Genomic DNA, 65,878 nt, shown 5'->3' on the forward strand with positions numbered 1-65,878 from the left:
ACCATCTTGTGACTTTGCTGAGTTACAGGCGCCATCTTCCGATTCCACCCTGGATGCCCAGGATTTCTCCTCACCGCCCCGACCTCCACCCTACCCTAAAATGGCCTCTCACCCTAAGCCACTTCTTTCCTCTCCCCGCCGTCTTCCCTTAAAGGACCAATCCCTACTCCCCCTTCCTTCCCCCATAAGTCACCACACCCACTCCAAGGACACCCCTTCTCTCTTGGCCCCACTCCATGAGGTGGCCAGTACAGAGGGCATGGTCCATGTCTATGTCACTTTCTCCCGGACCTTGCTCAAATTGGAAGAACACTGGGTTCTTTTTCCACCAATCCATCTGGTTTTATTAAGGAATTCCAATATATTATTTAAGCATACGATCTCACATGGCAGATCTTCATGTTATTTTAAACTCTGCCTTAACTCCTGATGAATGGGATCATATCTTAAAGGCTGCCCGAAAACAGGTCAATCAGGCCCATTTGACTAACCCTGCGCTCCCTACTGGAGTGGCGCGGTACTTTCTGAAGATCCCCACTGGGATTACCAACCAGCCCCAAACGGTGGGGGTGAGGGGTTAAAAAGCAGAGATCCAAGGCCTCCTTGATGGCATGCGGACTGCTTCCTGTGAGGTGGCTAACTGTGATAAACTTAAGGAAATCACCCAAGGTCCAGATGAAAACCCAGCCGTTTTTCTTAATCAGCTTCAGGAGGCTGTCACCCTCTACACTCACGTAGATCCCTCTGCTGAAGTAGGATTGGTGGTGTTGGCAACCCATTTTATTGGGCAATCGGCTCCTGACATTTGAAAAAATTCAAAAAGGGGCCAGAGGACAGCCCTCAGATCCCTACTGGAGATTTGGTGAACATGGCATTTAAAGTTTTTAATTCCCAAGACGAACAGCCTGTGCTTTGGTAGCAGCCCTGTGACCGACAGTGGAGGCTCAGCCCTCTGGATGACAAACACCACCTGGGAGTGGAGGACAGCAGTGAAAACTACCTCCAGGAGCCTGCTTCAAGTGCAGCAAGAAAGGACACTGGGCTAAGCACTGCCCTCAGTCACGCCCACCAACCAGGCCATGCCCAGCATGCAACCAGGAGGGCCACTGGAAAAGTGATTGCCCTTGGAAAAGTGGTGAGTCCCAGGTGCCTTAACAAAGGGGGACCACCTTTTCAGGCTCCGCCATGGGCCCTACTTGTCCTGGCTGAAGACTAATGGCTGCCAGACCCGTCAATCCCATCACCCTTGCCAAGTCCAGGATAACTCTCAAGGTAGCGGGTAAGTTGATCTCCTTTTTGGTTGACACGGAAGCCACCTACTCAGTCCTTCCATCCTTTTTGGGTCCCAGTTTTCCTTCTCCAGTCTCGGTACAGGGAATTGATGGTAAGCCCTCCTGCCCATGGCTTATGATACAGAACAAAACTGCCCTGCCCAAGGCTCAGGCTAAAGTGGTCATTAACCTAATACATCATTCCCTACACATTGGGCCTACAGCACTTAAACATTCCCTAAATCCCCTTTTTATTCTCCCTTCCTGCAACAGTTGATTAGTAAAGGCAGTGCCTCCTGTTCTACTTGGCCGCCATTTCTCCCCAAGGAGGCCTACACCCCTCTTTTCCTACTCACCAAATGAGAGGACATTTGCCAGAACAGGACTGGCAAATTAATTTCACTCATATGCCCTCTCACAAAAAACTAAAATATCTTCTTACCATAGTTGACACCCTGACAGGTTGGATAGAGGCTTTCCCCTGAAAGGACCAGACAGTCAGCACGGGTGGCCAATGTTCTATGCTCAGACGTCATCCCTTGGCTTGGACTCCCTAATTCCTTACAGTCTGATAATGGAACAGCTCTTATTTCTAAGGTTACTCAACAGGTGGCACAAGTCCTTAGCATTCCTTGGAAGCTCCACATCCCATATCGACCACAGTCATCAGGAAAGTTAGAAAAAATGAATGGGATTCTTAAAAACCATCTAAAAAAACTTTCCCTGGAGCTGCGGGTGCCATGGCCTGAACTCCTACCACTGGCTCTGGCCATGAGAGAGCCACCCCTCGAAGCCTCACCTTCATGAACCCCTTTGAATTGCTGTATGGTCGCCCTTTTTTTTTTTTTTTTCTTAAATCATTTTCTCCCTTCAGATCCCCCTCCCTTGGCTTCCTATCTCTATTTTGAAACAGGGTCTCATAAAAACAGGGGGTGGTGGCACATGCCTATAATCCCAGTACTTGGGAGGCTGAAACAGGAGGATCACAAGTTCAAAATCAGCCTCAGAGCTGGGTATGGTGGCACATGCTTGTAATCATGGTACTTGGGAAGGCTGAGATAGCCCACATAAAAATCTCCTACAAGAAGAGCCCTGCACACCCCCAAGATGTCTCTCTCCCTCTTGAGATGGCCGGCATTCTCCCATGAAGGTGTATTTCCTACATTTCCAAATAAACCTCTGTCCATGTGTCTGACTAACATGTGCTGAAATTCTTTCTCCTTAGCCAAAGACCTCGCCAATCCTGAGTTCCTGAGTCAAGGAATCAACCTCTTACTCCCTGACACGGTAAGCGAGGCCTTAGCCTGAGGCACAAAAGCTAAAGGGTTTCAAATAACTCATTAATAAAGTTAAATCATAATTCAATGCAATATTTTTTTAAAAAAATTAAGGTAAAACCCCCCACAATGAACAAATTCTTAAAACTTGCACAGGATCCGTGTTCCCAATGTTTCCTTTTGTCTTGGGCCCAGCCTGCTCCTGTAACGCTGCCAGAGGGATTTCTCTGCTCAACTCTGTCACTGCGACACCATCCTAGATTCAGTACAGGGAGATGAGTGACGGCTGAAAGACAGAAGAGCAGCCAGGGGAGGTGGCCCGCAACTAAGCCTAGCTGAGGACCCCACGTTCCAGGCCAGCTTGGGCAACACTGTGAGATGAGGGGGAGAGATAAAAAGAAGAAGAGAGGGAGAGAGGACAGGCAGGGCAACCGCACGGGCACACAGGAGGCACTCCGCATGTGTTAATTTCCTTCTTCTGAACTTCCTGCTCACTTTCCCGCCTGGAAGCTGGAAGATGCTCCTCTCAGCCTTGAACACAAGCTGGAATCGCCAGGGCAGCTCTTACCCCTGCCCTTCTCCCACTGCGCAGACCCCGCCCTGGAGCAATCAGATGGGCACTTGTGGCTAGGGGCCCCGGCCTCAGTACTTTGTAGAGTTCCCGGGGTGATGACAGTGTACAATTAAGAAGCATGCATCTGAGAGCCACCGCTCTAAAAGGCCATAATTACTCGGCCTCGGAGCCTTCGCAATCTGCCAGTGTCTGCCTGGACCCGGGCATATCAGGAATCGCCAGCATCTGTGCGAAGCTTCCACGGAGCTCAGGATAGGAGCTGGCAAAACCCCCACATCCTGAGCATCTGTGCAGCCTCCAGCAAAGCCACTGGGCATAAAGAGTCCAGAGCTAGCCAGGCACGGTGGCACATGCCTGTAATCCTAGTACTTAGGAGGCCAAGACAGGAGGATCACGGGTTCCAGGCTAGCCTTAGTAACTTAGCAAGACCCTCGGCAACTTAACGAGATCCTGTTTAAAAATAAAAATTAAAAGGGGTACAGCTCAGAGAGGTAGAATATCCCTGAGTTCAACCCCAGTACATTAAAAAAATAAATAAATAAAAGTCCAGTGCTGTCAAAATCTAGAAAGGCCTCTTGGGCCCCCAGGAGAACACTGCAGCCTTGGGAGGTCAGTGCTGCCCTTAGAGAAGTCAGGGAGGAAAGGGCAGTTCCCATGCCAACTGTATCTTTCCCTCCAAAGAGTGGACAGGTGAAAAGAGAACACAGTGGGGGCCCTTCCCACAGGTGGTCACTGCAGAAAGCCAGCTGTCACCGTGGTGGTGTATCACCTGACTGCGGTGACCCTGCCCAAGGGCTGTGCAGTGAGCGGGGAAGCAGGATGGAGGGAGGAAATGAGCGAAGGAGTGAAAGGATGGATGAGGGAAGGGAGGACGGGGGCAATAAGAGCCTGTGGAAGAGCAAACGGAAGCCAGAGGAAGCACCAACAGCTCAACATGCTGCTCTGCAGGTGACCCCGGAGCCAACAGTAAAGCAGGCCCCAGAGCTCATCAGAGACAGACTCTCAGGCCCCGCCCCAGACCTTCCAGATTTGTATATTCAACAAGATCTCCAAGTGATTTGTGTGTGCATTAAAATGTGGAGAATACTTGATAAACTATCAGTGCGCCCTAGCCTTAGCTAGATACATTATAATCACACCAAAAACTTTAATAAAGAGCCCAGTGATGAGTTAAAACAGAACTTCCAGGGCTGTGGCCTGGGTGTGCACAGCAAGGGGCCTGTCACAGCACCCTCCCTCCCTCCCAGGGGAGCCTAATGTCTGGCTGGGGGTTGGGAACCTATGACCACAGCCGTGAGCAGCCTAAGATATCATAAGAGCAGATGGGGGCGATCAACGTGGCTTCCCTGGGCAAAGGGCCTCATGTTGGCGATGAAATGTAGATTCTGAGCGGCGGAGAGGAGCCCTGTTGTGCTCTCCCCCGGCCCCTCTTTCCCAATCCACTGGGTGGGACTCCTTCTGAAGAGGCAGCCTTCCCTTGGGAGAGCTGTCTGAAGGGTGAAGAGGCCTGCAGTGTTTTCCTATACATTAGCACCAGCCTCTGCCCAAGGGCACCCAGGGCCAGCAGATTCCAGCCCAGTCGCCCGCTAAGGTCACTAAAGAACCTAGGATCAGAGGGACCTAAATGCATGGGCCTATCGTCAGGAGTCTGGGGTCAAAGGTACAGGTTCAAGGGTTGGCTTCAAGGACTCTAATAGAACATCTTAGCACCAAGCTGGACAACCAATGGCCTGCAGAAGTTTCTTTTAATCCAAATAAAACCTTTAAATCGTGTGATCTCAAAATAAAAATTTATAGGGATGTAGCTAAAACACTAGAGAACTTGCCTAGTGTGTGTGAGGCCCTGGGTTTAATCTCCAGTACTGCAAAAATGAAGATGAATGAATATATACATATACAAACAATAAGGTTTCCCAGATACTGAAAAATCCCTCCAAAGAGAAGAACCTGAGCAGAGCAGGCGGCTCTGCCTTTAAATCCCGCTCCCGGCCCTCCACACAATGCTCCAGCTGCCTCTGCCTCATTCCAAAGCCAGGGGCCTGGTGGGAGTCTGAGGTTCACAAAGAGGCCACCTTTCGTGAGAAGCAAGAGTTCAGTTTAATTGAACATGTTATTCCATCCTTCCCCCTCCCTCTCTAGAGGGCCAGCCAATCAGCGGCCAGTCCTGACGGGAAGGCCCAGCGTGTCCTAGAGAGAAAGCGAGGGGCAGGGTCCAGGCAAGGGGAAGCCGTGGGGGGCGTGTGGCCTTGGTTCTCTGGTAACTTCTTCCTCTGGCTGAGAGAGGCCATTGGCAGGCAGGAGATCCGTTACAGACGGGGTCACACTTGGTCAACAAGTGTCCTCTGACATGGCGGCAGGAGGTGGGGCTCAGGGGCGAGGTATCGGCAGGGCGAGGTTGGGGGACGTGAGGACCTGCAGGCACGGGGCACGGGGGGCCTCTCTGCTCCTCTGGTTTGAGCAAGGTCCAGTCACCCTTCGGTTGAATGCAGAGCCCGTAATCCCATGGGCAGCCTCTCCAGAGTGGGTAATAAGTGACCATGGGACCGCTTCCATGGTCTTCCCAAAGGTGCCAAGGAAGGCCTAGCTGGGGCCCAGGGCCCAGGCACCCCCTTCCTGTCTCCAGCACAGGTGCCTCTGGGCCAGTCATCAGAAGAGTCTGGAAGTCAAGGGCGGATGGGTGGGACCCTGACTGGGTCTCCGTGGGCTTCAGGTTCTAGCCAGGGAGTCTGCAAGGCTGCCGTCTTGGCAGATGGGGTCTTCTCCTCAGAGTCCAAGCCCCTGCAGTGTGCGGAGGGGGTCGCACCCGAGTTGGCCTGCAGGGGGGTGTGGGGAAGCTGCTGTCGGTGGGGTGGGTACCAGCTCCAGAGGCAACTCGGGGCGAGGCAAGGGTGACTGTAGAGGCCTGCTGTAGCCCTGGTCAGGTGGCAGGTCCCGCGTCCTCCTGATGCACGTCTTGGGGTGGGGTGGGGCGGGGTGGGGCGGGGCGGGGCGGGGCGGGGCACACTGAGCCTTCGCAGACGCATCTCTACATCACTGGGATCCACTTATTGTCCTCATTGTAGAGGAAGGACTGCTTCCCGGGGAATTCTGGCTTGTACGAGGCTGAGGGGAGAGAGAGAGAGAGAGATGAAGAGAGGAAGGGAGGCTGGTTGCTGGGGCCCTGGCATTCCACCTCAGTGCCAGAAAGGCTGAAGAGGGGAGGCCAAGAGGGAGGAAGGGACAGGGCTCATGGGACGTGGCTCCTGACGCTCCAGGCCGGACTGCAGCTGTGGCTTCTCAACTCGTTTTAACTTCCTTAACAAATATTGCAAAACTGTTTTCTATGAAATATGAAAAGCATATTGGGTGAAGCAACATTCTTAGAGAAGAAAAGCATGTTTGTTGGGGCTTTGTTCTGATTTAGCTCTGAAACTTCCAGAGAAGTGGAAGCCGGGACAATTGTGGACGTGGTCCTCCAAGAGAGTACCCAGCTGGGAAGGGGAGCCACAGCCCGGGCACCCAAACTCTTCTAGCAAGCCGACATGCTTCCTGAGGGGCGTTGGCATATCCTCCTGGGAAGCTGGGAGGGGCTCATGGCAGCCAGGCCCATCTGCGCCCGTAGGGAGACAAGAAGGCAGATGGAGCGGAGCTAGCACGTGCATTCACCGGGGAGCCCTTCAGGGAAGCCCGCGCTGCGCAGGTGGTCACAGCAGCAGGACCTGGCCTGGGCCTGTGCACCAGGTGCACCCCCACTTAGGCAAAGCTCCCAGGGAAAGGGGCCAAATAGGTCTCCCACCTGTCCCAAGGCCACCTGACCTCCTGAGGAGATGACCGTGCTTGCTGGAGCAAACTATGTTCTCCTGGACTGACCGGATTCCCTCTAGGTCAAACCTCTGCAGTCTCCGTGGTATGACTGTCATTACAGCTGCAAGACCAAGCTAGAGGATTCACTTTCTCCCTGTCCCATCTCCCTTACATTTCCCTTGCCTGGGTGCAATGGGAGGAGTTTCCCCCCTACCAGGCTGATGTCTCTGGACTGTGACCTCAGCCTCCCAGGGTGGGAGCACTGCCCACACTCGCTGAGAGGTGGCCCTGCGTGGCCTTCCTGCTCCTGCACCCCTGCCAGTCCCCAATTGCCAAGACATCCTGCTGCCTCGGCATCTATGTGTTGAGACCCCACTTCACATAGTTAATCGGCAGAACGCCCCGAGAAAGAGGTATCTTCTCTGGCCAAAATATCCCCCACTTTTACCCTTCATGACTATTAATATTTCCTTTAACTTTCTACACGAATTGCTCCAGTGATGTGAAATCAGGACTATAAATAGAAATTGAGTCCGTGGATATAAATTTTCTAATAATTTGTATAAACATCCTTGGCTTTGCTCAATAGTAAGGAAAAAACTGGCCAGAACTCAGATGCTGTGATAAGCATTCCAGCTGCAGCAATCACAAAGGGTCTCCGATCCTCACTCCTATCACTAGGTTAAGCTATTAACTCCGGTAACCGATAGCTCAGTTTAAGGAAACTTTGTTTACCCTTGAGATCCTGCCTAGAGACAGAGAAGATAAAATTTTGTGTGTGACTTCGAAGCAATTTAGTTGATGAACAACTTAGTTGCCAAAATACAATAGAGCCAAGGAGAAAGATTGTTGACCTTCACGCCCAGTGTGAGTGTTCCCCGAAACAGGGAGAATGCCGCATGGCTAGAAATGAAAATGACAAAATAAAGGACAGATATTCTAAATATATATGTATGAAGGAAAGGAAATACTGTAAGAGTAAGAAAGCACTTTTTCATGAAGAAGAGCTTATCATAAGAACGTCCCGACTGGGGAAGAAAGGAATTAGAAAGTTAGAAGCAGGTTGCAGAGGGTTTGTGATAAGGAAATGGATTATTAGAGATCAATAGGCCTTTAATAGGCTTTTTGTCTAAAAAAGAGTGTTCAGCAGTCAAGGAAATACATCTGACAACTAAATCCAAGAACTTCAGTGTTATTTGTGGTGTCTTATTTGCCAAGCTGTGTTGTGAGTTTTTGTAAGCTTTCAGACTTCAGAAGGCAAAGCGGATGAGATCTGAGAGACTCCCATCGCATCTCCCTGAACCACCACAGCTCCCCATGCTTCTCATATGGATATAGATGGAAACTTCAAAAAAGAAAGCAAAAGAAGATTCCATGAGAAGGCGTATTCTCCAAGCCCTGGGCCTTGGGCTTGCCTGTATTGCCTTTGGAATTTACCTTTGGACCTGCCCTGCTGCAATATCGGAAGAAAGATCCGGAGCTTATCTCCTAAATGCTGGACTAGTCATTTACTTTGTTTATATGTAATTTACTATTGTTTTGCTGTGATTGCCCCCCTTCCCTTTCTTTTTTTTTTTTTCTCCTATTATTAATCTCACTGGTGAAGGGTATAAATTTCTCTGGGTTCCTGTAATAAATTGTCATTGGCTCAAGAAGCCTTTGTCCACCTCAAATTCTTTCCCAAGCGCCGTACCTAAAAAACTTAGGGAATTCATAGAGGGAACAGAATTGCTGCAGATAAGTTTCTGCAGAACTCCACCTGCCTTTTGCCCCATCTTTCTGAGGCTCCCGGTCGCGAGTGGACTTGCCCCCACAGGACTGAGCCAGTCGGTAACACCCAATGCCACCAGTTCTGGCCACTGTTGGGGAGGAGCAATAGAGAAGGGAGCCATGGAGAGCTACAGACAGGTGGGAAGCAGAGACCACCCACCGGAGTGAGCCCCTCAGGGCACCAGCTCGCGAGTGGTCCCAGATATGAGAGAGCGGCTCCTGGAACAGTCCCTCCCTGGTTTCTTCCATTGTAAACAATGTGTGTGTTTGTGTGTGTGTTTGTGTGTGTGTGCACTCATGTGTGTTGGGAGTACACATGGGGCCTGTGCCCAGCAACCAATGCTCCATGGGGCTGTGGACAGCTCACCCCAGCTCTTCCCTGTCTCCAAAACATCTCGGCCAGACGAGGCCTGTGGCTTCAATATCTTTCAGAACAAGAACTTTTCTGATAATCTGAAAAAAGCTATGGCCCCTTTCTCTAGAAAATAGTTTGTGCACGCTGCAAATTTACAGACAATTCAGAGTGGCTGGCCATCTGGAGCCCGTCTTTGACCCTTTAGACCTTCCTGGTTTTCAGTTATGAATCCCTGGCCTGGATTATCTCAAGAGCCCTTTTGCCTTAAGAAACAAAATATTTTTATGCTCTGAAAACGTGAGCTGATAACTCTCCTGAATCTGCTCTCACTCCTATAACCTGTTTGGCAAACAGCCTATAAATCAGTGGTATTCGATGGCCTAGGAATGGCAAACAATTCCAGAAGACTGGGTTTTTACAGTCATTTAAAGCAGTCCTCTGACCTGGGCCGGGCAGGTCTTGCTGGGGCGTCAGTGCGGCCCACCGGCTGGTGTTGGACACAAACGACGCGCTGGAGATGAAATGCTTGGGGGGCCCCGCGTAGTCCACAATCTCATACTGGCCGGGGCCCGGGAGAGGGGGCTTCGGGGGCAGAGACAAAGGCTGGGCGGAGAAGTTCAGGATGGGGTTTTTCCTTTGGAAAAGACAAAATGGGAAGATGTCGCTAAAGCAGTTTGTTGGGGGAATGCCAACTCTGAGACCCAGCCAAGGCCCACGGGGCGGCGAGGCTTCCACAGGAGGCTCACACACAGCAGCCATTGCAGCCGGAGAGCTGGGCAGAGCCCAGCGCTGGCACTCAGAGCCCAGGCCTCTGGGCCTCAGGTTCCTGAATCGCACAAGAGCAGTCGGGGTGGTACTTACCTCATAGGCTTCTGCCAGAGTACAATGAGATGATGCCCCTCAGACACGGTGCTTAGGACGGGCCTGGCACCCCGGGGAGCTCGGGATGCATGCCGCAGCTATGCTGAGCTGATCAGGAAGGGCAGGCGGCAGAGTGGTCTGTGTGCCCACTCAGACAGTTGACGGGGCCTGGCTGGAGCGAAGGCTTCGCAGGGACCAATGGGAAGAGGCCGTGGTGACCATGGCGGGTTTGCCAGGGCTAAGCAAGATGAACAGGCAGCCCCACTCCAGGGATCTGCTGTCCCACAACCAGTGGACTGGGGCTGTTGAGCGTTAGTGACAGAATCCTGCCAAGGGAGGATGCGGGAGTGGAAAACACTGGGCTGCACATCTAGAAGGCCTGCGGGATGCACACTGCTTCCGTCTGTGTCCTGCCTCCTTTGGGAGCAGGGGTCTGTCTTATCTCTGGTAAAGAGAGATTTAATGAAAGCGAAATGGAACCTGCACTCAAGTTTAAGCCCTCTCATTAATCCACACAGGGACTCAGTTTCCCCATCAGTACACGGACGGAGTTGGGCAAGGTGACCTGTGAGGCCAGGTGTGCCCTCCGGGCACAGTTCTGTGGGGTGCCAGCATGTCCTGGGGCTGTGGGGGGCACGCCTCCTGTGTCAGCCTTGAGTGCTGGGATTTCAGGTGTGCACCCTTGCGCCTGGCTGCCCACAGAACCAGAGAGACCTAGAGATGTCCAGTCAGCCTCCTCGTTTTGCTAAAGAAGTTGGTGTCCAGAGAGAAGAAGTGACGTATCTAAAGTCAGAGAGCAAGTTAGCGGCAATTCAGAGAAAGCACCATGGCAGAGGGGATGAGCTTGGGAGTCACACAGACCCGAGCTGCACCTGTGAGCCTGGCCGTGAGACTCGAGACGAGTGTCCTTCGCTCTCAGAGCACCCACTCTTCATAGGGTGCTACGAGGCACCCACGCAAGGTATGCAAAGCACCTCCCATAGCGCCAGCATGTAGCAGGTGCTCAGTAGAGCAGTTGGCATCACAGCCCCTGCAGCCATGTGCTGCGTTGCCCTGGAGGAGCGACCAAAGGGAGATGTAGGGGCCTCGCACAAGGGCCATTCACGGGTGCCTCCCTCTCACCAGCTGCGTGTCCTCAGAGGCTCTCCTTGACTTCCCTAAGCCTCGTTTGCTTCACCTGAGAAATGGTGGGCTACCTGCCTCCCCGAAGAGTGAGGAAGAATAACCAGTGCTCTGTGTGGTTTTTTTTTTTTTCTTTTCTTTTCTTGGTACTGGGGATTGAACTCGGGGGTATTCTAACTCTCAGCTACATCCTTGGCCCTTTTTATTTTTATTTTTTTGTTTTGAAACAGGGTCTCACTAGATTGCTGAATCTCACTAAATTGCTGAGGCTGGTCTCGAACTTGTGATCCTCCAGTCTCAGGCTCCCAAATTCTAAGATCGCAGGAGTGTGCCACCACCCCTGGTTTGTGTTACTTTTTAACATAGAATCTGTTAGAATAGAATTTTAAACTCTGTGCATAGAGAATGCCGATAGAGGAAGAGACAGACTAATTCTTTCTGGGTATATCTAGAAATCCAGCCTGGAAGAGGTAACGTTTTCCCTGAGGCATAAGCAGGAAGCTCGTGGGTAGACAGAGTGTGGAGGGCACAGGCATGAAGGCGGTGACAGCCGTGGCCACGTGGCAGGGGCGCGGGCGGTGCAGAGACGCAGGCCGCCGCCTCGGCTGCCTTCGGCCCCCTCCACCCCTGGCTTCTGGCTGCTCACTTGTTTCCAGCTATCCCCCTTTGCAGACCCCGAGAGCATCGTGGCCTCTCCACCCAGCCTAATTTCCTGTGCACCCCCTGCTCCCTTCTACCTTCTAGAAACACCAACACAACACTTCAGCAGCTAAGAATACTTTCTCTGCAAACTCTGATTCATCCTCACCCTCAGCCTGGTACCTACACCCCCATATTGGGACCCTTTGCTCCGCCCCCTCGGCACCTGCCAATGCCCCTCCCACCTGCCTCACAGGAGTCTGGGGTTTGGAGGCAGGTGGACCCAGGTTCCCGGAAGCCCGCCCCGAGCAGGCCCGGCCTCACTGCAGACTCCAGCAGCAGCAGCAGCGGGCACAGCAGGAGAGGTGGGCGGGGGTCCGGAGGGGGCCTGCGAAAGTTCCTAGCTGGTGTGCTGGCCCTCCGTCTGACTGTTCCACTTTCCTCCATACGTGACTTACAGGTTTTCCTGCTTCCTACCTGCCTGGCTCTTCAAGGGAGGGGATTGTGCCTGGTCCAGCTTTGCCCCTTCCCCGGCCCTATTCTGAGGACATTTGCTGAACTGCAGAGAAGCTGAAGCAAGTCAGGGAGCCTGGGTGCTCGAACCCCATGTCCCTTACTCCCCCGGCCCAGGGGGTCGCTTGTGCCAAGGTGGGGCCCAAGAATGACAAAGGTCAGGCGGATCAAACCAAGGCAGGCCACAGAGCACCCCGGCCCGGGCTTTTATGAGCCTCTCTGCTTAGTTTAAAGCAGCAAGGTCCCGCCCATAGAGAGGAGGCATCCATCAAAGGCCGGAGTTGGCAGCAACTAGATTAAAGATGTTTGTAGCTTCTACTGTGAGCTGTTTGCAAATCGCCCAAGAATAATGAATGTCTTGGAAGACGCAGCAGGTCACTGGCAGAAGGCATCAGGACCCTCAGGACACTCCCAGGCACAGGTTCACTCTGCCTCGGGGGTTCCCAGGGCTGGGAGGGGTGAGGGGCAATTTTTCTCCACATTAAAGGACAGGTAGTTGCCTCTGGGGAGTCATACAGTCTCTGTTCAACAGGCGAGGGGGCACAGAGGACAGTGGCTTGGGGAGAAGCATCCCATAGCAAATTGGAAATCCCAGAGGGTCTTTCTGTGGGTGCAGCGTAGTCACCCAAGTTGGAGCGGGGCCAGTGGGCTCAGTTCCTCAGCTCTGGCTGTGACCGGAGAGCGTGCCCGTGCCAAACCAGCGGCTTAGAAACCCCAGGAAGTTGATGGAGGTGGAGAGCGTCTCTGGGCGCTCGGCCTCCACCTGGCTCGGGGAGCGTGAGCCGGAGGTCACACGAGGAGAAACCATCCTGAGCTCCCAGGGCCCGGCTGAGTCACTGCTGTGACGGGCACCCAGGGCTGACAGCTTACTTGGCTTCTGAAGACAGCCTGGAAGTGGTGAGACCCTGTCCCGCGGAGCCGGCGAGGGCCCAGCTCGGGGACACCAGCATTCTCCGGCTGGCTTCTCCAGCGGGGGAGCTCGGAGCCGGCAGCTGACACCATGGGGCTCAGAACCCGGGCTGAGCAGGGCACCAGCGCCACGCGGCTGCTGTGGGCGCTGTCTTTCACCCCATATCCACATCATGACGGCCCGACTCACCAGGATGAGTTTGCATTTCCCGGGAGCCAGGCATCCTGCCTGTCCCAGGTTCACAGGGGTGCCGCGTGGAGGAGGCAGAGGTTCCATGTGCCCTGCCTTTGGGGCCTGTGCTAGCCCACTGCTCAAGCTGCCTGCAGCCTTCCGGGGGGACACGGCAAGGCCCCTCCCACCCGAGTGCTTTGTTTAAGCCACCGCCTTCCTGTTCTTGGGCTCCCCGCTCCTGGGGGGTAACTTGGGACTAACAACTGGGGAGAATCCCCACCTGCCCTTTCTCCCCTCACGCTGAAGAAAGAGCCAGCATGCTGCTTTTGCAAGCTGCAACCCCACCCAAGGATGGAGGCCAAGCAATTCCCACCCTGCGTGAACAGGGCCCGTCACATGCCACACGTGTGCGTGCAGGGCCTGGCGCCTCCACGGGAAAAACTCAACCCTGAGCCTCAGGCCCTCGTCCACGTCTCCCCGGGCCTGGGGCTCCGTGGGTGACCAGGTGGATGTGGACAAACTTGAAACCCAAGGTGCACAGGGTAGTGGGGGAGAGAGCAACGTGGACTCCCTCGGGGGCCTGGCCACCCCAGAGCACGGCCCCATCGGGCTCCGGGCCTTCTCTGCCCTCCACAGACACAGGAAGATGGAGCTGGAGCCTGCCAGGCTGGAACGGGCTGCTCCTCCAGGGTCCAGATGTGCCCCCTCCGCCTAGGCTGCCTATGCTTCCCTCCCTGCCCCGGGCGAGCGACACAGCCAGCAAACCCGGAGGCCTGGAATGGACAGATGTCCCTCCTCGCTCAGGGAGAAGGGAGGCCAGAGAGACGCCGAGAGCAGCCCAAGGCCGCAGAGCCCGTTCAGAGCCCGTTCACACGAATATCCCGCTGTACAATCTGGGGAACCAAGGTCGGAGTCTGGCTTAACAGGCGCCTAAACCGCAGGCCTCCTCAGAGCCTTTAACACGTCCGAGGCACGCTGTGATGCTCTCTGGGAAGAGGGGAATTCTGCGGTGCTTCCCAGACTTCTTTCTCGAGGGCCTCTTGCTCACAGGGCAGTAGGGTGCCAGGGGCGCAGACTCCAGATGCACCGCCCTGCCCCAGCTGGCCCTCGGGACATGTTCCCCAGCCTCGCCCTGGGGCTGCTCCGGGGAGCCTGGCTGAGCTGTGGTGCCCGTCCGCCTGAGCACCCTGCACACTCGGTGCAGAGCCGGGGCCTGCAGAACCCGTGACCACAGACGTGACCACCGCAAGGTGAGATGACTTCGACTTGCTCCTCCAAACACGAGCAAAAGGCAAAGACCCTTCCCCAGGTAACACGGTTCGACACCGAGTTCTCCACGCTCCTGTCCTGTGTCGCCATGCACCGGGAAGAAGCCTCCAGATATGGGTGGTGGGCTTGACTGCCTACTCAAATAACGGCTGTCTCTGGTATGCTAACATGTCTACAGGATGCTGAGTGATATCAGCTCTAACAAGAGTGACAGCTAAGTGTCTGAGGAGATAGAAGCGCTTCCCCTGCCTTGAACATCATGCAACATGCATGTAACACACAACATGCAACATACACGTGTAACATAAAACATCCTGTGGGGCCCCATAAATGTAGACATTTGGGCATGGGGGGTACTGGGATTGAACCTAGGGGAATGCTATCTTTGGGTTCCACCCCAGCCCTATGTTTAAATTTATTTTTTATTTTGAAACAGACTCTCACTAAGTTTCTGTGGCTGGCCTGGAACCTGCAATCCACTTGTTTCAGCCTCTCAGATATTGGAATTACAGGCATGTGATACCATACCTGGAGAGAGAGGTATATAATATTCAACTAAAAAGAGTAGCAGCTATTTTCAAGCTCCTTCTCTCTTCTGTGTAAGCCTCACAGACGCCCTGGGAGAGAAGATGTCACTCACTGAACTCTGAGGCTCTCAGGTCTGCCACCAGCAGAGCCCGTCCTCTCAGCCACTCTGTTCAGCTGGCAGAGCGGGGGCAAGGTCGCGTGCGGAGGTGACCGGAGCCAGCCTGGACGCCGGATGTCTCAGACATTCGGGGATAACCTGTTTCTGGAGATCGATTCTCCACAGTCCCTAGCAACAGGGACTGGGGAAGAGTCGACCTGCGGAACCTGGGACCAAGAGGGCAGAAGGTGCCCAGCAGTCGCCTCTGTCCAGGGTCTGAGGCCGCAGATTCGTGACTTGCTCTGCCCCTTAATCCCTGCCCCCTTTCCCTAGGCTGACGGTTTGATGATGCCCAGTAGGGCCAGCCCCCACCCCCACTGTGGCTGGGGGCCCAGACACCTGTCCAGCCCCACCAGCACGCCCTCCCAATGGCCAGGCCTGCCTGGAGGGGCTGCCCAGGGGCGAGGGCTTAGATGGTGATAGGACTGACCTTAACTGCCATGAGTTCTATGACCATCTGAGGAATAAATATGCCTTGTATGTTTTTAAGCCTTTTAGATATTAAAAATGATAACACAGATGTCTGTCCCTACTTTTTTTTTGGGGGGGGGTATTGGGGATTTAACCCAGGGGCATTCTACCTCTGACTACACCCCAGCCATGTTTTATTTTTATTTTGAAACAGGGTCTTACTAGGTTGATGATAGTCTCACTACTTGCTGAGGCTGTCCTTGAACCTGAGATCCTCTGTCTCAGCCTCCCAAGTACTGGGATTACAAGCATGTGCTACCATGCCCAGCCTGTCTCCACATTTTTTTTTTTTTTTTGCAGTACTGGGGATGGAATCCAGGGGTATTCTACCTCCAAGCTATACCCCCAGCCCTATTTTTTATCTTTTTTATTTTGAAACAGGGTCTCACGGAGTTGCAAAGAGCCTCCCTAAGTAGCTGAGGCTGTCTGCGAACCCAGATCCTCCTGTCTCAGCCTCCCAAGTACTGGGATTACGAACATGCACTCCACTTTTTAAATCTGTGTTACTATTAAGTCACTGCACCTATCATACGCCTGGCATATTTTTAATTCTGAAAGCACTCTTTGAGGTGTGAATTACCCCACTCTACTTACAGACAAAGGCGTGGAGGCTCAGAGAGGTTAGTACATTCCCCAGGGCCAGAGCGTGGACACAGCAGAGGAGAGGTTTAAACGCAGCAGGTCTGGCCAGCTATAATCCAGGCTGCAACCTCCCTCAGTATGAAACTCTGAGAGCTTCACTGCGTCTGTGTGCCCTGTGCCCCGCTGTGAAAACAGAACAGGGTCAGCCACAGTGGACACCGCGTTGTGGACCGTGGGAGCGTCCACGCGGTGCTGAGCCCAGTGGCCCGAGGCACCTCCAGTGAGCTTAGGCAAACCGACGTGGGCAAATCTCTCAGCCTCTGCTGAAGCTAGCTTCTTCCTCTATGAAGTAAGAATACTTATCCTACCGCTGGGTGATCGTGGTCACTGGAGCTTTTAAGTTGCCAGCACGGAGCGGTTGCGCAATGATTACGCATGCGCCGATGTCTGCTGAGCGCCCCGTGTGCGGGCGAGGGGCCCGGACCCGAGTCCTGCCAGGCCTTTCCCTTCTGCCCACACAAAGGAGGCGAGGAGAAGCGGGACTCACGGGAGATGGGGCTTCTTGGGAACTCTGGCATGATCGTTGGGGTTGTAAGAGCCGGGCCCAGGGCCTGTTGACGTCAGTTTTAATCCACGGTTGGTTTTCGATTTAAAGCAAGACATTAGTATCTTTGGCGACTGCTTCACAAGGGACTCGTTGACATTGTAATGCCCTAAAGAGAAAGCAGTTTTAAAATAGAATAAGGAATTCTTCTCAAACAGATAAAAACCAGTGCCTTACCCCTAAGGAGAGACACTTGGTAACAACACTTCAGAGGCGTCCAAGGAAGAGCAGCCTGAAGACACAGAGGGACACTTGCTGCCCAGCTCGCCCGGCCCTCGTGGCCGCCGCAGGGTGGGCGCATCCCCTCTACGCTAAACACCAGGAATCCAGACACCGAGAACCAGCGAGCCTGCCCGAGGGCGAGCGTCCAGACAGCGACTTTGACGACCCCCCACCTTCCTGGAGCTCGGGCTCCTCTACAGAGTCAGAGCAATCAGTCTTGCAGTAATGGGGTTATTATGCTAGATATAATATTTGAACGGTTGCTGTAAATATCACACGAGCACTGAGTACTTACTGAACTACTACTGTGTGGAGAAACATCTGCCTGTCTCCAAAGCCCATGTTTCCCCATATGCCACCGAGCTCCCTCTCGGGGGGTCAGTGCGCACAGAGCTCGAGGGAGGAAGAGAAGGGCCTGGCCCGGGTGGAGGGAGCGGGCTGCCTCCTGCCCTCTCCGCAGCGCCATCTGGGAGCTCAAATCAGCAACACCAGGCAAAGGCCTTCGAGAAGTCTGTGTGCTGCGACCACGCCTTCCTGATACTAGGAAATTATTCAGCAAAGGAAAGTTCTAGACGCAAAGGTGCCCACAGCAGTAGCAGCTACACTGTAAGAAAGTGTCCATGACCCCAGTGTCTAAGGGCAGGAGCAGGGTTAGGACGAGGGCCAGTCTAGCTGTCAGCCGGACCGGGACAACTACCAACACCACGAAGCCACATGGGCATGGTTTTCAAAATATACGTGAGTAAGAATAAAAATTAAAATGAAGCCAAAAAGTCTATACACACTATAATGGCAACTATAGAAATACACACACACACACACACACACACACACACACACACGCTTTCGGGAGGGAGAAAAGGGACTGGAGAATCGCAGTTTGCAGACAGCCTCAGTTACTTAGCGAGGCCCTTCGCAACTCAGACGCTATTTCAAAAAATAAGAATACTCAAAAGTAGGGCTGGAGGTGTAGCTTGGAGGTACAATGCCCCTGGGTTCCATTCCCAGTTCCACAAAAAAAAAAAAAAAAAAAAAAAAAGTTTGGAATCCAGAAAAGTAGGAACAATTATATTAGTGACACTATGGGTAGAAGACATTTCAGATTCTCAAAGCATCGTAAATTTAATTTGTAAATTCAAATTTGTAAATTTGATTTTAATTGTTTATTTATCTATTTGGTACTGGGAATTGGAAAGTGCAGTCTTAGTATACTTAGTATACTCTCTATAACCATGGTGCTTTAACTACAGGACTGTTTGTTTTTGTTTTCAGTACTGGGGGTGGAACCCAGGGTTTCTACTTCCGGGCTACACTCCCAGACCTATTTTATACTTTATTTGGAAACAGGGTCGCACTAAGTTGCTGAGAGCCTCACTAAGTAGCTGAGGCTGGCTTCGAACCTGTGCGATCCTCCTGTCTTAGCCTCCCAAGCGCAGGGATTATAAGCGTGCGCCACCACGCCCGGCAGTGGCACTGGGAATTGAATCCAGGAGTGTTCTACCTCTGAGCTACACCCCTTACCTCCTTTTACTTTTTATTTTGGAACAGGGTCCTGCTGATTTTTTGGAGGGTCTCACTAAATTGCTGAGGCTGGCCTCAAACCTGTGTTCCTTCTGTCTCAGCCTCCCACGTATGGGGATTAGGAGGTCTGCACTACCACGCCAAGCCAATTTTAATGATTTTAAATACAAGTTACTTTTCCATTGCAAAAGTACTGAAAACAACAACAGGGCACATACTAGCAAGATTTTTATTGAAATGATCGCCTTCAGTGAGGAGAAAGAGGCTCCCTCAAAGAACCAAGAGGCTAGATTACCCTTGTGCCGAGGAACACTTCGTTCACAAACATCCAGAACCTTAAATATTTCACATACCTTCTGGCTGAGCAATTCCACTTTAAGCCATTTATATAAGGAAGTAGTCATCTTGATTATACACGGGTTGTTAGTACAAGGATGGTCGCTGCTGTTCTTCTATTAGCAATCGGCTTCAAACCACCTGAACTTCCATCGAGAGGGCACGTGTCTTACTTTGTGTTCCCACCATACAGTGGGATAGTGCCGCATCCACTAAAAAGGGCGGCCCAGAAGGGCTCTAACAACACGAAAAGATGCTCCCGTATAGATACTTAGACTTTTTTTTTTTTTTTTTTTTTTTTGGTGGTCGTGGTGGTACTGGGGTTCCTGGAAGCCCTTTCTACCTCCGGGCTACAATCCCAGACCTATTTTTAAAATATTTTTATTTGGAAACAGGGTCTCTTAAACCAGAGCGGCTGGCTTCGAACCTGCTCGACCCTCCTGTCTCCGCCTCCCAAGCACAGGGATTACAAGCGTGTGTCACCACGCCCAGCTAGACTTCTTTTTTTTTAAGAGCAGATGTCAGAACTAGGCATGGTGGCACATGCCTAAAATACCACTATCTGAGAGGCTGAGACAGGAGGATCAATAGGTTCAAAGCCAGTGTCAGCAACTTAGTGAGACTCTCTGCAACTTAGAAGACCTCTTCTTTTTCTTTCTTTCTTTCTTTCTTTTTTTTTTTTTTTTTTTTTTTTTTTTGCAGTACTGGGGATGGAACCCAGGGGCATTCTACCTCTGAGCTACACCCCCAGTCCTATTTTTTTATTCTTTATTTTGAAACAGGGTCTCACTGAATTGCAAAGGGCCTCACTAACTATTAGCAGAGGCTGTCCGTGAACCACAATGCTCCTGTCTCAGTCTCCCAAATGCTGGGATTACAAGCGTGCGCCACTATGCCCTCTTAGGAAGACCCTATTTCAAAATAAAACATAAAATAGGACTGGACGTATAGCTCAGAGGTAGACTGTCCCTGGGTCAAATCCCTAGTAACACACACACACACACACACACACACACACACACACACACGATATCAATAGCACTTTCAATATTGGTATATATCTCTATTATCTCTCTCTCTCTCTCTCTCTCTCTCTCTCTCACACACACACACACACACACACACACGCACGTACGTATATAGCAACACTTTAATTGTAAACTGATATTTTACCTCTAGCCTCCAGCTGGGGGACCCTGAGCTGTCCACCTGCTTCCTAGGAATCTCTCTGGGTTGTAGAATGGAGCTAAGATATCAGCTCACAATTGTGTGGCGCTCCTGCTGCATGGGGTTGTGGAGGGTTGGGTGTGACAGTTGTAAAGCCCCAGCATATGAGAAGCGCTTAGCAGGTGCTAGAGTACCTTCTCCCCATCCTGCACTGGGCTTCAAGGGGCAGAGGGCTTCTTGGGACTCTCCCAGAAGGGAGCTGGTCCGCATGGCAGGCTGTGGGGTGCCCATATCCCTGGGCTCACTGGCGGGGACTCCAGCCAAGCCCAGGGACGTGTGCAGGGATGAGGCAGGGCGGGGAGCGTGAAGCCTGCTGAGCCTCCTAATTAGTGCTGGTTTTGTTGCGCAGCTTCAGACTGGTCTCGGTGTTAATCTGGATTTGCTGAAATCTGACTGTGTTCTGCAGCTTTATCCACACCCCTTGCAAGAGGGATGGTTGAGAGGTGAGGCCTCCAGCTCCTCTTCTGGGACCCCAGGCTCCCGAGAGAGGGGATCAGGACCCATCTGGGCTGATCCCATAGCATGCCCGCTCCAGGACTGGAGGTCTGAGAGCACAGGGCGCAGGCCTCCCCTCCCCAGCCCGGCAGGAGCACGCCCACAGGCCAGCACCCGAATCCTGGAGGCTCCAGAAGGCACCACTGAATAAAGGGGGAGTGGGCCCCTGTCAGACGCTCCGGTGGGCCTCTTAGTGGCCCGGTGACATTGGGAAAGTCTTTGCAATGCTCTGAGCCTCTGTTTTGGCAAAGAAAAGCAGGGCTGAGTGTGCGGAACTGCCAGGCTGCGCAGGAGTGCAATACTCACACGCAGAGCCATCCCCCATAGCTCTGTGGCTGGAGGGACAAGCTGCCGCCAGGCAGGAAAGCAAAGGACACTGAGGCTATCAAAGGTCCAGCAGCCATTGGTCTGCCTCTCCCCACCAGTGTCCCGCGATGGCACCCAGGGCATAGGGCTTTGCACCACTCTAAGGGAGAAACCTCTTCCCCACCTGGCTGCCCACAGCAGCCGTGCCTGGCCGAGAAAGGGGAGGCCAAAAGGCCGCTCTGGGGCACTTTGCAGAGCCAGCATGGCTCCCCGGAGGGGCGGCTGACCTCGTCATTCAGCACCTGCTCTTCCCTCTCGCCCCCTCCAAAACCCAACTCCTTCCTAACAGACTTGGCACCAAGAACCCGTGTGCTCCACACCCGAGCTGGGCGCTGACTCGGCGCAAGGCCCCGAGGCTGCTGCTTACCTGGGGCGGGTCCTGTTTCGGCAACAGAGAAAGATCCTCTTTTGGTTTTTGACACGAACCCCGCTCGGGCAGAGACGTTGTTTCTTTCTTTGCAGCAAGAGATGGAGGCCTGCGCGGAGAAGCCAGTTGTGTCCCGTCCCCTCCTTCCTCTGTCCTTGTCATCGTGCCCATACAAGTGACAAACTTGGATTTTAAAAAGTCACATTTAAACCTGTCCTCGTTAGAAAGTGAACGGACAGGAGCCACGCTGAGCTCGCCTTCACTGCCGCCCGGCTCAGGTGCCTTTAGTCTGGGCCCCAGCAGAAGCCTGGTGACCCAGCATGGCTCAGAGGACAGTGCCCAAGAAGATGCCCAAGGGTCCAGGTCCCAGCCCATTTCTGCTAGAAACTGTGCCCCCGCTCAGCCTGCTTAATCTCTCTGAACCCGAGTTTTCTCATCTGTAAGATGGGTCAAATAGTCTCTGTTCTACTTGTATAGAACGTTGTCAGAAGTGGGGGGCAATTGTCAGAGATCTGTAGGAAAGTGCTTTTTAAAAAACCATGTGGTATCCAGGGGTGGTGGCGCACGCTTGTAATCCCAGCATTTGGGAGGCTGAGACCAGAGGATCGCGGTTCGCGGACAGCCTCAGCTACTTAGTGAGGCCCTCTGCAACTCACTGAGACCCGGTTTCAAAATAAAGAATAAAAAATAGGGCTGGGGGTGCAGCTCAGAGATAGAAAGCCACTGGGTTCCATCCCCAGTACCGCAAAAACAAAAACAAAAACAAAAAACATTTAGTGCTATACACACAAAGTATGATCACTAGTTTTCCTATTATTTTTACTCTTTGCAGGACACTCAGTCCCAGCCATCCCCACCTGGATCCCTGGCTACATTCCTGGCTGTTGAAACAGTCCTTCTATAGATCCAGCATTTGGGTTCACAGAAAATGACATTGTTTAAAACTAAGATTGTGCTTGATTTATGATTACCCTCTCATCTCATCTTTTCCAGACTGAGGAAAAACTGAGAATTTTGGCTGATCTACGCATTACACATTTAAAGGCATCCAATGTGCAGAACTCTAAAATTAGGGGGAAAAAAAACCCCAAATGTCTGAGATCATTCTTCTGTTACATATGAACCACAAATATTTCAAATGCCAATTCTCAGTCTTCTGTACACCTTAGATAACAGAAGCAATAAAACTGTACTGGCAATCCCTGGGAATATTTACTGAATGAGTGAAACTATTTGCCGGGGCCAGGATGGTTTGATTTTCCGTGATACTCCTCTTTCAAAAAAAAAAAAAAAAAAAAACAGTCTCAAGAAATGCAGATGGTATTTTGATTTTGTGTTGACAGAGGTGGAGGAATTTAGCTGTTCCCAGGGTCCTAATAGCTAGACTGCATGCACAGGGGCAAACAAAAAGACCAGATGGGCAGGCTAATTACTGGACAGGAGGAGAGGAGAGGGCACCAGAGAGGAGGTGACAGTAGCCAGGAGGAGGACTGAGCCGCTGAGGGCATCACCAGGGCCCGGGGGCCTCTGCAGATCTAGGCAGAGCAGCAGCGTGCTAACAGGATTATGCGCTTCTGCCCTCCCCTGACTCCACCATTGTCTCCCATTCAGAAAAAAAAAGTCTCCTGCAGACAAAACAGCACTTTGCTTTATTCTTCACCCAGACAGAAAAGCCACCAAAAAGGGGGGTATTGGTAGACACTGCGTGTCACAGGAAGATTTCTCCAGTAGGCTAGGAAAACACTCAGCAGGTTAAATAAAAAACAGAGCAGAGTCATTGTATTGCCACAGAGAGAAATTCAAGATACAGCGAAGCAGAAAAGGCAGGTGGCCCAGGTGCTGCAGAGCCCAGTCCTGGGGGAGGGACAGCGCAAGGGGATTACAGAGATTACATCTGGCTTCTGTGCTGTTTTGCCTTGGGTGGTAGAACCCTAGGGACTTCTGCTTCTCTCTCTCTCTCTCTCTCTCTCTCTCTCTCTCTCTCTCTCTCTCTCTCTCTGTGTGCACGCGCGCACATGTGTGTGTACTGGGGTTTGAACTGGAGGCTTTCTACCTCTGAGCTCCACCTGCAGCCCTTTTTCAATTTTTGGTTTTGAAAAGCTTCTTGCTAGGTTGCTGAGAGCCTTGCTAGGTTACCAAGGCTGGTCTTAAACCTTCTGTCTCAGCCTCCCAAGTACTAGGATTACAGGTGTGCACCATCGCATCCGCTGGGTCTTCTGCTCTCTAGTTCATGGGCTTCCACGGTGCACAAAAGTGTTATCATGATGAGCATGTATTGTTTCCAGAGACTTTAAAGCAATAATGAACAAAACCCCCCACTGCCACCGTAACAACAACAACAAAACCCTCACACATCTCAAAACTGATCTCTTGGCAGAGGACACATTTCTGACTTGGGGAAGGGCCGTTCTAGACTGACTCTCTGTATGATTGAGAGTTTTTCCTGTGGCATCACAGGCATCTGTTTCATGCCCGCTAAGTCCAGGACCCTGGAGATGAGGCTGGGCACCTTCAGAAGTGCAGAGGGCCGGGAGGCAGACGAGTGAGGCCAGCCGGGAGGCACGAGAGGGCATTCCCAGGACAGAGCGCCCCAGCTGGCCTGCCCTCTGTGGGAATGGCAGAGGCGCCGGGCCGCAGCCTGCACTCGCGCTGTCCTGGACCACGCCTTGTCCTCTCTCCTGTTCGTTTAGCATCTCCTCACTGGGTTTCTAGCACCTACTCTGCAGTCACTCTCCACACAAGAGCTGGAGGAGCTGTTCTAAAATCAACTTCAAGTCACATCATCCCAAACTTCCCCCCTCTCCTGGTGTCTGCAGGGACATGCTGAACTGACCACTGCCTATCCGTCTGGGCTCCCCGTCTCCCCTGTCCTCCTCCTCCTAGCTCCTCACAGCTAAGCTCGTTGCTGTCTCGGGACCTTAGCACATGCTGTCTCCTCCACACCAGCCTCTCCTTCAGTCTTTGGATCTCAGCCTGAGCCTGCTCTGACCACCAAGTCTAAGAGGTGGCACTGCCGGCCCCTGTGCCTGCCCCATCATTCTCTCCAAGGCTCCAAACGTGTGTCTCCTGCAGTGCTTTTCTGAGTTCCCCGCTGGAATCTGTGCAGTCCCACCAGATTGGCACAGAGTAGCAATAAGAGAAGCCAGGCGGCACCAGAATGGCATGGCTCCTCTCATACCCAAGCTCTGCACTCGTGCCCACTGGCGAGCAAGCGGTACCTTGGCTCTGGGTAACTCTGGGCAGGTCCCTTAACCTCCCATGGTCTCCGCTTCCTTTTATAAATTGGAAACGAGACAATATACTTCATGGATTCTTGTATTAAAAATAACGAATGCAGCCAGGTGTGGTGGCGCACGCTTGTAATCCTCGCGCTCGGGAGGCTGAGACAGGAGGATTGTGCAGGTTCGAAGCCAGCCTCAGCTACTTAGTGAGGCTCTCAGCAACTCAGTGAGACCCTGTTTCCAAATAAAATATAAAATAGGTCTGGGAGTATAGCCCAGAGGTAGAAAGCCCCTGGGTTCCATCCCTAATACCACTAAATAATAATAATAATAATAATAATAATAATAAATAATAAATGCATAACTCTTAGGACAGCATTAGTCCATGAGAAGTATACCACTATCACCACCACCATCACTACCACTATCACCACTATCACCATCATCACCAACACCACCATCACTGTCATCACCACCACTATTAACACCATCATCACTACCACCATCACTGTCATCACCACCACCGTCATATCACTATCATCATCACCACCACCACCATCACCACCATCATCGACACCATCGCCATTATCAACATCAGGACCACTATCACCCTCATCACCACCCTCATCACTAGTATCATCATCACCTCCACCTCCACCACCATCATCCGCAGGACGCAGGTATCCCAGGGGAAGACCTTCTAGAGCAGTACTGCCCAGTACAGTAGCCACAGCTACTGACCCTGGAAACATGTTAAAATTAGGCAAGTTCAGTGGCACATGCCTTTAATCCCAGTACTTGGAAGTCTGAGAAAGGGAGATTGCAGGCTCAAGGCCAGCCTCAACAACTTAGCAAAAACTTAATGAAAAATAAAATATAGCTAGGAGGTATAGCTTGGAGGTAGAATGCCCCCGGGTTCAATCCCCAGTACCAAATACAACAACAAAAAAATTAAGCTACTCTAAAAGCATAAAATGTACAGTGGATTTAAAAAAACTTAGTATGAGAAAAGAACCTTTCTAAAATATCCAATTAATATTTTTACATTTTTTCCCAGTACTGGGATGGAACTCTGGGGCATTCTGCCTCCAAGCTACACCCCCAGCCCTATTTTTTTTTTTTAATATTTTGAAACAGTGTCTCACTGAGTTGCAAAGGCCCTCAGCCTCACTAAGTAGCTGAGGCTGTCCTCAAACTTTAATCCTCCCGTCTCAGCCTCCCAAATGCTGGGATTACAAGTTTGTGCCATCATGCCCGGCATATTTTTACATTTTTGATATTATTTGACTGGATATTGAAATGATAATACTTTGGGGATCTACTGGATTAAATAAAATATATGATAAAAATTCACCAGTCGTGGTGGCACATGCCTGTAATCCTAATACTTGGGAGGCTGAGACAGGACGATCACAAGTTCGAAGCCAGTCTCAGCAACTTACTGAGGCTCTCTGCAACATAGTGAGACCCCGTTTCCAAATAAAAAGAATAAAACTGGTCTGGGGGTGTAGCTTGGAGGCAGAATGCCTCTTGGGTTTAGTCCCTAGTGCTACAAAATGAATGAATGAATGAACGAACGTGATAGAATTGACTTCACTTATTCCTTTTCACTTTCTCAGTGTAATTACCAGAAACTTTTAAATGACACAGCTGGTTCCCATCCCATTTCTATTGACAGTGTCTGGCCTCACAGGCACTTACATTGCTTTGAGCACACTGTAATTCACTGATTCAATCACAGAGAATGGGTAGGATCTTTGTAGTCAGAAAAGCAAATATGATTTATAAATATTGCCAAAGAAAGGAGAAAATGGGAATGGAGCCACGTAAGGCCAAAGTAGTTTGAAATGTAGCTTAACGATATTACTATCGTCTGTACAATTTACATCTTATGCATTTCAAAGTCTCTTCCTTTGTCGTCTTATTGGCTTCTGATAATAACCTTGTAAGACAGGTGCAGTGAGTTCCATTCTACAGCCGTGGCTCAGGGTAGCGTGGCACGCCCAGAGACAGCCGCCAGTCGCCCTGCGCTCTGCAGACCCTGTGCCCGGTGCTGCGCCAAACACTCGACCCAGGTCATCTTAGTTCACGTCTGGGTCAGCGCTATAAGGTGGGCCTGGTTCTTCCTCATACAAACCCAGAAAACAAAATCTTGAAAAGTTAAGAAACTGGCCCGAGGCGAGCAGCAGAGGCGAGATTTGAGCGAGAACGTCCCAAGCGCGTCTCCTAACTGTGAACACCTTCCAGCCTCAGAGGTCACGAAGTGATTGTAGTTGGCAAAGCACTACTGTTAAAAAAATTTTTTTTTTCTGAACTGGAAAGACAAAAGCTGATTTTCCCTATAAGAACCTAAAAAGTAAATGAATACTGTTTGCAGATAAAATGATAAATAATAAAGTCCTTGTTACAGATGAGAAAACTGTCCCCAAAAAGAATGTGTCAGGGGTGAGCAGCACACACACTTCCCAGTGCTCCACGCTGGCCTCTGTGTACTCACACGTCTCTCAGGGTTCCACAAATTCTCTAGAGGGTTCTGTCTTTTCTTCCTTTCTTTTTGGTATTGGGGATTAAACCCAGGGGCACTCTATCTCTGAGCTATATCCCCAGACCTTTTTGTTTTGAAGCAAGGTCTTGCTAAGTTGCTGAGGCTGGCCTCAAACCTGCGATCCTCCTGTCTCAGTCTCTCAAATACTGGAATTACAGGCATGCACCACCATGCTGGGCCCCTACAGGAGTCTTGCAGAGCCTCGGGCACCCATCAGGTAATGAAATGTACTGACTGACTAACAGTCTTAGGACGCTCTTTCCCCAAGCTCCCACCCTCCTCCTATTTCTGCAAACCATTCATTCAGTATCTATTCCGCAAGCACGAGCAACGTCTGCAAACGTCCTTACATTGTAATGGTTTGGTGCAGGAGTTTCGAATTTGAGAACTTTCATGAAGCTTGGCAACTGGAACATGCTGGAACAGGAGTTACTGAAGTCTTTCTTCGAAACAAAATCTGACGGGATAGTGTACGCGTTGGCTGCAGGGTACTTGGAGATGACGGTGCCCATGCGGGCACTCTGTGAGGAGGAAGGCAAAGGGATCAGCGGGTGCAGTCTGCGATCCTGAAGGACACCCATCAAAGATGGCGCCACGCCAAGTCGTGCGAGCACTGCTCACAGGCCAGGCCGCGGCAGGTGGCCGTGACCAATGGACCGCGGCCTTCGAGGAGTCTCTCTTGGAAAATGTGAGTTCGGACCTTTGACTTCTGTAAACAGACTCAAATTACTCATCTTCTGTTTGCGACTTGGCAAAAATGATTCTGCCATCAATGCGTTCCCACCAAGCCCCGTTCGGGCCACTTCATGTGACTCACCAGCTGTGGGTGACTTCTGTGAGGGACCACTCAGGCTCTCCCCCCGTGAAGCATCCCCTCCCGGGAAAGCCTCACGTCATCTTCCCGAGGTTAGATGGTCTGAATGGCCTCAAAAACAACCTTGCTCTAAACATCTCAAAGCCACCTGAGGACGGGCATGCTGGCACACACCTGTAATGCCAGTATTTGGGAGGCTGAGATAGGAGGATCACAGGTTTGAAGCCCGTCTCATAGTGAGACTATTAGCAACCCCGTGAAACCCACTGGGTTCAATCCCCAACATCACACACACACACACACACACACACACACACACACACACACACATGCACGCACGCACGCACGCACGCACGCACATACACGAGGCTTATCATCCACCCGTGCCGCCTACCCCCACCGGGTGACTGCATTCACAAAGCCCCATAATACTTAATGCTGTTTAGAGAGAACCAATACCTTTCCTTTCAAGAAGCCACAATAAGCTATTTTCAGTTGAAAAACAAACAATCAATGTTTGCCAAATGAACGGAGACAAAAGCCATAGAAACTGAGCGATAACATCACTTACCCTAGGACAGCATGGCTAGCTAGGACCGAAGTCTGATAAAAATAAAACATTTCCCATAACTTTATGATTAAGAGCTTGGGAACACTGTCCTGGGGCTTCCCTGCTCAATGGGGTCAATAAATACCTGAGCGTGGAAGTGGGGGTGGCGCTGCCCCCCTCACTCTGTGCTCTGGGTGATGCTCCTCAGTGGCTCCTGGACCAGGGGGGTGCGTGGTCCTCCAGGAGGAGGAGGAGTGTTCTCTTCTAGAGCCAAGAGCCTGGCCCGGGACCCTGTGCAGCAGGGTCTGTGGATGTTCTGGAAGCGAGGACACCCAAGCATATGCTTTTTTGGCCAGTTGTTTACCAAGGGCTTTCTGTTGCCTTTAGCTCCATGACTGCCCTGAGTAGTGGGTGGTGCAATCGCCCCCAGTTTACATGTCAGCGCAAGTTAGGTGGCGGGAACATTCTCAGCCAGGCGGTCGGCCTGCCTGTACGATACATGTTCGGTATCCCACTGTAAAGAGGATTGCGGCTGGGCATGGTGATGCTCTGTAATTGAAGTACTTGGGAGGCTGAGACAGGAGGGTCACAGGTTTGAGGCCAGCCTCAGGAACTTAGTGAGAGCCTCCACAACTTAGCAATGCCCTGTTTCAATTTTTAAAAAAATAAGCCAGGTTTGGTGGCACACACATGTAATCCCAGTACTTGGGAGGCTATGACAGGAGGATCATGGGTTCGAAGTCCGCCTCAGCAACTAAGTGAAGGCTCTCAGCAATCTAGCAAGATCCTGTTCCCAAATAAAAAATAAAATAGAAAGCCAGGCGTGGTGGCGCACACTTGTAATTCCAGCATTTGGGAGGCTGAGACAAGGAAGATTGTGGTTCACGAACAGCCTCAGCTACTTAGTGAGGCCCTTTGCAACTCAGTGAGAATCTGTTTCAAAATAAAGGATAAAAAATAGGGCTGGGGGTGTAGCTCGGAGGTAGAATGCCCCTGGGGTCCAGGCCCAGTACGGCAAAAATAAACAAATAAATAAATAGTTCCAGGATTGTACCTTGGAGATAGAGGTCCCTGGGTTCCATCCCCAGTACCACACAATAAAACTTAAAATAATAATAATAATAATAATAATAATAATAATAATAAATAATAATGGTGATGATGATGATGATGACTGGGGGTGTGGCTTAAAGGCAGAATGTACCTGAGTTCAATCCTCAATACAAAAAAAAAAATCTGACTTCCCCTCTAAACTGGGTGCAGTGGTGCACACCTATAATCTCAATTACTGGGAGGCTGAAACAAGAGGATCACAGGTGTGAAGCCAGAGTATGGTAACTTAGCAAGACCTTTTTCTAAAATAAAAAAATAAAATATAATAAGACTGTGGTATATAGCTCAGAGGTTGATTACCCCCTGGGTTCAATTCTCAGTACCTTAAAAAAAAAAAAAAGGATTGCGCCGGGCGTGGTGGCGCACGCTTGTAATCCCCGCGCTTGGGAGGCGCTTGGGAGGCAGAGACAGGAGGATCACGCAGGTTCGAAGCCAGCCGTGCTGGCGTAAGAGACCCTGTTTCAAAAATATAAAAATAGGTCTGGGAGTGTAGCCGGGAGGAAGAAGGGCTTCCAGGAACCCCAGTACCACCAAAAAAAAAAAAAAAAAAGGATTGAGTTGAGAGACCTGGCCCCCAAATAAAAGCAAACTCAAACTTATTTGGTCATGGAACCTTTTTTTTTTTGGCTCAAAAGACCTATCGATTTCTAACAATTTTAGATTTTGGAAAATTTTTTGAAAAACATTCCCAGTCAAGGCAGAGTTCCATAGTGCATTGTAGTAGGATTAGCTGCAGCGTGCGTCTCTGAAGTGACAGTCACTCACCAACACTCCCGCCCTGGCTTCGCGGCCAGGCCTGTGGGCTCTGACCCGCCGCACGCTGGCACTGATGCGCCTCTGCCAGCACATACCGACTCCCCGCAGCCACGCCCGCCAGCGCGCAGGACGGAAAGGCCCCCGTGTCTCCACCCGCAAGCTTCGCTTAGCCCCTACACTGTCCTGGAAAAAGATTTGGAACCTACCAACGAGGCATTCTATATTATTGGAACATTGAGAGGTGACAGGTCTTCTCAAGAGATCGGGTATAGTTGTTCCCCGTGATTAGGAAGTTTCTAAAATTTATATAGCCACAGAGGTTTTGGGTCAGCCTCGCCCATAATCACATTCCTCCTGGCCGTGGCGATTTTGCTCTGATGGGGGTTACCTTAATTCCCTCAGAGTCTAGGGATCCAGCAGTGGAGAAGGTGGTAAATGTGAAAGTCCCTAAGAGGACTGGAGACAGGGCATTCCCACCCAGGCCAGAGAGGGACTAGGGACGAAGTGGGGACCTAGTGGCATTAACCACTTAAAGCCCCTGCCCAAGGATCTAAGAACATGAGTGTTTAGAAACAAAAATTCAAAGTCCTACGAGCCAGGCGAGGTGGTACACAGCTTGTAATCCCTGCACTTAGGGGGCTGAGACAGGAGGATCACTGGTTCGCGGCCAGTCTCCGCTACTCAGTGAGGCCCTCTGCAAATTAGTGAAATCCTGTTTCAAAATAAAGAATAAAAAATAGGTCTGGGGGTGTAGTTCAGAGGTAGAACGCCCCTGGGTTCCATCCCCAGTAACATCACACACACACACACACACACACACACACACACACACACACGCAAAGTCCCATCAAAGGGAAGACAGCTCAACACCTGCCTTTTTGTGGGTTGGTTCTGAAAGTCTTAAAGACCCAAAAGGCCTGATTCGACTCTCTAACCCCCAGGCCTTCCCTCAGCCTGGCCTCGCCACTGGAAAGTTACTGCGGGTAAAGCCCAGCAGGGCACGGATTGTGTGCTCCAGTTCAGTCCCTTTCTTGGCACCGAAAGGAAAGGGCAGAGCCACTCTTGGGCAAAGAAGTTCTCGGAGAGAAAACCTAGGTGTTGCAGGAAGCATGGTTGGTGACTCAGGTGGTAACAATCATAATATCTAGCATGTTTACAATGCTCTGCAATTTCAAAGAGCATTTCACTCCTTGCAATTTGCCCAGCGCCTCCAGGGAGTCTCCACGTTGCTGAGGCAAATAGGACACAGAAGGGTGACGTGCTTGAGGTCACATCGAGACTCTGCTCGGTCTCAGGCCTTGTCTTCCACGCCAGGACCATGAGATGGCACTTCTGGTTTTTGTTTTGTTTTGTTTTGTTTTGGTGTTACTTGAGATTGAACCCAGGGGCATTCTACCTCTGAGCCACACCCAGCCCTATTTTTTAATTTTTACTTTGACTTTGAAACAGGGTCTCACTAAGGTGGGCGTCCCTAAGTGCGATCCATCCTCCTACCTCGGCCTACCTAGTGCTTGGGTGACAGGCGTGCGCACTGTGCCTGGCTGCTGATTGCTTTTGAGTATTTTTTTTCCTAGGGACTAGCGGGGCAGAGAAAGGGGCAGAGGCCTGGCTGTCGTGTGGCCTCCGCTGCTTTGGTGAAGGGGAATTAACTCCAGCGTTCACCTCTGCCAAACTCGACTTCCAAGAAATGGCTGCGTTCACCAGGTTGTAATGGTTCCTTTGTGTAGTTTAAAGAAGAAAATTAAAAAGCCAATTCCAGTGCCAGGCATTATAATACGTCTATGCAAGAGATCACTGTGGCCTTTAAAGGGACAAGGAGCCACACGTGTTTTGCTGATGCTGAAGTGCGGCTTTGCTTTCTTTTCACTTTTCATCCTCAGCTCACTCTGCCCTTGAATGTCTGTTTCCCTTCACTGTACCCAGTTTTCTTTCCATTCTATAAATATATTTCTTGTCGGTGGTACTGGGCATTGGACCTGAGGGTATCCTGCCTCTGAGCTCAGTCCCAGCCCTGTTTTATTTTGCAACAGTCTGGCTAAGTTATTGTGCACTGGTCTCAAACCTGCGATCTTCCTGTCTCGGCCTCCAAGTAGTACTGGGATTATAGGCTTGGACCACCACGCCTGGCTTGAATTTATAAATGGCTTTAAGAAAACGGCTATTGGACTTAGGGCGTAGATGAGTGGCAGAGGACTTGCCTACCATGTGTGAGGCCCTGCTACAAAAACACAAACAAAACAGAAATAGGAAAGGACTGACCCTGCCCATATCTGACTCGGGTCACCTGCACTTCTTCCTACAGCTATTTAATTAGTAGAGACCTCAACAAAGATAGGGTCCCACATCATACAAAGAAGAGAAGTGGGGAAAAGGATCACTACATTTCAGCCACTGTCTGTTTTATTTTTGGTTCCATCAATAATTGTCCCAATTAGAATAAACAAGTGTAAATGTCATATAAGGGCAAGGTATATTAGAGTCACATTTTCTGGCCATGCCTAAAAATCTCGGGAAGACGCCTACTTAGCTCACTCGATGATGACAAAATTGGTTTGGGCCATCAGGTTCTGGAATCTCTTCCCGCCCTGGAGACATGGCTGACAGGAAAAGAATGGGAGGCACTGGGTCCGATTTACCTGCGTGAAACCTGAAGAGGCGGTGCTGTCCTAATTAGAACCCAGGGCCTTTGGAGAAAGGGCCAGATGCCCAGCATAGGATTACGCACCAAATGAGGGAAATTACTGACTGGTCAGGCTCTCACCGTAGAAGGAAAAGTGCCCGTTCCCTTCTTGGACAATGAAACACTGTTGAACACTGGAGACTGGTGGGTGACATTGTAGGACCCGGGACCTGGGACGTCATTCTGAAAGGAAAGAGAACGCAGCGTCATCAGGACTCACGCCGTTCCATGGTGTGTGACCGCCAGCTTGGCATCCATTGTCGCTAAGCCTCACCGTAATCCTGCAGGGACGGGCGCCACCTCCACTTGGGGAATGACAGCCCGCCCAACTCCACTTGCTCCCAACCTGCCCAGCTCAGCCCCTCCCGGTTACCAAGTGGTGGGGCAGGACTTCCAACCCAGGCTTCCAAAGCCCTGGGTCTTTCTGCTACCGTCCTGCTCTCCCCAAGGATGCTGTTGGTGTTAGGTGGCATTAGAGAAACGAGCATAAAAAAGGGAGGTCAGAGGTGGCTGAGGGGCAAGTCCTCGTGCACGGCTTGGGTGAAGGAGGGACGACCCACGTTCACCACACCCCGCCTGACTCAGCTCCTCCTCAGCCTTTGAGAAAGCAGGGCGCGTTTCTGTGTATAAAGCAAAAATGAAACAAAAACAACCTGCATCTCAAGCGAGACCGTTTCTAACCTGCAGACAAACAGAGGAGAGGCCGGGCTCGGGGCTCGGGCTCTGGGCACTGCGGGTGGAGGGGAGGAAGGAAGGCTGGGTGGAGTAGGCACTGCTGTTCACAGGGCTTTGGCTTCCCCGTGAGTTACCAGGGGGAAGGAGCTGTTGACAGAGTTGGCCAAGCGAGCGGTATGAAATGATGAGAATTCTTTGCTGCTTCGAGAGCTTACTGGGTACCTACTTGGTGCCAGCAGCTTTTCAAAGCTTGTCTCGTTTTCAACATCACCCAGTGAGGGCGGGATTACTGACTCTATTTTATAGACAAACACATTGGGCATCAGGAGACGACTCTGCCCAGAGTCCCCCTGGGGTGATGGGCAGGACCTGAACCCAGTGCTCGGTGCGCGGCTTGCGTGTCTCTGCGCCCCTCACCCCGCGCTTGGCAGTGGACACACTTTCAGAGTCACTTTAAGGACAGCGAGGCTCAGAGATGCGGGGCCACAGCTAAGTGGCAGATCTGAACCCAGGCCTAGCTCTAGGCCTTGCTATCTCCAGTCTCTGCCACCCAAGTATGTCCTGACCCACTGTCCCCACTGACTTCCTAGGGGCAGAAAGAGAGCTTGAAGACCCACCAGTGCCTTCCAGGACCTTCCAGGCCAGCTGGGGCGGTGCGGTGATGATTACTACAAGTTGTGGGGTCACAGCGCTGGTAACAGGTTCCTTTGTGCCCAATTTAAATGCAGTGAATCCTGCAACCCTTGTCCTGTGGTGGGTGGGAGCAGAGGAGCTGATTCGTGCTGCAGATGACCGCAGTCCCTAGAGGAGAGGGGAGCTGACCGCAGGGACAGTCAGGCACAGCAGAAGTGGCCCAGGCTGAGTGTTCAGAAGGGCTGGTGCTATGGGTGCGGACGTGAGGGCCACAGGGAAGCAGGGGTCTTCCTTAGGAGCTGTCTGCAGGGCACCCAGGGGCTTACGGAGTTCTTGCTGTGGAGCAGGTGCTGTTCTGATACTTTACGTGCACTGGCTCATTTAACCCCCAATTTAAAGATGAGAAGTAGGGGCCAAAAGGGACCCCAGGCCACATCACTAGTAAATCTGAGCCCAGGCAGTCTGGCTGTAGAGCCTGCGCTTCACCACAGACCTGAAGGAGTTCTCAGATGAGGTTATACAGGATAAAAGGGGAAGAGGGCCCGGGCCGAGCATGGCGGCCACTGTCATCCCTGCTGCTGCGAGCAGTTGGGATTTTGAGCAGGTCATTTGTGTGGGCCTCGGTTTTCTCATCTGTTAAGCTTCCAGAATCCCCGAATCTAGGGAAAGCTGAAGCAGGCGTGTGACTCTTCTAGGTTTAAACAGAGGACAGTAAAGACGTGTATCTGCAGCTCCCAGTTGGTCAGCACACGTTCAGCCTTGCTGTCTGTTCACAAGGATTTGCTGAGCACTCGTGTCTGGGGAGCCGGGGTTGCCCGATAAAACACAAAACATGAGTGTTTAACCCAGTTAAATTAGAATTTCAGAGAAACAAGTAGCTATTTTAGGTTCAGGATAGCCCACGTACTATTTGGGACATACTTACACAAAAATAGTTATCTGAAATTCTAATTTAAATGAGCATCTGTTATTTTTTGTCTTTTGCCATACTGGGGATGGAACCCAGGGGCATTCTACCTCTGAGCTACACCTCTAGCCCTATTTTTTAGTCTTTATTTTGAAACAAGCTCTCACTAAGTTGTGGAGGGCCTCACTAAGTAGCTGAGGCTGGCCACAAACCCTGATCCTCCTGTCTCAGCCTCCCAAATGCTGGATGTACAAGTATGTGCCACCACGCCTGGCTACATCTGGTATTTTTATCTGCGAAATCTGGCCCTCCTGGGCCCCAACCATACTTTAAGTCTACCACAATGCAAACTGGCTCAAGTCCAGGGCAAACAGAAGGGATGGTTGCCTCTTAGCCTGGAGGGATGGAGAGCCGCCTCTTTGCTCTTGGGGAATGGCCATAGACGGTCCTCCAGGCGCTGGCATGCTGGAACTGGACAGTGGCGGCTTGTGAAGGGAACATTTAAAAATAAATTTTGTTGGTGGTTACTTGAAGTTGGCCAGGGTAGGAGTATTTACACCACAGACATTGGCAAAGGCTCCAGATGGGAGCTTGCTTTTGGACAGGGGCGCTGGGTGACCAGCATACCCTGCATGTGATGTCAGAAAATTCAAGCAATGCAGAAAATTCATCTCCCAAAACTTCTAGAGGTTGGGAATGGCTCTTTGGATGAACAGTAAACATCTAGACCTTTCTCCTGAAGGACAGCAGTTCACGTGACTAATATCTCATGACAGTTATGAATCTAGGCTTCTCAGAGCAGATCCAGAGAACAAGAATTTACGCTGGGACTTGTGTGAACTTAGTCACCCATGGGTTTCTTGACAGACCACCTCAGCAGGCAAAAACCAAATAACAAATGAAACAAAAATGAGCATGGGGAGTGAAAAGGGAAGAAAACTCATTGATTTATTATCAATTTTTTTTGGTACTAGAATTGAACCCAGGGGCACTCTGCCTCCAAGCTACACCCCCAGCCCTATTATCTTGAAACAGGGTCTCACTTACTGAGGCTGACCTCCCACCTGCAATCCTCCTGTCTCAGCCTCCCAAGTCCTGGGATTACAGGTGTGTGCCTCGCCCCTGGCTGAGAACTCATATTTACTACAGCTTCATCGGCGGTGTCCCGGGTGCCACGTGGAAGCCCCGTGCAGAGGCTCTGCAAAGGTCACAATGTGGGGATCAACTGAGTCAATACACAGGGACGGGGCAGGATGGTGCCAGGCGCGGCGGCCGGCCACCGTCCTCATCCTTGTGGCTTCTGACTTGCTCACAACAGCTTCTATGTAGCCGGGATGCACCCCCTGGGAGTTAAAGACCTTCAGCGGGGGGCCTGAGCAACAGATGTTTCCATCCTCCTAGCCCTGAGCACAGCGGGACCACCTTGGGTTGGAATGTACTGGGCGGGCTTGTGAGGAGGATGTGTGTTGGGGGTTGGGGGAACAGCGATCCCGTGTGACCTGGGAGGGCTGGACCGGGGGTGAGGATGAAGGGAGGAAGCGGGCTCTTGCTTCCTGGCCCCAGGCTCCTCCACCGGCTGCCTGCGGGAGGATTTCACATTCTCCCATTCCGGAGCCTGGAGCCAGCCGCATCTTCACACAGACTGGATTTTCTAGTCCTGATTTCATAAATTCGGTCCAATTAGTACTTTCATGTTTATCAGATTGCTGTTGGAGTCTCTCTTGATCCTTTGGCTAAAAACCATGCCGGCTCAGCTTTGGACTCTTCAAAGCTGTCTCGCCTTGCCGCAAACTATTTGGGGGTGGCTAGCAGGTGTTTCCCAGGCGGCGGGCACGAGGTAACCAGAAGTGAGGCCTTCGCTGAAGGGCTGGCAGCATGGCAGAGGGCCGGGCCTGAGGTGGAAACAGCCCTGGCCGTGGCTAATCCACTGGCAGAACCGGGCAACAGGTCAGAGCTCCGGAGGGAGTCTTAGGGGACAACGTGGCCATCCACCCTTCGACTTCTCCAAGGCTGCAGAGCTTTGACTCAGCTTGGCTATGGCATGAGTATGGGTTCAACCCTGCAGGCTGGAGAGCTGGCATCTTCCCCCAGGGCAAAGTCATCTGCTGGGCCTCAGTTCCCTCAGCATCAGTGAACCCACATAGAGACAAGGCAAGGGCGAGACCCGTGGTCCTCAAACCACGCTGCCGGCTCCCGCGAGCATCCCAGGGAGGGAACGAGGCCTGGCCCTCAGGAAGCAGCTCCCGTACCTGGGGCCACACCTTCCCGTTCCACAGACCTGCCTCCCCTGGTAGACCACGCGAAGAGCTCCGGTGTACAAAGGCCCCTCTGCTTCAGCCCTTGGAGTTTCTGAGCCTGACGCCCTTCCCCTCCACTCCCCCCCCCCGCCCTCGGAGCCCTCCCACACCCCAAGTCAGGCACCAGGAATTCCACACCTCTCCCCACTGCAGAGGCAGAAACCATGTTTCAAGCAAGAAAACTCCACTTTTTTTGTTCCAAATAGGGGAGGATGCCCGGAAGTAGAAGGTCCCTGGGAGCCCTGATGGAGCGTGCAGGTAAGCAAGACAGAATTCTATCTAGAAGCTGGTTTCTGGAGACGAATGTTGGTTAGGCTTGGGGTGGAGAGGAGGTATGGGGAAATCCAGGCAGTCATGATGCTGGCCCCCGGAGCAGATGCAAATGGGGGCCAGTCCTGCCCATTGCCAGCCTCACCGGGTCAGAAAGTCAGAAGCAATCAGAGGACAGAAGCCAAATCTGCATTTCAAAGCACCTGTCAAAGCCAGTGTTGTCTTCAGAGCACACATGGTCCTCTTCCATGGCCCAACTCACCTTCAAATCTGGTTTAAGCTTATTAGCAGCCCCTGAGGTCCCTGTAGTGAGGTGTGGGTGGAGATTCAGCCCAGCAGATGTTGACTGACACCTACAGCGTGCCAGACACCAATCGAGAGCCAAGGTGCAGGCGCAGCTGGCAGCCGCTCACAAGTTCCAGGAAGAGGACAGTGGAGGCAGCAGAACTGCAGAACGCGGGCAGGAGGGTAGATCTCAGCCACAGCGCTCGCCTGGCATGCAAGAGTCCTGGGGTGCCTACCTCGCTACAGCGAGCAAAGCACAACTGTGCAAACACCCGTGTGCCCAGTTCTTGGGAGGCTGAGGCAGGAGGATTCCAGGCCAGTCTGGGAGACTTAGTAAGACCCTGTCTCAAAACTGAAAAGTGCTGGGGATGTACTCAGTGGCAGAGTACCCCTAGGCTTCACTCCCAGCACAAACACACCCTGTGCAGATGCATGCACGTGATCCGTGGTGCATCGAGAGTGCAGGCTTGAACCAGAGACATCCATTTGATTCACTTCTGAGGGGTCTGAGGTTCTAGAAAAACAGCAGTGACGGCTTCCCAGGACCCCCAGGTGGGTGGTGGATAGAACACGTGTGCCTCACCACTGTGGCAGGTGGTTTAGGAAGCTGCTCTCGCCCAGGGGAGACGCCAGGGAAATGGCATCTAGGAACCAGGAGTCATCCCACTGCTGAGAAATCCTGGCTCTGCCTGGCCTTGCCTGGGTGACTTCCTTAACCATCTTTTTGTCACAGGGCCATTATCTGAAAAGACGGGATAATAATGGGACTTCGCTCACGGGTTTGTAACAGGGACTGAAGGAGTTAATGTGCGCAAAGGTCTTCGGGAGTGTCAGAGGGTCCTCAGGGCCAGCTGAGTGCTTGATCCTGCAGCCCCCATGGGAAGGGGTGCTGTGACCAGGCAGAGCAGAGCAGGGGAAGGGCAGTCTACACCATGGTTCTGATGTGTAGCCAAGGGCACAACTGGGTGATTAGCCCATGGACACGGTGATCTCTGCAACCTTCCTTCCTTCCATTTAAATGTCCCTGACATGTAAAATATCTCTGGTCCGGTGTCCCATTAAGTTAATGAGTGAACAGTATTAACTTTGTACCATTTCACCACAACTTAAATACTGGCTGGCTTATTTGGAAGGGTAGAATTACCGCCAGGCCCTATAGGAATTACTATGTGTCTTAAATTGTGCCTACCAAGAGGACATGGTGTCCACGTCCCACCAGTATATATTCCTTAAAGCCTGGAAGGAACCAGGCTTAGGATCATGGAGAGGCAGCTGGGTGTGGTGGCACACGCTTGTAATCCCCGCGCTTGGGAGGCAGAGACAGAAAGATCGCGCAGGTTCGAAGCCAGCCACGCTGGCTTAAGAGACCCTGTTTCCAAATAAAAGAAATATAAAAAAAAAATAGGTGTCTGGGAGTGTAGCCTGGAGGTAGAGGGGTTGCCAAGAACTCTAGTACCACCAAAAAAAAAAAAAAAAAAAAAAAGAATCATGGAGTGGCAATTCCTGACCCAGGCCTGCCTATTATAACAGCCTTGTTTTTAAGATAAGAAACAGAGATGCAAACACACTAAATGGCACCCTCAGGGTTACGCAGCTTGGGAAACTCTAAGAATCCAGGGTGAAGTGGGACGGGAGAGGGGAGGTGAGCGGCCGGGGGGCTGTGCTCCGTCACACAGGCACATCTGTCCATGAATCCAGAGCACCAGCACAGCTGCAAATAATTACAGAAAGTTCTGGAACACAGACTTCATTTGTAGCAGCCCGGAGTGCCCCTGAAGACGCTGGCTTCTGCGCGGGATCCCTGTCCCCAGAAGTCAGGCTCCGGTGCAGCTGACCTGGAGGTTAGCGCTCCTTTCAGAGGCACCGATTCTCCGGCTCTGCACGTGCTCACGGGCCTCGGAGGCCAGGTGAGGACACGGCCGTACGAGGGCTCAGGGTGCGCGAGGCTCCTGCGCCAGGCGGGGCGGCGAGCCCCCGGGGCTCAACCCTGCTGGCACGGAGTTTCCTCACTACAGCGCCCGGCGACGTGCGCGACGCCCTCCCTGCTCATTTTGCGGTGCTCCTTGCCCTCGGGGAGACTAAGTGATGAGCACAGGGTTCTGTGTTTATAACGTGAGGTGACCTGGAAAATTAGATAATCTGGATTTTGCGTTTCAGATGCAGAAACTGAAACTGAGAAAAGACACAGGGCACTCGCTGCGACGGACCAGAACACAGGCACCTGGCCCATGGGGAGCCCATGGCCTTCCCATAAAACCCACATGCTTTTCAGATAGGGGAGGAAAATGGGGAGGGAAAAAGAAGAACTGAGAAAGAAAACAGTTCAAATGATGCCACAGCCGTTCATGAAGGAATCACTACCAACCTCGCCAACATGCGTGGGGGCACTCCACGGGATGGTCACCTGCACGTGTCTACCACTTTGAACCTCGCAATTAACCAATGAAAGTAGAGAAGACAAACTCCGAGCCTGATTCGGTAGAAATTCTGTGCCTGTAATCCCGGTACTTGGGAGGCTGAGACGGGCAAATCACAGGTTCAAAGTCAGCCCTGGCAACTTATTAAGACCCTCAGCAACTTAGAAAGACTCTCTCTCGGCCGGGCATGGTGCGCACGCTTGTAATCCCCGCGCTTAGGAGGCGGAGACAGGAGGATTGCGCAGGTTCGAAGCCAGCCGCGCGCGCTGGCTTAGGAGACCCTGTTTCCAAATAAAATGTAAAAATAGGTCTGGGAGTGTAGCCCAGAGGTAGAAGGGCTTCCAGGAACCCCAGTACCACCAAAAAAAAAAAAAAAAAACTTTCTCTTAAAATAAAAAATAAAAAGGGCTGAAGATATAGCTCCATGGATGAGTACACCTAGGCTCAATCCCCAGTACCACCAAAAAAAAAGAAAAAGCCACATGATTTTACAAAATGCCTTCAAATATTTAGATGAAAGTTTACACATTGTCAAATGAAAGCAACCACCTTTGGAAAGCTGAACTCAACTTCTGAGTGACTTTTCTATCTGATGCCATGTATATATATTTGTGTGTGTGTGTATGTGTGTGTGTGTGTGTGTGTTACTGGGGTTCCTGGAGGCCCTTCTACCTCCAGGCTACACTCCCAGACCTATTTTATATATTTATTTGAAAACAGGGTCTCTTAAGCCAGCGCGGCTGGCTTCGAACCTGCGCAATCCTCCTGTCTCCGCCTCCCAAGCACCGGGATTACAAGCGTGCGCCACCGCGCCCGGCCCCGATGCTCTATTTGATCAATGCAGTTTTGGCTGGCTGCCATCTTGGCTCCTTTCATAGAAAATGTTCTGGAAAATACTAGTATTTTCAGTGCTGACTTTCACAGACAGTCCGTTCCCTCTTGGGATGTGTGCCTTTGGAGCACCTCGTGCAGAATGGCGCCTCCGCACACGCTCTCATCTTGCCCTGTCGAGCTCGGGCGGCTTCGCCAAGGCCCTTTCAGAAACATGCTGACTTTCATCAGCTAAATTTACTGCCGTGCAGGCCACAAAGGCAGGCGTGGCGCGGTGTGGAAAGAGTACGAGGCTTTGGAGCTTTGCCGTGAGCGAGGCCTGGGTTCAGGTCTAATTCTTCCAACATTGAGTCAGCAAATAAAGCCCTTCGCTGAGTGACCTCGGGTGGGTCACTTAACCTCCCTAAGCCTCAGTTTCCTCTTCTCTTAAATTAAGATAATAAACCCTCCCTTTTAGCTTTGTTCTGAGGAGGAGAGATACAATCTAAAAGCGGCCTGACACATAGTAGGGATCAGTTAATGGAGGCTGCTATTATTTTTATTGGAAGCTGGGTTGCAAATACCCTACAGATGACAACATATTATTATTAAATTGACAGATGGGAAACCAGACAGAAAATGAAGAGATAGCTAATTAAAATACAAAGAAACTAGGGAGAAGGGAGAAAGTGCCTTGGCAAACATTTACCATCTTTTTTTTTTTTTTTTTTTTTTTTTGGTGGTCCTGTGGTCCTGGAAGCCCTTCTCCTCCAGGCTATACTCCCAGACCTTTTTTTTTTTTTTAAACAGGGTCTCTTAAGCCAGCACAGCTGGCTTCGAACCTGCGCCATCCTCCTGTCTCTGCCTCCCAAGTGCGGGGATTACAAGCGTGCGCCACCACACCCGGCAACATTTACCATCTTTGGGGAAATCTACAAATAATTTAAAAGTGTGTTTGTGTGTGTGTGTGTGTGTGTGTATGCTATATTCCTTATTTTTTTGCTTCTTAGAATGCTAAAATATCAGAAGTGGGAGGAACTAAGACCCCCCATTCCTCATTCCTGTTCACAGAGAGTCACAGGGGGCAAGGGCCGCGGCCCCTCGGCTTCCCGCCTCGCCTGTGTTCACAACCTAGGTCTCCTCCCGCCTCCTCTGCCATCTGGGTTGACAGTTGTTTTTAGAATGTGGCAAAAGGTAGCTGAGGTGACCACTTCTCCACAGGAATGCCAATCTCAAGGTCTTGGTTCAGAGAATAAAGGAATGAGAAATTGAAAAATGCTCCGTCCCCTGTGAGTTGCCTCAGCGCCCTGCTGGTGAGAGAGGAGGTCAGACCCCAGAAACCCCAAACTGAATACGCAATAAGAATAAAATAGGGCTGGGGGTGTAGCTCAGAGCGTCAGTCTTCAGTATCCCTGAGTTCAATCTCCAGTACCACACACACACACACACACACACACACACACACACACACACACAAATAATAATAAAGGCCTGTCAGGAACCAAGCCAAACTTCCCAGATCAAAGAGGAAGAGGCATAGAAATATGGGGAAGAGAGTGCAATAAAGGAATGCAGGAATAGTAATGAGACATTGTTTAAGGAAGTTTTCTGGAAGAGGAAAGTGGGTCTTTGTTGGAAATCATGTGATTTCCTCTCATAAGGATTGGGGCAAGGAGATTTTTATCTTTTACTTGATATACATGGGATTTAGGGGTTTTATGTTTTTATGATTTTTTAAATATTCTTAAGTACTTGTAGTTCAGTTCGGTGTTTTTGACACTGTAAGTCCAGGCGCTTCCCTGTTGTAACCATCCTCAAGCTCTTAACCGCTTGGGGGTGGACTTGGAGGGAACGGGGACTCCTTGGGTGACACCGCCCCCTGCTGTTCACAGAGAGACACGACAGCCTTCCTCTGCAGCTAAATCCAGACTGGAATAAAAAACCTCTGAGACAATGCCATTACCTTTCTGTGATAAAATCTCTTGGCTTGACTGTTAAATCCTTTCTTTTCTGGTTCTGGAATTACTGACGTTTGGGATTTAAAAGGAATGGACGACTGTGTTGGATACGCAGCAGTAAAACCTAAACAAAAATAAAACAGAAATCAGCACAAAGCAGTGACTTGACAAACGGAAGAGCAAAGCTGTAGACGAAAAGTCTTAGTTTCAGTGGAACAGACGAGAAACCTGCCTATGGACATGAGAAGAATACGAGGTGGCATTTTTTAAAAAGGACTTCCCACCCTGCGGTACCTGATCACGCCAGGGAGATGTGGGCGGAAGCCTGTGGACGGGGCTGCCCCGGGGAGGAGAGGGTGTGAGGCAGGGTGACCTCCTGACACCTCAGGCGTGGGGAGCTTGGGAGGCCCTGGTACCAGCGCTCTCGCTTCTCAAGACACCGAGCAAGACGAGCCTAGGTGTCTGCTTTGAGCAGACACGGGGTTAAAGGCAGAAAGGAACCATGTCTACAAAACTAAGTTTAAATGTTCTGTCTGGGTTGTGATGGACAGATGTCCCTCGCACCCCGAGATCGGAGAGCTGTGAGTGCCCACGCTCCGCAGCAGGGTCTGCCTGCGGGGCAGGCTGATGGCCAGCCCCACCCCGGGAGTTCACAGAGCCTGGCCCACGTTTTGACCTGGGGCGGCTGACAGCTTGGTGGTCTTCCTCTCCTTCTCCCCTTCTGCCCCCACTGGGCAAGCCCGTGAGAAGGCTGCACCCGTGAGCCCCAGTAAACCTGATCACCTTAACATCAGTCCTAAGCCTCAGGGAGAAGATGCACCAGCTGTGGGACAATGAGCCGAGAGAAAGGAAGAGGGCGGCTGGAGGACGGCCAGGCCGAACCGCGTGGACTCGTTTTTAGGCCCACTCCTTTGTTACTGAACTTTTGAAAAAATGAAACTCCTTTTCAGAGAGAAAGGCCCAATGCCCGTAGGGGCCCCTTGCCGGGTGCTATTAGGAACCAGCTTTACAGATGAGGAATCAGAGGTTTAGAGGGATTGGTTACTCGTCCAAGCCACCCAGCCACAGTGCAAAGGCTGGCAGGGTTGGAACGTTATTCATCTCATGATCCCAAGCTCTCAAACCCTCCTTTGCTTCCTCCTCCTGGGTTGGGCCCACAGTAAACACTCCATAAAGGAATAAAGGAAAGAACGTAGAGGGTGACTGGAGCCTGAGGCGCCTGGGCGACCACTGAGCAGGCCAGTGTGGTCCCTGGAAGCCTTCCCAAGGCCAGGCTTCCCGCTGCTCCCTGGCTCCTCCTCTAGGTAGGCGCTGGCTGTGACATTTTTGCTTTAAGGGAGCTAGCCGGCAGGTCACAAAGCAGAAGTGGCCACTTGGCTTCTGTTCCTAAAGCCCTAAGTCCACAGACCAACTCAGAGTCCGGTGAGGAGGCAGGAAAGACAAGAGGTGAGAAAAGAGGCCCACGGAGGCCATTCTCCTGAGCAAGGGCTCTCCTCTACTGAGGAGACCAGGCCGGCGAGGTGCGCACGCCTGTAATCCCAGGACGTGGGAGGCTGAGGCAGGAGGCTCAAAGGTTCAAGTCAGCCTCAGTAATCTAGTGAGACCCTGTTCCAAAACAAAAACTATTTTAAATGGAGTGGGGGGGAGGAAAACGGTATAGCTGAGGGGTAGAATGTCCCTGGGTGTGATACCTAGTAACACACACACACACACACACACACACACACACACACACACACACACGAGATCAAGACTCTGGTGACAGAGATGGCCAGAGTCCCAGCAGCCCTATCAATGAGAGGGAAAAAAACAGGACTTGCAGAAACCCCTCTGGCTAAGTGAACTCCTACCTCAAACCCAAATAGACCTGGATTCACCCTCTTAGCCAGACACAAACACACACACACACACACAAGTTAAATGTAAGCAAATTATATGAAACCATCCGGACACTGGTATTGGCAGTAAAGGCAGGAACCCGAGGGCGGGGAGGCCGATGGGGTGGCAGTGAGATCGCCCCTGCTTGCTGCCGGGACGGCTTCCAGGCCCAGCATGGGAGGGCAGCACCATGGTGGATCTTGGAGGTCTTCTCGAGTTGAGAAAAATGGAACAGCCAGGCCAGCCAGTGTCCACAGAGCGAGGCCCCAGAGAGAGCCACGGGGCCCCACACCCAGGCCCCTCAAGTAGATCAGCCCGTGTGTAAGAAAACTGTGGGGCTGGGTACGAATCGCCTCACAGAATCCCAGGGAGGACACCGAGGCTCGCTCAGAGCCGGGCTCGGCTCCCAGGAGTCAGGGTGGAAACCTCAGGATTCGTGGGACACGGCGCACAGACGGGCCTTGCCTTGGAGACAGGGCTGAGCGGCTCCTGGACTGAAGCTGCTCTGGCTGCAGCTAGTGACGCTCAAAGCAAGGCCTGGTGAGAGCAGATCGCCTCGAGCCACTAACTGCACCGCAGAGCAGGGCACAAGACACTCAGAGGAAGGCAAAACCAGCTCCCAGCAGGTAAAGTGCAAAGCACCGGCCATCCCTAAGGAACCCAAGAGGCATGCAGAGGTGGGCAGGAGAGAACGCAAAGCAAGGAGAGAATGGGCGCGATCGAAACCAGCTGAGAAGGGCACCGCCCACAGGACTGGTGGGGAGACCATTTAATCTGACACATCGCGGAAGCCACCGCGGCGACAGGAAGCACAGCCGTAACCATGAGATGCCAGGCTGGGTGGGCGCAGACTACAAAGGACATGGGGCCTTTGGGGGTGGTGGGTAAATTTAATATCCTAATCGTGGTGGTACTGCACACAACTGTAAACAACTACCAGAATTTAGAATTGTATGCTTAGCACTGATGAATTTTATGGTATGCAAATTAGATCGCAGCAAAGCTAAATTTATAAAGTTACATAAATTACATCTAATGAACCCAAAACTTCAGTAGCTCTGTAACAACATACCAGCGAATTCTTGTAGAATCCCTACCGCAGGTAGCACAACGTGCCGGCGACTCGGAGGGGGAGTCACAGAACTTGGTAAATCTCAGCCTCTACCCAACAAAACGCCTCAGTCTACCCGGCAGATCGAACAGAAGCCAATCGTGATAACACTGGTGTGAAATGATCTTTACAGACACTGCATTTTGTGTTACGTAGAGACACGGGGGCCTGGGGCTAATAATGAATAAACGAGATTAGCAGCAGAGTTGATGTTTGGGGGGGGGGCAAGTGAGTAAGACATAGAAACTGCCATCGTGTGTGTGTGTGTGTGTGTGTTTGTGTGTGTGTGTGTGTGTGTGTGTGTGTGTGTGTGTGTGAGAGAGAGAGAGAGAGAGAGAGAGAGAGAGAGAGAGAGAGAGAGAGAGAGAGAGACCAGAGATTGAATCCGGGGGCATTCTACCTCCAAGATATACCCCTAAGTCCTACTGTTCTTGAAACAGGGTCTCACTAGGTTGCAGAGGACCTCACTAAGTAGCCGAGGCTAGCCATGAACCTGCGTCCCTCCTGTCTCGGCCTCCTAAGTACTGGGATTACAAGCGTGTGGCACCATGCCTGGTTTATCCGTGTGGTGTTTTTTTATTTTATTATTTTGGTACTGAGGGCTGAACCCAGGGGCATTCTACCTCTGACCTATTTCCCAGCCCTATTTTATTTTTTGTTTTGAAATCAGATCTTGCTAAGTTACTGAGGATCTCGCTAAGTTGCTGAGGCTGGCCTCCGGCCTGTGATCCTCCTGTCTCAGCCTCCCAAGTATTGGGATTACAGTCATGCACCACCATGTTTGGCTAAGCTACTACCCTAAATAAGAAAGAGAAAATAGACTAAAAAAATACACAGTACAGTGAGCTGTTTCAAGGAGTCTAACATATATTTAATCAGATTCCTAAAAAAAAAAAAAAAAAAAGAGAGCTATCCTTTAGTATTCGTAGGTGATGGGTTCCAGAAGCCCCTGAGCATACCCAAATCCTTGGATTCTTTATATAAGATGGTATAGTGTTTGTGTACAATATACATAAGTATACTCCCATACACTTTAAATCATCTCTTGTTTACTTATAATACCTAGCACAAGCTGGGTGTGGTGGTGCACACCTGTAATCCCAGTACTTAGGAGGCTGAGACAGGAAGATCAAAGTTTCAAGGCCAGCCTTAGCAACTAACTTAGTGAGACTCTCAGCAACCTAGCAAGACCTGTTTTAAAATAAAAAAGGGATGGGGTGTAGCTTGAAGGTAGAATACCCCTGGGTTCAATCTCCAGTACCACAAAAATACAATGTAAATACTATATAAGTGCTTGTGATATTGTTTAGGGATTGTTCGTGATAAGAAAAAAGGTGTACAGGTTCAATATAGACACAACGTTTTTTCTGAAAATTTTCCATCCATAGGTTGAATCTGTAGCTAGAGACCCAACTAGAGGGAAAACCACATAGACGGTGGGAAATAAAAATTTTCTTCAAAAAATGGCTGAAAAGCTGGGCGTGGTGGCACACGCTTGTAATCCCAGCGCTTGGGAGGCTGAGACAGGAGGATCACGCAGGTTCGAAGCCAGCCTCAGCTACTTAGTGAGGATCTCAGCAACTTAGTGAGACCCTGTTTCCAAATAAAATATAAAAAGGTCTGGGAGTATAGCCCGGAGGTAGAAAGCCCCTGGGTTCCACCCCCAGTACCACCAAAAAGAAAAAAAATGGTTGAAATTTTTTCAAATCTTATAAAAACTATAGACTCATACATCAAAAAAAAAGTTAATGAACCTCAAGCGCAAGGAATAGGAAGAACCAAGACACAGTATAACCGGACTGCTCTTCAAAAGCAATAGAAAGAAAATCTTAAACTCAGGAAGAAAGAAAGACATGCTACATACAAAGAAACAAATACAAGAATGGTCGCAGAATGCTGTTGAAAAGCATCTTTAAGGTACTAGGAAGGAATCAAACTGTCACCCTAGAATGGCACCCAGTAAAACGTCTCCAGAAACAAAAGCAGAAGAAAAACTTCTTAAAATATACAAAAACTGAGAGCACTCATCACTAGCAGACAAGGACTACGGGGGATGCAGGAGGAAGTCCTTCAGGCATAGGAAAAAATGATTCCAGTTAGCAATGGGTCCACATAAAGGAAAAAAGGGTTCTGGAAATAGTGAATATATAAAATTATAAAAATAAACTGATCAATTTAAATACAAAGGTAAAAGCCAGACATGGAGGCACATGCCTGTAATCCCAGTACTTAGGAGGCTGAGACAAGAAGACCAGAGTGCAAGGCCAGCCTCAGCAACTTAGCGAATCCTGCTTAAAATAAAAATAATAAAATAGGGCTAGCGGCGTAGGTCAGAAGCAGAAAGCCCCTGAGGTCAATTCCTAGTACCGCAAAAGCGAATAAATAAATACAAAGAAAAATGTAAGTAATTTAAAAATAATTGACTATTAAGGCAAAAATAATAACAGTGTTTTGTGGGGTTTATAATGTGTGTAGAAATCGAATGATGACAGTAACACAAAGGCCAGGAAAGTAGAATTTAAAATGTCGCTTTAGAGCTGGGCGTGGGGCGCACGCTTGTAATCCCAGCATTTGGGAGGCTGAGACCAGAGGATCACGGTTCGCGGACAGCCTCAGCTACTTAGTGAGGCCCTTTGGAACTCATTGAGACCTAGTTCCAAAATAAATAATGAAAAAAAAATAGGGCAGGGGGTGTGGCTCTGAGGTCGAATGCCCCTGGGTTCCATCCCCAGACCCGCAAAAAAAAAGAAAAATATGTCGTTTTAGGTTTCTTCTACTATGTGTAAAGTGTCACAACATCACTTTATGGTAGATTGTGATAAGTTAAAGGTATATATGATAAACCCTAGAGATCAACAAATTGTGAAGGGTCAGATAGTAAATACATGATAGGCTTTGCAGGCTGTACAGTCTTTATTGCAGCTATCCAATTCTCCCATTATAGTGCAAAAGCAGCCATGGACAATACATAAACAAATAGGAAGGGGTGCGTCCCAACAAAATTTTACTTACAAAAATAACGAGCTGGGCATGGTGGCCCACGCTTATCATCTCAGGGAGGCTGACACAGGAGGATCGCAGGTTTGCAGCCAGCCTCAGCTACTTAATGAGGCCTTCTGCAACTTAGTGAGACATTATAAAATAGGGCTTATAAAAATAGGGCTGAAGACAGCACAGAGGTAGAATGCCCTCAGGTTCAATCCCCAGTACTGCATAAATAAATAAAATTAATTAATAAGTTAATTAATTAATTAATTTGACCCAAAGGCCAAAGTTTGCCACCCTTTGCTCTAAAGTAACCCCTAAGAAAAAAATTACAAAGAGTTATTCCTAGTAAGTTAACAAAAGGTATAAAGTAGAAGCATAAAAACAATACAAAAGAGGAAAAGAGTGAACAGAGAGCCACAGAAACTCAATCACAAAATGACAAGCTTATGTAGGAATAATCACATTAAATGTAAGTCACCTAAATATCCCAATTAAAAGACAGAGATGGTCTGATTGGATAAAAAAAATCCAACTAGCTGCTACTTACAAGAAACATACTTTAAATATCAACCCAGAAATACGTTAAGAGAAAAAGGAATGGGGCTTGCAGTCGGAGCTTAAGTTTTAGGAAATAAAGAAGGCAAGATAAGATCTCTTACTAATCTAAAGTTGAGGCTTTTGCCAGATACATGGAAATAATGTCTAATTTTTGTTGTCATTGAAGAGATAACCTTTATTTTCCCTATCCTTTCGTGTCATCGTTTTTTCCCAACCATCAGACTTAGGCCAGCGGGACCTAAGGCAATCCTCTGGTATGCAAGGAAGACGGCCTTGTGGCTGCAACCCAGGACTTCCTAGCCCCCACCCAGGGTGCTCTTCTGTACTAAATGGCCACGCGTCAGGAGCGCTCTCCTTCTGCAGAGGCCAGTCATTTAGAGTCACTTGACCTTTCTGTAGTTTGTAGGCACGTCTGGAATATTTGTCGAGGCGTTCGTCTGTCTGTGGGAAGTTGTCCATGTCAGTAAAGCTCCGTGAGACATTCCATTTGTTGGAGGGAAACCTCTGCTACATACTCCTCTAAGCACCTGAAACAGCAAAACGCAGTGTCTGTAAAGATCATTTCACACCAGTGTTATCACGATTGGCTTCTGTTCGATCTGCCGGGTAGACTGAGGCGTTTTGTTGGGTAGAGGCTGAGATCTACCAAGTTCTGTGACTCCCCCTCCGAGTCCCCTGCACGTTGTGCTACCTGCGGTAGGGACTCTACAAGAATTCGCTGGTATGTTGTTACAGAGCTACTGAAGTTTTGGGTTCATTAGGTGTAATTTATGTAACTTTATAAATTTAGCTTTGCTGCGATCTAATTTGCATACCATAAAATTCATCAGTGCTAAGCATACAATTCTAAATTCTGGTAGTTGTTTACAGTTGTGTGCAGTACCACCACGATTCGGATATTAAATTTACCACCACCCCCAAAGGCCCCGTGTCCTTTGTAGTCTGCGCCCACCCAGCCTGGCATCTCACGGTTACGGCTGTGCTTCCTGTCGCCGCGGTGGCTTCCTACCAGGCCACGTCAGTGCTCTCACCCAGCGCGTCTGCCACATTCACTCAGGGTGACAGTTGTAGAACTCTTCCATATTACACAATCAGTGGCTTCTTCCAATTGCCCGAGACTTCACCGACATCTTTTCCTCTATGTTTTTGTTTGTGGTTTTGGCAGTGCTGGGAATTGTACCCAGGGCTTCACATATGCAGTTTCCTAAACCTTTTTTTTTTTTTTTTGTGGGTCTGGGGATGGAACCCAGGGGCATTTGATCTCCGAGCTATACCCCCTGCCCTATTTTTTATTCTTTATTTTGAAACCGGGTCTCACTGAGTTGCAGAGGGCCTCCAGTTTCCTGAGTCTTATGTGAGGTGTGCTAATGGATGTACGGTAGCATCGCTGCCACTTCAGTTCATGTGCTTCCGTGTGCTTATTTGCCTTCTTGGTGAGCTGTGTTCACGTCTGTACTTTTTATGCAGTTGGGTTTAGTTGGGTTATTGGGTTGTACAAGCTTTTGATCTAGTCTAGATTCGAGGCATGTTATAGAAATATTCACTCCCGGTACAAGGCTTGCCTTTTTATTTTCTTGACAATATCTTTTGAAAAGAAAAAAGGTTTTAGGTAGAATCTGTCAAATATTTTAAGGTTTATTATTTTTGCCATGTTTAAGAAATCTTTGCCTAACTCAAGGTCACAAATGTTTCCTTTTAGAGGCTTCATAATTTTAGCTTTTACATTTAAGTAGGTCTAGGATCAATTCTGATTTAAGCTGTTGTTGTTGTTGTTGTTGTTGTTGTTGTTGCTGTTTTGGAGGGTTTTTTTGTTTGTTTGTTTTTTGTTTTTTTTTTTTTTGCGAGTCTGGGGATGGAACCCAGGGGCATTCGACCTCCGGGGATGGAAACCCAGGGATATTCAACCTCCGAGCTACACCCCCTGCCCTATTTTTTATTCTTTATTTTGAAACCGGGTCTCACTGAGTTGCAGAGGGCCTCACTAAGTAGCTGAGGCTGTCCGCGAACCGCGATCCTCCAGGTCTCAGCCTCCCGAATGCTGGGATGACAAGCGTGCCCACCACGCCCGGCTTCTATTCTTTTTAGCTATCTATGTATCTTAAACCAATGGTCCTCTGTCTTTTTAAAGCATATATATTAAAATCAGGCATTTCAAATTTTGTTATCCTTTTCAAAATTATTACTGTACTGACTCTTGTACCAGCTCTTTTGAATTACCACACAATTTGTAGAATTGCAAATCATTTTCTTCAAAAATAAAATCTCACTGGGGGCATTCTACCTCTGAGCTACACACTCAGTCTTTTTTTTTTTTTTTTTTTTTTTTTTTTTTTTTACCTTGAAGCAGAGTCTAAGTTGTTGAAAGTCTCACTATGTTGCTAAGGTTGAACCTGAGAATCTCCTGTTTCAGCTTGCCAAGTAGTGGTATGACAGGAATGTGCCGGCATGCCCACTTTTTAAAATTAGGAGTTCTTTTTAAAATTAGAACAATTTAGGGAGAATTGAATATTATGATCCACTGATATGGTATATATCCCCATTTATTTAGGTATTTTAATATTTCTCGTAATATTTTATAGATAGTATACAGATATTGCATATACTTTCTTAAATTGAGTCTTAGGTAATTCATATTTTTGTCATAAAAGGAATTTTTAGGAAATTTCAATTTTCAGTTGTTTATCGATGGTATAAAAAGAAAAATTACATATATATTGCTCTTATACTCCATAACTTTGCTAAACAAATTTTGTTATATTAGGAATTTATATTTATTTTATTTTTTCCCGATTATTTCTTTCTTAAGTGTTTCCTTACCAGTATTATTTCTTTCTTAAATTTACCAGTGAAGCCATCTGGGCCTGGAGTTTTCTTTGAGGGAAAGTTTTTTTTTTTTTTTTTTTTTTTGGTGGTACTGGGGTTCCTGGAAGCCCTTCTACCTCCGGGCTACACTCCCAGACCTATTTTTACATTTTTATTTGGAAACAGGGTCTCCTAAGCCAGCGCGCGCGGCTGGCTTCGAACCTGCGCGATCCTCCTGTCTCTGCCTCCCAAGCGCGGGGATTACAAGCGTGCGCCACCACGCCCGGCTGAGGGAAAGTTTTTAAAGACAAAATTCGCTTGCTCAAATGATACAGGTCTCTTCACGTTATTTCTTTTTTAATGACCTTTGGTAATAAGTGGACTTTAAGGAAATTCATTTATTTCATCTTCATGTGATTTTTAAACATAAATTTGTTCACAATGTTCCTTTAATATTTTAATAAATATAGTATATTCATTTTCATTACTGGTTTATTGGCCTTTCGTTGATAAGTCTGCCTAGAAGCTTTCCAATGTATTGGTTGTTTTCAAAGAAACATCATTTTTCATGTGATCCCACCTCTCTCTGTCTCTCTGTCTTTCTCTCTCTTTTCCATTGACTTCTATTATTACCATTTCCTTCTTCCTTTGGGTTTCAATTGCTTTTCTTTTTCTAACCTTTTAGATGGGCTACTTTTCTAGCTTTTTAGATGGGCCACTTTTTTACTTAGACCACTAAATTTAGGCCTTTTTTATATTTTTTATCTTTTTTTTTTTTTTTTTTTTTGGTGGTACTGGGGTTCCTGGGAGCTCTTCTACCTCCGGGCTACACTCCCAGACCTATTTTTACATTTTTATTTGGAAACAGGGTCTCCTAAGCCAGCGCGCGGCTGGCTTTGAACCTGTGCCATCCTCCTGTCTCCGCCTCCCAAGCGCAGGGATTACAAGCGTGCGCCACCACGCCAGACAAGAGAATTTAATATGTTAGCTGTTCCTCCAAGTACCATGGTGTCTGGTATATTCAGATATGTTGCGTTTTCATTCCAGTTTAACATAGCTTCTATTTCCCCTTGTGATTTCTTTCTGAAATTTGAGTCTGCTATTTAGTTTCCAAATATCCAGGGAGATTTTTTTCAAATATCTTTCTGCTATCGTTTTCATGTTTTTCTTGGGTTGGGGTAAGCAGGGGTTTTTTTGTTTTTGTTTTGTTTTTATTTATTATTTATTATTTATTTATTTATTTATTGGTGGTACTGGGGTTCCTGGAAACCCTTCTACCTCTGGGCTACACCCCCAGACCTATTTTATATTTTTATTTGGAAACAGGGTCTCCTAAGCCAGCGCGGCTGGCTTCAAACCTGCGCGATCCTCCTGTCTCTGCCTCCCAAGCGCAGGGATTACAAGCGTGCGCCACCACGCCCGGCATAAGTAGGTTTTTTAATAAATGACAAATAGATCCAATTGGTTGATAGCTATTGTTCAAGGCTTTTATCCTTACTGATTTTTTGTCTGTTCGCTCTTGATAATGTGAGAGATGTGCTGAAATCTCCCCAAATCTATATTATGAATTTATTTCTATTTATTTATTTAGGGACTGCGGGTTAAACCCCAGGGCTTTCTACCTCTGAGCTACATTCCCAGATCTTTTAATCTGTTTTTATTTTGAATTAGGGTCTTGTTAAGTTGCTGAAGCTGGATTCAAACCTGTGATCCTCCTGTTTCAGCTTCCCAAGTACTAGAATTACAGGCATGCACCACCACACACCTGGCTTTTATTTATTTTAATTTCTTTATTTCTTTTAGATTGACTATTATAATTTCATTTTATCTTTACGGATGATTTATTAACTAAGTTTATGTTTAGCGTTTGCATCAAAGCTTAGAGTACACATTTTTAATTTAGCATAGTTAAATAATATGATGCCACTTCATGTATAGTGCAGAAACTTGACAATAGTACACGTTCCTTATCTTTTCTGGTATTGTTACACACATCTTGTTCTACATATATTATGAACCTCATGTTGTTTATTTAATTTATTTATATTTATTTATTTATTTATTTATTTTTGCGGGTCTGGGAATGGAACCCAGAGGCATTTGACCTCCGAGCCACACCCCCTGCCCTATTTTTTATTCTTTATTTTGAAACATGGTCTCACTGAGTTGCAGAGGGCCTCACTGAGTAGCTGAGGCTGTCCGCGAACCATGATCCTCCTGTCTCAGCCTCCCGAATGCTGGGATTACAAGCGTGTGCCACCACGCCCGGCTGTTTATTTAATTTAAATACCCAATTCCCTTTTAAAGAGATTAAAGTAAAAATGTATTTTATATTTACCATTTTCAGTGCTTTTTAATTCTGCGTAAATACAAAATTTTGTCTGGTATCATATTGCTCCTATCTATAGAACTTGTTAATATTTCTTACAGTGCAGGTTTTCTTATAATATTTTAAATGGTCTATTTTTTTAAATGGTCTACCCCCCCCCTTTTTTTTTTGTTCTAGGGGCAATTTTGAATCTAAGGGCATTTTATCTCCAAGATACACTCCAGCCCAATTTTATTTTTATTTTGAAAACAGGGTCTTGCTAGGCTGATGAGAGTCTCACAGCTTCCTGAGCCTGTCCTCAAACCTGTGATCTCCAGTTTCAGCCTCCCAAGTACTGAGATTACAGGCATGCTTCACCATGCCTGGCTTTTCTTTTATTTTTGAGAGTTATTTTTCACTGGACATAGGATTCTGAGTTCATAGACTTTTTTTTTCCTCCTGTTACTTCCCCCAGAACATTAAAAGATACCAGTCTATTGTTTTCTGACTTGCACAATTTTTATGAGAAATCTATTGTAAGTCTTATCTCACTTTCTCTGTAATGTCTTTTTTCCACTTACTTTTAAGCTTTTCTGTTAATACTTTTACTCAGCACTTTGATTTTTACATTTTTATTATTTATTTTCTTATTTTTATTTTTTATTTTTGGTGGCACTGGGGTTTCTGGAAGCCCTTCTACCTCTGGGCTACACTCTCAGACCTATTGTTTTTATATATATTTTTATTTGGAAACAGGATCTCTTAAACCAGTGCGGCTGGCCTCCAACCTGCAGGATCCTCCTGTCTCCGCCTCCCTAGCGCGGGGATTACAAGCGTGCGCACCGCGCCCGGCAGCGCTTTGATTTTTAAAATTTCTGTAGTAGTAAAATGCACGTAGCATGAAACTTTCTATCTTAATCATTTCTTTTTTGCGATTTAAAAATTGTTAATTATTATTTTAATTATACAATATATTAACCCTTTTAAGCAGACAGGTGGACTCAATTCATAATGTTGTACAAACATCACCACCTTGTATCTTTTTATTTATTTATTTATTTATTCATTTATTTTTACCACCATGTATCTTTAGAAATCTTTTCATCTTGCAAAACTATAACTCCACACCCATTAAATATGGCATTTTCCCCAGTATGGTATTTCCTACTTATTTTCCTATCCCCCCCTCCCACATGCCCTGGCTATCACCATTCTAGTTTCTATTACTATGATTCTGACTATTCTTAAGTACCTCTCAGCAGTTTGATTTTGATGATGGCCTGATATTATTTTCTTTAACATTTTTAAATGATTGGGATTCACTGAACTTCCCGAATCTATAGGTTTACAATTTTCATCAAATTTGGAAAATATGTAGCCACTTTTTCCTAATTTCTTCTTCATTATTTCCTAGGGCCACATTTATGTCACTAGGTATTTCCTTAAAGGTGACCGTAACTCTGCTCAGCACTTGTGTTCTGTTTTACTCCTCCTTACCCCCCCCCCCCCGCTTCATTTGTGTGTCTCTACTGTTACGTCTTCAGGCTCACTGACATCTGTAGTCTCTGATCTGCTGTGAATGGCATCAATAGAAATTTTGTTTTAATTACTGTGCTTTTCATTTCTAGAAGATACATTAGGACCCTTTTTAAAAAATCTTTTTTTTTCCAGCCTCATCCTGTTCCTGTTCCCTTTTATATCCTGAGCATATTTGTAATATTTATAATAGCTGCTTTGGGTCCTTTTCTGCTAGTCTACAACCCTGTGATTCCTGTGACTGTTCTATTGATTGGTTTATTCTCTTGTAAACGGGTCATCTTTTTCTGTATCTTTGCGTGGAAATTTTGTTTGGATACTAGACATTGTGAATTTTGTACTGTTGACTGCTACATTGTGATGTATTCCTGGAAAGAATGTTGAATCCCCCACCCATCCCCCACCCCAACACACTTTTCAGTAACTCACAGATTCATTTAATCCTTTCAAGATTTTAAATTTTGCTGGCCATGGTGGTACACACTTGTAATCCCAGTACTTTGGAGGCTGAGATGGGAGGATTGCAAGTTAGAGGATAGCCTCCAGAATGTAGTGAGACTCTTAGCAACCTAGTGAGATCGTGTTTCAAAACAAAAAAAAAAAAGAGGGCTGGGGTGTATCTCAGAGATAGAATGCCCTTTGGCTCAACACACACACACACACACACACACACACACACACACACACACACACTTCAAAATTTGAAAGGTACAAAGAAGCTTTTGTTCTGGGAATAATTTATCCCTACTACGGCATTTCTATGGACTTCACTCAAGCCCTATCTAACTCCTCTCCATTCTGGCTTATGGAGACATGACATATCACCATTTCTGACCCCAGCAGTGGTCAGCCTACGGCTTTCTGGAGGGCCTTCCTCCGTCTTCATGAGCAGATCACTACTTTGTCAAAGATCCGAGGAGACTTCTCTTCGGATTTCTAAACTCTTCCAGGGCAGCTCCCCGTTCTGGTATTCTAGCTCATAAATTCCATAGTTTTTGGTCTCCCTGAACTTTGATCTCTGTCTCCTTGGGTTAGTCATCTTTACATCACTGTGACAAAATGCCAGAGAAAATCCACTTAAAAGAAGAAAAGGTTTGACTCACAGTTTCAGATGTTTCAGTCCCAGGGCAGGAGGGCACAGCGGAGGAGACCCATCACTTCATGGCACCCGGGACATAAAGGAAAGGACCCGGGTCCCAGGCTCCTCTTCAAGGGGACACCCCCAGCGACCTGACTTCCTTCTACTAGGCCCCACCGCCTCAAGTTTCCGCCACTTCCCAGAGTGCCACAGGCTGAGGAGCAAGCCTTCAACACACGGGCCTTTGGGGACATTTGAAACCCAGACTTCCACACGTCTCAACTCAAAAATCTAGAATTTTCTTGAATTCCCCCTCCCTGCAATGTAGCCCGGGAAATGGGTCCCCAGCACCAAGTCGGTGCAATTGTAGGGCTTGTTTTTCTACTCTTGGGGATGGCAGTATGCCACTGCCTGTTGTCCAACAGCTCAAAAAGCGGTTTAATATATTTGTCTATTTTGGAACTGCTCTTTTTTTCCTTTTGTTTTTCCTGTGCTGAGGGTCAAACTCAGGGCAAGCGCTGTACCACCGAGCTACGTACACCCACATCTCCACATCGGGCTACTTCTTAGCGGTCAGTGGCATAAACTCAGTTTGATTTCCAGCAAAGTTTCCCAAGCAGACTTGGGTTTCATTTCCCCCCTAAAGAACGTACACTGTCCATCAATACTAATGAACGAAGGCTGGATTCGATCATCTTATGCTCTGCTGGGCTTTCCCCACGGTTTGTCCTCACCTTATTCTGCCACCTCCACAGCAGAGGTTCTCAGCCTTGACTGGTTGACAATCAACACTAAAATTTTTATTTTTATTTTTATTTTATTTTTTCTTTTTTGGTGGTACTGGGGTTCCTGGAAGCCCTTCTACCTCTGGGCTACACTCCCAGACCTATTTTATATTTTTGAAACAGGGTCTCTTATGCCAGCGCGGCTGGCTTCGAACCTACGCGATCCTCCTGTCTCCGCCTCCCAAGCGCGGGGATTACAAGTGTGCGCCACCACGCCCGGCCTAACACTAAAATTTTTAATATTTAATAGGATTATTGGCAACGCCCTCCAAGAAATTTAAAACAACAGAAACGGACTGATATCATAGCCTACTCGCCAGTCCTGTATAGCAATGTTTTTTAGGGTCGATAAAAGCAGCCAATATTCACTTATTAGAGTTTAATACTGTGTTGACAATAAGAAATATATACTGCCCTAGTTTCAATACAGCTCCTATAAAAAAAAAGCACATCATTGTTCTGGAATTGTGGGTTATTAGAAAAGATTCTAATTATAATAATAATGTGTGCAAATTGTCAAAATTTTAGAAAATCAAAAAAATTACCAAGAACATTTTAAACGGCCCATAGTCTTACCACCCAATGATAACACTGCCAGGGGGACTTTCCAGTCCCCCACTACATACCTGTGGAGTCAGAAGAGCAGGTGCAGCACAGGTGTGGACGGAGTGCCGCCCAGGTGTGCCTCACTAGTGCAGCTGTTTGTACAACTGTTCATGACAGGTTGTCCTGGGCCTAGAATCTGAGAAAGAGAAGTGAAACTATACCAGCTTCCCAGGCAACATCATATACTGAAGAAGTTCCCGGGCGGGGCCGGTGCAGCAGTCAAGACGCCTCATCCTAGGTCCAAGGTTCAAGTCCCAGCACTTAACAGACGTGACTGTGGATGTGTCATTTACACATTTCTCCCTCTGTGAACTGGAACGCATGAGTACCCTCCTCTCCAGATACCTGCAGGATCAATGTGGCGGCCCCCATGCAGTAGTTAATGCAGCCTGGCCTGCAGGAGCTTTTATTACTGTTAGGTTTCAACATATGCACAGAGCAGATGAACAGCTACCATTCAGTGGACCTTTCTTTATCTAGGCCTAACTGCCTTCTACAGGATACTTCATGCATCCCTCACCATCATCCCATCCCATACGTGAGGGCTAAAGTGTAGAGGGATGGGCTGACTTGGCCAACGTCACACCGGAAGTAAGGTGGAAGCCGGCTTTGAACCCCGCGAGTTATACCTCTGTTCACTCTTACCCTCTAAAAGAGCCTCTCAGGGAGCACACATACAATGCTATGCTAAATTTGGACATTTTTCACCCCTGAGTGAATATGGTTGGCCTTCTGAGGCTAGGATAGTGCATCTAATTTTTAAAATATAAAGCAAACATTTTAGACTGTCTTGAATTTTCACAGAACACTGGAGTTGCCTACAAAGTGGTTTGAAAATTCCTGAGGCAATTCACTGTTGGGCAGTTTTAACTGCTAAAAAAAAAAAATTTCTTCCCATATTAAGGCGAGTTCGTTCATATTCTCTCTCTCTCTCTCTCTCTCTCTCTCTCTCTCTCTCTCTCTCTCTCCTCCACATCTTTTGTGTGCTAGGTCACAATGTAAAACACTTCTTACTGTGAGTCACAGTCAAAATGCCTTGAAAAAACCAGTCTTCTATATAACTTCAAAGACTTGACACTTGACGCCCTAAAGACTAAATCTTCCCCCACCTGGGACCTCCGGTTTTTGCCATTCCTCCTCCTGGCATGGGGGTGACGTGTGACTTGTTCTCACTATACTTTGGGCAGCATCCTCTGGTGCTCTCACCAAGTCATCTAGGTCTCTGCTCAACCTTCTGAGTGATTTCCTTGACCACACTTTTTTTTTTTTTTGTACTGGGGTTTCTGGAAGCCCTTCTACCTCCGGGCTACACTCCCATACCTATTTTTCTATTTTTATTTATTTTGCGGTACTGGGGTTCCTGGAAGCCCTTCTATATCCGGGCTACACTCCCAGACCTATTTTTTACATTTTTATTTGGAAACAGGGTCTCTTAAGCCAGCACGGCTGGCTTCCAACCTGCACCATCCTCCTGTCTCCGCCTCCCAAGGGGGGGGGGATTACAAGCGTGCACCACCACGCCCTGCGCTTGACCGCACTCTTTTTTTTGGTGGTGGTACTGGGGTTCCTGGAAGCCCTTCTATCTCCGGGCTACACTCCCAGACCTATTTAGCACACGCGGCTGGCTTCGAACCTGCGCCGTCCTCCTGTCTGCGCCTCCCAAGCGCGGGGATTACAAGCGTGCGCCACCATGCCCAGCCTGACCGCACTCTTTTAAGAAGCACTGCCTGCCTCATCTGTCCCCAGCCCCTAACCCCGCTTATTATTTTGTATATTTAGTACTTTGTTCTGGATCTTCCCAGAACTAGATTCTTAAAGTACTTAACTCACATGATTGAAGTTATAGGCATGCTTTCATTGGACTAAGTCTGTTCCTGAAAAAAATATTATATATACTATAGTATTATACTATTTATATCATTTATAGTATAGTATATTTTATATATTTGTATTATAATATATTTTATATTATAGTATATAATATATATTTTATAGTATATATGTTATATGTTGTATTGCTATAGTACTATACTTTTTTTTGCGGTGCTGAGGATGGAACCCAGGGGCATTCTACCTCCGAACTACACTCCCAGCACTATTTTTTATTCTTTATCTTTTGAAACAGGGTCTCGCTGAGTTGCAGAGAGCCTCACTAAGTAGTAGCTGAGGCTGTCTGGGAACCGCCATCGTCTCTCTGGTCTCAGCCTCCCAAATACTGGAATTACTAGTTTATGCCACCACGCCCCGCTTAGTATTATCAGACTTTTATAAATTTATAGTATAGTATATAACATATATTTGGTGCTGAGGATTGAACTCATGGGCATTCTACCTCTAAGCTATACCCCCAAACCATTTTTGTTTTTAAATAGGGGCTCCCTAATTTGCTGAGGGTCTCACTCAGCAACTCATAAAAAAAAAAAAAAGAGGTGGCCTCTACCCTGCAATCCTCAAGTCCATCCTCCCAAGCACTGGAATTACAAGCATGTGCCACCAGGCCCGGTTTATAGTATATGTATTTTATACATTTATGTCTATTACTGTACAGGGTATATCAATACATACTAAGCATGGTATACTGTTATTGTAGGTAGAATTTTATGGAATTGGCTTACAGAGTTTTGACAGCAGGTAATTTCCATCCCTTCAGTTATCAAGCTATCGAGCTTCCGGGTAGCATTTTACGTTTTTCAAAGCACACCCAAGTTACTGACCCATTCGGTACTTTTCTTAGGCTGAGAAAGTATGTCCGAGGCTAGAGGAACTTTAGCGGACTAGGGCCCGCTAGATTGTATCCTCACCTTCCCAGATTAAAGATGGGTAAGTCGAGGCCCAGAGTTGAAAGACGTTTGCTGCGGGACAGCCAGTGAGCCAGCCAGTGGGCTCAGCGCTTTGGGCCCACCCACTGTCCCGCACCAGACCCCGCCAAGTCTGAGCAAAGGCTGAGGCAGAGCGGTCAGCCGCCCCGCCATTCTCAGGAGCTCCGTGGAGGGGGTGCCCGCGTTATCGCCACTTTTCAGGTGGGGACACTGTGGGCACACCTCCAGAACCTACACCTTCTCACCCCTGGGGCACTGCCCAGCCCGGCGCCGGGAATCTGCACGCACCCAGAGGCTGGAGGTCTCAGTGGGCGTCCCATGGGGTGCCGTGGACTCCTCCTCACGACCTCAGGGACAGGTCCCCCAACCGGTACTGCCTTCTACCTCGTCTGTCTGGAGCGCTGGATCTGGCCCGCCCAGCCAACCCGTCACTATGGCAACCACAGGCCTAACATTCGGGAGTCCGCCTTCAGGCGATGGCTACCTCTAGCCAATAGTATTCTCTGTTTCTTTAGCGTGAAACGTTACTGGCCAATCGTCAGAGGCGTTTCAAAACCCGCCGGGGAGCGGCCGGAATTTTAGGGTTCAGGATTAATTACGCCAGGACTCGTGAGGGAGCTATAATGGGGTTTTACGACTTCTGGAAAAATCGGGGGCACTCCGCAAACCTTTTAATTTTGCTCACTCAAAGTCTCTGTTTCCAGGAATAAACCTAAGAGAATCTATTCTTGATAGGAAACGAAAAAAGATGATATGGGCAACTATTACAAAGGCGGCCATATAGTATTCCGGGAGCCCCTCCTTCCATGCTTCAGAGCGGCCACAGCGACCTTGTCCCTTCGCTGCGTTGGCCCTTCAATGGCTCCCCTTAAATTTGGGATGAAATGTAAACGTGAGCTGTGTCCTTGGCGCGCTCCTCGGACCGCGGCTCCTGCCGCCTGCGCCTCGGCCAGCCCTTCCACCAGCCCGGCTGGCCTGGGCTGGTTCCCACGGGGTGCCGACCTCTTCCTCTCTCCAGCCTGCCCACTGAGCCCTCCGCGCCCCGGGGTCTGAGCCCAGAGCGGCTTCTTTCTGGTCCTCGAGGTCTCTCCCAAAGGTCACTTCGTCGTCCGTAAAACGGGGGTGAGCTCGGCTTCTCACTGTGAAGTCTGAACCGAGGGCGTGTGCACGAATGTGTGCGTGTGGTGCAAACGTGTGGTCACCCGCAGAGCTCCAGGTGCACGTTGATCCTTGCAGCCGGACACGGGGCGCCATCAAGCAGGTGCCGGGCTGCTCGGCGCCTCAGTGCAGCGGGGCTGGGGACCCGCGCGAGGTGCGGCCGCACGCACCACAGGTGGGACGGGGGGGGGGGAAGAGGCTGCTTATTACTCACAAGACTGGCCAGGACTCTGGGGGGAGCTGATCCGGAACGACGTTTAGGGTATGGCTGACCGGTGGGGACGGGGTGGGGGGGGGTGCGGGAACTGCAGGAGCAGAGCCCGGGAGGTGGCTGAGGATACGCGAGGACACCTGGCCGGCCGCTGGAGCCAAGCCCACCTGTCTGGCAGGTGGAGGTGAGCCATCACCTGAGCTCTGCAGACAGCCCAAGGCGGGGGAGGAAGGTTGCCCCAACGCCCTTCCTGTGGCCGCTACAGGGGACCTGGTCAGGTGAGCGCCAACACCGGCCCCCAGGTCTGTCTGTCTACGCTTCAAGCAAGCTTAGCGGCGCAGCCAATAGAGGAGAATATCCCGCCCACCTCGTCCTTACAGCCAATAGCCTGCGCGAAGTCCCCTCCGCCTGCTCCTCACTGACAGTAGGGTCGACGAATCAAATCGCGACCTGTGAAAGCAAAACAGTGCTGCACCCTGGCAGCTCGGAGTTGGGAAGGAACTGGGAAGGCTGTGCCTCCGGGTGGTACGAAGAGTCCGAGTCATTTTTCAGAAACCCCAGCTAGGTGGACCTTACGGGAAACGCCGCTGGTGAGTCGTGATAACTGAGACCGGGGAGGAAGGAGACTTGAATTCAGCCTGAGTTTTTTTTAGGAAGGACGATGCATTTGTAATCATTTTATGCCCCCTAGCAAAAATACCTTTCCTCCTTGCTGCCACCAGCCTTGCCAGTGTGGGTCCTGTAGCCTCAGGAGTGTCCCCCCACCACCACCACCACCATTTTTGCATCGAGGGTGAGAGGAGGGGGAGCACGGGCTTGCCTTAAAGGTGATGCCGGGCTTTAGCCAATCAGGAAGCGAAATGCAGTAACTGCCAAATGACTCCTCTGCCCGCTGGCCTGGGCATCCTGGAAATAGCAGAAGGCAGCGTTAGCAGATGGGATGAGGGGCGTTGTTCTTGGTCCACACTGGCTGCTGGAACGGAGGTGAGGTCTCCCTGAGTTTTAGAGTTTCCAGATCCATGGGAGGGGAGGGAAGAGTGTAACCCTTTAGCGGGCAAAAGCCCAGGAAAGGGAAAGCTTGGCGTGTAACCCGCACTCACCAGCCAGAAGCGGAATCGCCAGGTGGTGGGAAAGAACATGCTTTATTTATGTTTTCAGTAAGAGCCAAATTCGAATGCAAACCCTTCTCTTAGCGGCCATGAGCCGAGGTTCTTTCCTGTGGTGGTGGTGGTAGTGCTCTGTGGGACTGGTGAAATAATAAATTGAGATAAGAGCTGGGGGGGGGGTGTGGAAGCCAGACCTGGTGGATTCTGCCTGGCTCGGGTCATGTGCTCTAACCGTGGGGTGCCTGGCAACACAGCCTTGGCTGCTTGCCTCCTGGACATATGTTAGTCCTGGAAAAGTACTTTGAAATCAGGAAAAGAGGCACCAAGCAAAGAACATGTACCATAGAAGGGAGTACAGCTTGCAAAGACTTCCACCGGCTTTCAGCCCACTAGCCCACCCAGCTGAGGGAGACCCGTCTTCTGTCTTTGCAGGAGATGCCTTTTTAAGAAGGAAGCTGCTTTTTAAGCTGCTATTATATCGCCCCAAACAAAAGCAATACTTGAAATCCAGCTGGCCTAAAGGTTCCTGTCCCCCATTTAGCAAGCCGGTTTGCTTTCTCTGACATCCTGTGGGTGGGGCTGGGTATATCTGTCTGTGGTGCTCCGGAGTCATGGTTAATTAGACCTGGGTAAGCATTCTCGGCTGTGAAGTGACCACAGCACACCAGACAGGTCTGCATGTAGTCCGTGGGCACGTGTACAAGTCAGTCACTTTACCAGGCTCCTCTTTCTCGGAAGGAGGCAACTACATCTGATGTCCCCTAGCATAAGTACCCTCCTTCCTTGCTGTCACCAGTCCTGGGCATTCTGTGGCCTCAACAAACACCCTCCTGGAGTTCGTGGCCCAGTGCCGCCTCTACTCCAGATTGGATGCCTCACAGGGGTAGAAAGAGCCCCGAGCCACTCTTCCTTGCCAATATATTAAAAAGTGCCAAGACAAGGACGCAGAAATTTAACTCAATCATGCTTTTCACCTGCACATAAAAGCCTAGTGAAGAATAATTATATTTTGCAATAATTTTGCAAGCCCATATTCATGGGGTTTTATAGGCAATGAAGTCTGGCGATGAGAAGTGAATGGAAGGATTCCCGACAAGTGTATCTCAGGTGTGAATATTGCTTCACCCGGAGACAGCAGCAATCATTTACTCTGTGTGTGTGTGTGTGTGTGTGTGTGTGTGTGTGTGTGTGTGTGTGTGTTTTACTGGGGATTGAACGTCCTACCCCTGAGCTACACCCCCCAGCCAGTTTTATTTTATATTTTGAAACAGGGCCTCACTAAGTTGCTGAGGCTGGCCTCGAACCCATGATCCTCCTGTTTCAGCCTTCCAAGTACTGGGATTACAGACATGCACCACCAGGTCCCTCTCCACGCATGCATTTTATAGCCTTTGCTTCATCAAATTCTCCCAATAGCCCTGTAGATTAGGAACATTATTGTCCATATATTAAAGCTAAGGAAATTGGCGCAAAGTTAAATAAACTGGCCAAAGTAAAACTGGTAGTATGTTTTACGGTACTGGGGATGGAACCCAGGGGCATTCTAACTTCAAGCTACACCCCCAGCCCTATTTTTTATTTTGAAACAGGGTCTCACTGAGTTGCAGAGGGC

The 65,878-nt window shown here is 49.3% G+C and overlaps 1 protein-coding gene across 1 annotated transcript; it reads right to left on the reverse strand.

Moving 5' to 3' along the window:
- Positions 1-6,147: 6,147 nt before the first annotated feature.
- On the reverse strand, positions 6,148-50,316 carry STPG1 (sperm tail PG-rich repeat containing 1; the record flags this gene model as incomplete). The annotated part of the gene is made up of 8 exons (XM_080690853.1): positions 6,148-6,224; positions 9,474-9,664; positions 16,801-16,966; positions 21,392-21,500; positions 27,508-27,678; positions 33,152-33,253; positions 43,328-43,446; positions 50,247-50,316. The coding sequence occupies 8 exons, from the start codon at positions 50,314-50,316 to the stop codon at positions 6,148-6,150; spliced, it is 1,005 nt and encodes a 334-aa protein (XP_080546979.1).
- Between the last annotated feature and the right edge of the window lie 15,562 nt (positions 50,317-65,878).

This window comes from Muscardinus avellanarius, assembly GCF_963383645.1.
Source record: "Muscardinus avellanarius genome assembly, chromosome: 3".
Taxonomy (NCBI): Eukaryota; Metazoa; Chordata; class Mammalia; order Rodentia; family Gliridae; genus Muscardinus; species Muscardinus avellanarius.